This window comes from Capsicum annuum, chromosome 3 (assembly GCF_002878395.1).
Source record: "Capsicum annuum cultivar UCD-10X-F1 chromosome 3, UCD10Xv1.1, whole genome shotgun sequence".
NCBI classification, from domain to species: Eukaryota; Viridiplantae; Streptophyta; class Magnoliopsida; order Solanales; family Solanaceae; genus Capsicum; species Capsicum annuum.
Window position 1 is genome coordinate 5258690 of NC_061113.1, and position 62272 is coordinate 5320961.

At 35.6% G+C, this 62272-nt stretch overlaps 2 protein-coding genes and 1 long non-coding RNA gene across 5 annotated transcripts; 2 read left to right on the forward strand and 1 right to left on the reverse strand.

Annotated features, from left to right (window-relative positions):
* Positions 1-1491: 1491 nt before the first annotated feature.
* LOC107864302 (non-lysosomal glucosylceramidase) lies at positions 1492-14397 on the reverse strand. Its single transcript, XM_016710629.2, has 18 exons — positions 13112-14397; positions 12104-12214; positions 11939-11995; positions 11746-11822; positions 11550-11649; positions 9788-9861; positions 9019-9119; positions 8830-8933; positions 8111-8164; positions 7959-8014; positions 7828-7866; positions 6681-6819; positions 6303-6487; positions 5794-5861; positions 5634-5706; positions 4926-4987; positions 2913-4101; positions 1492-2008 (listed from the first exon to the last, which is right to left on the reverse strand). Exons 1-18 carry the CDS (start codon positions 13190-13192, stop codon positions 1759-1761), a joined length of 2820 nt encoding a protein of 939 aa, XP_016566115.1. The 5' UTR covers positions 13193-14397; the 3' UTR covers positions 1492-1758.
* Positions 14398-32322: 17925 nt separating this feature from the next.
* On the forward strand, positions 32323-41110 carry LOC107864301 (protein HESO1). 3 transcript variants are annotated; one of them, XM_016710627.2, is made up of 10 exons: positions 32323-32463; positions 32860-32942; positions 34145-34333; positions 34487-34663; positions 35419-35603; positions 36627-36722; positions 38241-38286; positions 39062-39168; positions 39253-39354; positions 39438-41110. In XM_016710627.2, exons 2-10 carry the CDS (start codon positions 32924-32926, stop codon positions 40791-40793), a joined length of 2277 nt encoding a protein of 758 aa, XP_016566113.2. In that variant the 5' UTR covers positions 32323-32463; positions 32860-32923; the 3' UTR covers positions 40794-41110. The 3 variants fall into 3 exon arrangements, with proteins under 3 accessions (XP_016566113.2, XP_016566112.2, XP_016566114.2); XM_016710626.2 differs by lacking the exon at positions 32323-32463 and adding an exon at positions 32583-32737; XM_016710628.2 differs by lacking the exon at positions 32323-32463 and adding an exon at positions 33478-33591.
* Positions 41111-48414: 7304 nt separating this feature from the next.
* Positions 48415-51993, forward strand: LOC124896961. The gene is made up of 2 exons (XR_007053339.1): positions 48415-49542; positions 50917-51993. It is a non-coding gene; the product is annotated as an uncharacterized LOC124896961 (long non-coding RNA).
* The last annotated feature ends 10279 nt before the right edge of the window (positions 51994-62272 follow it).

Consider the following 62272-nt stretch of genomic DNA (forward strand, 5'->3'; position numbering starts at 1 on the left):
TGATCCTTTTTTTTTATTCATTTAAGCTCAAATCATATATACTATCATTATAATAAATAAAATAAAATTGAAAAGTTATATTAAAAATATAATAATAATTATAAAAGTTCCATGAGAATCTAAAAACACAACCTTAACTAGATACATTTTATATACATTTTATACATATACATATTTGATAGAACTATACAATTTCTATACATATATCTTATATAGATACATACTCTATATAACAATTATATCATTTTGATATAATTATATTTAATTATTATATCTAAACAATAAAAAAAAATTCAGTTAAAAAAATTTATAGGAAAAAAAAACTGAAATATTTTTAAAAGGGCTGAACGACCCAAGTTGAAAACCGTATCAGTATTGTATATGGACTGTATCTGAACAACGTGGGGCAAAATGACCCAAAAAGGATATAAAGTGAAAATAGTATATCCGACTGACCACTTTTTAAACAGATATCAAACTTTAGCTATTTATTTTTGACTACCAAACTTTAGCTATTTATTTTTGACTACCAAAGGATTTGGTAGTCGTGCAGTAGATGAGGTTGTTTCTCTTGATCGAGCTTTGTTAGAGCGCTTTCCCCCGAATGAATCTTACGCGGCACAATCCAAATTAATCGAGCTTCAATGCGAGTATCAGATAGAATACTGAATGAAAAACCAAAACTAATCAAAGACTCATTGTTTACATTAGCCACTTTGAATTCAACTACCAAATCATGGGACCATGGGATTAGCCACTTTGAATTCAACTACCAAATCATGGGACCATGAATGAAAAACCAAAACTAATCAAAGACTCATTGTTTACATTAGCCACTTTGAATTCAACTACCAAATCATGGGACCATGGGATTAGCCACTTTGAATTCAACTACCAAATCATGGGACCATGGGAAAGATATTTGACCGAGAGCGCTTTTCCGAATAAGCCCTATACGTGAGAATCCATATTAATTCGCACATATTAATCAAACTTCAATGTATGTACCAGACTCCGAATGAGAAACCAAAAATAAAAATACCAATAGAAGACTCATTGTTTGAAAATATATAACCACTTTGAATTCAACTACCAAATCATGAAACTTGTGGGGTATTAATGGTGGTGAAGGGGACCATAACAACTTCTTTAAAGAAAAAGAAGTATTAATGTTTGAATTTGATTGCAACTCTACAAAATATATGGTCATTTTCCCTACACAATTAAATGGACATGGCTAATAATTAGCCATCCAAATGATTTGTACCTTCCTAAGTTAGTTTGGTCAATTTCTTCTAAGTTTCAATTTTATAATTGTAGTTCTCAGATGGAATGAATTCATGATACAAAGAAGTAAAAAGCTTAAAACGCGGCGACAACTACTGCGCCTCAGTCCTAAACAAGTCCACATCGGTCCACTTTGAACCCGTCTCTATCAACAACAACAACATACCCAATGGAGTCCCACAAAGTGGAGTCTGAGGAATCTGGTGAGGGTAATGTGTGTGCAATCCAATACCCAAAAACTCGGTTTCACCTATGAACCACTTCAACAAGAAATTACATATATCTTGCAATATACACGAAAGACGACGAGTGACAAAGTTAAAAACTCATCGATATGGAACCAAATTCCCATACTAACTTTCGTAATTATCTCTCTATCGAAGTCTAGACAGCCACTTTTCGCGGTCCCTCTAGACGCGGAAGAAAGGAATGAATTTCTACAGAAGGTTAAAAACTAAGAACTGAATGGACTCAGCAAGTACAGCTGAAGATTCTACTGTTACAGCATTTTGCTTTTTCGGCTATTTTCCGGACACAAGTCTCCTGAGGAGTGTAGGGGGTCACTTGAATTCTGTCCATTATATTGATCTTAGGAGCATCAAGGACTGTCTTAGGCATCGATAGCGCCCACTGCATGCCCCAAATTGAAAGGGGCCTCATATATATCAGAGATCGAAAATGTCCATCGATGGTCCAACCTTCGGGTGTTTGAAATGCGTATCTGCATGATAAGATGGAAAGATGAAAGACACAGAAGAAACCTAAAGCAAAGAGCAAAAACTAGGCAAATTCTATTGTTTCTATGTTGGCAAGTTAATCACAGACCAAAAATAGATATGCTTAACACGGTGAAAAGCGCTCGAAGTAAGGTAGACAATAATTTATCTCCAATACTACAATTCCACAGTTCATGGGATAAACACCTTTTAAGTGTATATGACTAAAGAGACGATGAAAACAATGCTTTTCAAAAGCTTCTGTTGTTCGTCATGCTCAGGCCGGACTATATATAAAGCATGGATACCAGGTATCTCAAAGATGAACGGGATGTAGGAATTATTTTGGTTGCTGGGATTCCAGTGCGACACCAGATGACGGTGTCCCTATTTGTTTTTGCACTTTTTAAGTTCTTTCATCAACGGACCAACTATTCATCGACAAAGAAATATAGGAGGCAAAACATTATTTTAAGTATTTAAAATTGGGGTATACTAATTGCAAGAAATAAATACGGAAACTTAAATTCTAAAACAAAAATAAACCATTTGATGGGAATATTGGTCTAGAAGATGGGCATATACAAGTCACATTTTCTGGCTAGCTCATTTTTTTATTCATGTATACTGTTCTATTAACGTTTCCGGGATTTGAACATCTTCCCATTTTATGGCTAGCGAATTATGTATAGTACTTAAAATCACTTCTTAAAGCAGTGTATCCTATGCTTCAAACATTTAGGCGTCCGAGTCCTGATGTCATTCGATAAACAGGAGCAGCAAAGTTATTTCAGCTAAAGGGGCGTGATTGTTTTCAGGGAGTTGCCTAATATTTACTTTATATCGTCCAGCTATTTATCAAGCAAAGTCACCAAACGATACAAGGGAAAATTGATAAGAGTGACGTACCCAAAGCCATCCTCTGACCAGCCTGCGGTGAATATGCCTTCAGCTGTAGTGAATGCCTGCTCCTCCATACCAGCATGAAGCATGGTAGCAGCCACGCCATATGTGACACCAGTCCATATCTCACGGGATTGCATGCAAGTCTCGTCTACCTTTCCATTTGGATGCATTCCATTTACTGCACCCATTCTGCCTCCACGAACTTTCATGACATTGAAGTCATAAATTTTTTGAAGAGTACTCTTGATCTTTACACCATCAAAGAGATCAGGCAAGCCAGACGATGCCATATACCACTGTCCAGCTAGCTGATCAGCCTGGATTGACTTACTGTTACTACTAGATCCACTGTCATAGTTAAAATATGAGCCGTTCCATAGTTTTTCCTCATATACTGTCTTGGCTTTTATCAATTTGCCTTTGCATTTTTCTGCGAAGGCATAGTCGCCCACATGCATGGCCATTGCAGCCGCAGCTTGAAGAGCAGCAAGCCATAAACCACCACAGTAAGCACTGATTCCATGAACCGTCCATGTATCATATGTTTGATCAGGGAAACCATCATTTTCAATTAGACAATCATTGTCACGATCAAATTGATCCATATACTCAATTGCAGCACATACAGAAGGCCAGACGTCTGTAGCAAAGGAAAAATCGCCAGTTGCTGCGAAGTCCCTATAGACCTGAAGCACAAATTTTGGATTGAGGTCCTTCCATCTACTAGTATCATGTATGTTATAGGCATTCATTTCATGCCAAGGATCATGCATTCCAAGATCATGAGGAATAGCCCCCCTGGCCTTCCGTATTCCCCAATTACCGTCTGCCAGAAATTTCACTTTTCTTCCATCTTCACATAAGACAGCTTTAGCAAATTCCCTTTGAATGCTGAGCTCAATTTTAGGAAATAAAGCAAGAAGTGCAAACGAGGCATAGAAGTGCACATCATATGTACACCACATAATATATTCTACGCCTTCCAAGTATAGAAACCTACCCACATCATCACTGTCACTAACTGACCCTGAAAACTTATCAGAACTTGAGAAATGATTGTCTTCCCCATAACCATTATATGCAGCCTTCTCCACTTGTACACCATTTTTATTCGATTTGACTTTAGTTACTTTGACTTCCTTACTCGGCCTCGTTCTCGTACTAACTGAATCTGAAGAAGGAATCCCAGAGTCTACAAAAGTGCGAGTAAAGAAAAGATAAACACAGAATGATTCAAAGGATTAATAGAATAAAGAGCAATATGTTGAATAGGTAGTATCAGGCAACAGATGAGTGATAAACCCAACTCTCTCACATGAAATTGTGTATTTGACGTATTTACTCAATACGAATCTGGCAGAGCTTTTATCGCGACATCTGGATTCAGCCAAGTACAATAACATTGTGACATTTTAAGGACAGCATATGCTAGACTAGAATTAAGAGATAGAGACTTGCTATGGGGACCTTCCACTCAAGGTAAACATGTAAACTTCAACTTACAAAGTATGTCGTTAGACTTTAGTAACTCCATTATGGAAAGGGATTGAAGTAATGGAGGAAAATACAGGAGACTAAGAAAATGTCACAAAATTCTGTCAACTGCTATGCTATAACTATCCGATTATCCATAAAAGAACAAAGATTTTTAAATCATTCTTCCTTATCCTCTCTGATGGAAAGACTTTGAGAGACTCGGAGTGCATTTGCCACTCAGCCTGGAGCCCCACAAACTACCTAGTAGGCTGGTGCAGACTTATAGAAGTATGGCATTCAGGGCTCAACAGAATAACAAAAGAGAGCAGCAAAAGCTATCATATAAATCCCTTCAACCCACAAAAACCTCTACTCAACTGTGCTGTCTAGGAATCACACTCAATATCCATTTAGATCCAATAGGTGTTTCAAGCGGCAATATGATAGATTCAATATAGCACTTATAACTCAAGATTCGTTCAAGAATTCAAGACAATAGTAAGTGTTGAATTGGAAAAAAAAAAAAGAGATGATGAATACCAATCCATACTGTTCCACCAGCCACCAGAAAATACAGCTCGTTAAATAGCGTAAACTTGTACCTGTAAAATTCAGTGTCGTAATATCAGCACTCACACCATACAAATTTCAACCGTCATGTGAACAGAGCGTATAAAGTAGTAATATTCAGATACAACTCTCAAAAACGTCCAAAGCAAAACAGTGAAACATGAACTATGTAAATAGCAGCAAAAATTACAGAAGCTGCCAATAGCTAGAGGAAAGAGAGAAAAGACTGGTATAAAAATAATAAAATTATAACTACGTCTCATTTCCAAACAAGTTGGTGTTGGCTATATGAATCCTCACTAATCATGTTACTCCATTTAAACTCACCTTGAATCAATATTACGCAAAATAAAAGTAGTATAAGTACTAGAAGAACCTATATATTTTGTAAAGGCTAAAGAAGTCCTAGCAAGCTTGGGATTTGAAGAAAATGTACTAACATGACTAAAACAAATTCCCAACTAATTGGTGTCACCTATTTTTTTCCTTCCACTGAGCCCTATTAAATTGGATGTATGCAGTGTTGGTAAGCTGTACAGCTTTTATTGCAAAGTTTTACGTGTTAATTTTATTCTAACCTTCCATTCTCAAAAATGCTTATGCTCGTAATGATAGCTAACACAAAACAAAAGTATAATGCTATTTCAAAACAATTGCAAAAACTCTATCAAAACTAACCATTCCGGTAGCTTATCATCATTAAGGATAGGATTTTGCCATTTCTCAATTTCTTCTTCCCATAGCTTATAATCTGACCAATGTAAAAGAATAGTGCAAACAATTAGTAAGCACAACTAAGAAATCAAAGATGAGCCTAAGCAGAACAGGAGAAGCTCACTTGTCAATGAATGATGAACCAAATCTACAGCAGCCCTTTCTGAGATACCATAAAACCTTGTGTACCGCCTGTGGCAAATCCCCACACCAGGAGAAGGAAAATAGAGAAAGAAAAAGAATAAGACAAGCATCTTCTAACAGATAGGACTTCGAGGAAAAAATAACCCCTTGACAAACTTGACTATAAAATATGATATCTTGACAAACTAGACTCTAAAATATGACAAACTCCTGATTTAACTTTTGAGAAGGAATAAACTCCTGATATAATGATGATGGAGATCCCTTTCTTGTTTCCTATTGACCTTCCCTTCTGTTTTTACATTTTTGAGGATAAGGTGACGGTTAAACATTATACTGAACACGTTCATAATAAAATAATTCTGTTCTTAGAAAAGGTAAAATTGCATTAGTCACAAAAAACCTAAATTTTAACATTATAGGACCACAATCAAGTATTCGAGTGTACGTCCAACATTCAAGAAGGGTAATCCATGCATGAAATATTACCGATAGTATGACATTCCTTTCATGAATCTAACTTGAGGAGATGACCACGAAACAGCAAATGCCACAGTACATTTTCCATGTGGCTCAACCCATGCAGATGCAGAAACAGCAGCACAATATGTCTCCCCAAGTGATGATGGCATGCTTGGTCCTTTGCTGAAGTTCTCTCGATCAAAGTGCCCATCCTTAAAAAAAGATAAGGCAGCAATGAGAAACATATCTAGTAATACCCAAATAGAACTCCTGCTGCAGAAATTTTATGGATTGATGCAGGACTTGTCTCCAGATCGGATAAAAAGAAAGGACAAAAATGGACCATCAATTCAAGGTAAAATCCCAGGAAAGTTTGAATTATCAGAACATAGTTTAAGCTATTACCTGCACCATTTTACCCCACATATCCTTTGCTGTTACACAGCTTCCCTCTGTCAGACCGAAACATGGTAAAACAGTAATGCTAACATTCTGAGTTTCACATGCAGCTACAGCAAAAGTAACAGGAGGGTTTTCTTTTGTCCTGCAATCCAGACAACAATAGGTCTGTCAGCATGACGCTCAAAATTTCAAATCATAGATCTGGGTCCACAAAAGAGAATAAAACCTCAACCATGATGCATAGAACAAAAGCCACTTATAGTTTTTCAATGACCAAGGATGTCATTAGCCCAAGAGGGACACACCAGAAAAGGTCAATAACTGCAAGTAGCAGTTAATACCATGTTAGAAGTTTAAATCTTGTCTTCTCCCCATCTAAGTGCAACTCCCGAACATCAAAGGCAGAAAGCCAGCAAATCACAATAGTACAATAATATGCAATATCAAAAACAGTAGCTTGCCAAAACCAGAAACAAAATATAAGCTTATTCTTTTAACCTTTGCTCTACCCAAAGTTCAGTCTGGCACATGGATTAGTTGAATAAAACTGTACAGACATCCACTTGCCGCTTTGAGCTCAAGTAATGCGCTTCAAGCCTCACAGTGGATGACTGGCTCATTAAAGTAAGTGTTCCAATGAGAGTTTTTGACGTCCCTCATATCTCATATGGTTAAAACAGAGGAAAATTGTCTAATCCAAAGCCAATAAGCATTCTCTAATCGTCAAAAGTTAATACATAAAAGAGAATAATGGATGATTATTATATAATGACTGGAAGATTTAGGCCAATTCATTACTGTTTCAACAGCAGCTCTGTAGTTCTAGAGAAGGGAGCAGTAAAGACTAAAGACTTGAGATCCCAGGTTTAGAAAGATACTTTGATTGTGCTATGAAACATTACTCTCCAACGTAATCCTAGATATTTTGTTTGCTTGACTACTCTAATCATAAGTATTCAAGAGGAAAGACATATGTAGTGTCTCTCTAGAAGTTGTTTTTATAACTGTTGACCTCTAGAGAAGAACAATTTTCTTTTTCAGTTCTTCAGTCACAGCCTTTCCTCGACTTTCACCAACTACAAAACTGAAAATACCAAGGAACATCTGCAAACCAACCGTCATATCTAGCTAATAAGGTTTGATGACTTGCTTGTGATGTAGGAGTACGCCAGAGACTCCATCTTCACCTCTGTCAAAAGGAAGAAAAAGAAGAGAAGAGTTGGAAATCAATTGCCAAACCACAAGTAGATGGAAGATAATTGAGATTGATGAAATACTCACATAAATGGTTCGTTCACATGATCTCCTGATAGATGCGAGACACCTCCAATTGAATTCTGTACAAAACAAATAATTGTGACTGAATATTGAATAATCCCATAGTCTTTTACTGAAGACACAATAGAAACAACCAGACCAGTGGAGCCACTTACCGCCCATGTAAAAAGAAGGCTGACTTGTGCCCTTTCCTTCCCAGTGTTCACCAACTACAAAAGAGAAAAGATAAACGCTTAAAAGCACACAAGAGGAGCAGTCAACCAAGTACCTCGGATCAAACTTAATGCTGATATTAGGTATTATCACTTTATTAATTTCCAATTAACTTCCGACGTTTTGAATTGGAGTTGAGCATGTCTGCATGTTAAATTTAATGGATCTAAGAATGTCCTGAAACAAGAGACAAATTTGCTACTTTCCTTAAATAACACAATTGACTTCCTTGCAAAGAGAAACAGTTAATGATATAGAACACAAAAATAATCATTATGGTTTTTTTATGTATCTGAGCATTGAAAATAGCACTTATGAAAATATTGATCCATATGAACTATTTTTTTTTGGATGAAAATCTGTTTGAACCATTCACATGACTTCTTGTTCTACCAAAATACAAGATCTTCATACATGATAATTCATGCTGCAAAGGTGCATTTAGCATCCACTACGATTGTGTTACATATGAGATCATGCAACAGATGTATGAATTATATTACAGGGGAAAAGGGAATTCATGCATCATGACATTTTTTTTCTTTCTTAAGAAAAGAGGTTTCTTTGGTAAGTCATTAAATGACAGTTACTTCATTATATCAAAGTATCAGCCCGTTCGAGAGAACGAAAAGCAGCATTTTAGCAGAACAAGTACACATACAGTGTAAACAAAAACTGATGTAGGAAGACTGCTCTCGCTGTAGTCATTTGGGATGAACGGTGATATTTGCCGACAAGAAATTTTCAGTTCTGGATCTGGTTCACCTGAATATGAAAGAAAAATCTAAATGACATCTCTAGAAACTGAAGTCAAATCAGATAAATTAATACTCGTCTATAAGTACGGTACCATCATATATTGTCCAAGCCCGAGGAAAGAGTGCATGATATGTAGAATGCTGTCCACTCAGATTCCAGCCCCATGATGATATACCATGATCACTAGCCTTCCTGTAAGATGGACACCACATAGCCATGAAAATTTTCGCATTTTACCTTTTCCTTTTTCTCTATTCTCTCTTAAAATGTAAATGGAATTCAGGTATCAAGGCAGTGTGTGTCGGAACGAATTTAACAAGTGGAAGCACATTCACTTCATCATAAACAAATCAATTCACACTTCATTTAAACACAGTAGACCTCCTGTATGCATTAGCACAAAAGCTACTAGAACCTAACATAAGTGTAGCCCCGGTTATATTTGAATAAGTTGTGTATGAAGAGTAGCAACAGTATTTCTACGAAGGGAATTTTTTCTTTTCCCATCTTTGAGACAAATTTCAGCAAGTTGGTCATCCATCAGCTGTTAAACTTTCTCTATATCACGACAGAAGACTCCAGATTTTTCGCTGCGTGATCGAACTAGAAATTTTTTTTTACTTAATTTGAAGGTTCTACTGATGTGGCTACTGAATGCACGAAATGGAACAATTATATCAGAAATAGAAGGAAGATGAATGCTAAGGTAAAAACATAACACCCACCCCCACAAACCACTCACCGGAAAAAAAACTATAATTTATAATAATAATAATAATAATAATAATAAAAGAAGAAGAAGAAATCTGCAAGCAGTTGGCATGAAGTTGAAATTAGTCCTAAGAAACTTAGTTCCTTACCCTAGCCCTTCATGTTCTCCTGGAGACAAAACGGAAGCATACTTTTTCTTTCCTCCATCCCGGGATATGAAAATCTGCATTATTAAAGAAGAATCATGATAAAACTAAGCATTCCCGTCATATTCCAACACAAGGAATCATGAAAACTTAATTGCTTTAATCACACATCCAAGACCAAAAATAGTCTTCCCAAGCAACAAATCACAAGCCTTGTTATAACTTCTTTTTTATCAGGAAAAATGTTTCAATGATAATGACAAGGTCATCTTGGCTATATACCAGAGGTATAAGCAAAACGAGAAACTTACAAAATATGGTTCTCTCCAAAAGAAACTCAATCCCCTATACAAACAGGAAACTACATGGGTGCACCAAAAATCTACAAGGGATCGGAGACTACTACTGAATTCAGCGAAGCTCATCTCCACGCCTTCAAAAGCTCTCCTATTTCTCTATTTCCAAATGACCCACATTAAAGCAAGAGTAACAGTCCAAGCTTTGTGTCTTCTTCACAGCTCCGCTATTCCAGCTGAACATCAACTCCTCTAAGGATCTCGGCATTGCCCAAGAACGCCGAACCATTTAAAGAGGTCCCCCATAACCTCATGACTAACTTGCAATGAAGCAAAATATGGTCCACGTCCTCAAAGGATGCACCAACTTAAGCAAACCATCTTTAGTTCCCTAAGTTCCCTGCCGTCAAAATCACCCCTATACTCCAAAAGTACCGACACTCAATCGAAATAAAGAGCAATCAACATATGCTTAACTCACACCCCAAGCATCCCTAGACACAGAAAGAGGATAAGAGCTAATCTTTTACTAGAGGGAAAGCTGGCAGTAACTTAAGCATATCATGATACAGAGAAATGTTAACTCTCTCAAATGCATATATCCGCTCTAGAAAACCTACTGAATTGGCTCACCCCAACTTGTAAATCTGCAACGGAATCTTGAATTAACACCAGTTGTTTAATTAAAAGACCCACCAATGACATGTCCTAATTTCATTAAAGGATAGAACAGTTTTAATCCTAAAACTAAATGACTATTGGAAAGTGGGATACAAAAGGTGGAAGGAGGACGTTTTAAAGTCTACGGGCATTTCTGACTCTTTTCCGTTTAATTATCATCAGATAACCCATTTATTCTCTTCTCTTGGCTGATTTTTCTAATAAAGTTTGTTATTTTACTGACGGAAAGTATTTAACACTAAATTTCAAGTCTATCCATGAAAAGAGTTAACAATTCCTTTCAAAAGAATGATCATAAAACATTCCTTCTCAAAAAAAGAATGATCATAAAACATTATATACATTTTTCCTGTAACAGAGAAATCTGTTGCTTTAAACACCGAGACATGGTGTATGATGGCTCCATTCCTCTACTCTTCTCCACTTCAATAACAGATTTGGTTCTATCAGCGTCGAACTCGTGAAGTATGCCTACCATACATCCCATGTTTATAACTTTGCTATTGAACAAATGCCCTAGGCTAAAACATGATATAAATATGCTTACAAATACGTATAGAACCTATGAAGAAATGACATTTAATGTAGCATGATCAGTATGCTTCATTTTTGATCCAGAGTTTTTGATTGTTTACTATGAAAAGAAAAGGTAAAAGTGGCATGGCTCTAGCTCATATATCTTGAGAGCTTATGCCGAGTGCTCCTCAACCGTAAAAGCACAAAACAGCATCAAAATATCCAAATAAAGAATTTACTGAAAGAAATAGAGTTGAAGGAAAGAGCATTACTGAGAACTGATTGGCCATGATTGGAGAAGTCTCACATGTTCCAGGAAGAATTTGGAAGTGCTTGAACTCGCCTCTAAAGCCTCTGGATATGCTGCCACTCCTGTGATGTAACAAGTTTGATATCTCATCGGATCAATAAAAGAATTCCAATATGGCAGAACAGCATCTGTTCAGTGTCTACACTCTATACACTTACCCCATCCCTCCAAGTGGAACACCTTGAGAAGCTGATGGTTTGCAGCGTTCTCGTGTAAAGGGATCAATTGGAGCTCTCTGCACAAGTAAGAGAATGGTAAGACCTTGTTGAAAGCCCTTGACTTTACAAGACTCATTCTAAGGATGAAATTATCTTGTGATCACCATAAAACAGATGAGATTGAGAAAGTTACCCTTCCATAGGATGCTTCTTCCCTTACATATGAATATAGACGTATACCAAGCCGAACCTAAAAATGAAAAAACAAACAAAGATCACATGACAAAGCTACAGGTCCGATTCCAGGAGAATTTCCTATCTGCCAACGGTGCTAAAAGCCTAAAATAAACTTGCATACCATTTTTATTGCCTCTCTGAATGTGACACTAAATTCTTTTAACTTGCTAGCATGGCTGTTTAGTTTCCTTCTCCAAGCTTGAGATGGTGGAGCAGCACTATCAAAATCGAACTGCAGCAAGAAAAACAAAAGAGAGATCACTAAAACTATAAAAGAATTGAACATCACAAAAGGAAAAACACCAGCACAGCCGAGCCGAGACAAAAGCACTAAGGTGATTTCTTCCCATCTTTTGGAATTCTTTGTGGACAAAGTTAAGGTCCCTGTGCTGGAAGCTTCCACCAGCTTATAAAAAGGAATACCAACGCCCTCTACCCCTACCCCCTCAAAGAAAAGTTGAAAACAACAGAAACTAACACTCCGTTTGGATGGTTGCTGCATATAGTTTCATAATTATCGTATTGTGTTCTATTGTATCATACTATATTGTTCTATGTCACAAATTGTATCATTTCCCATCGTTTCATTATGTCACATATAAGCAATTTGAAGGATAAACCTACAAGTAAAGTAGGGTTCGGAGTAGAGCTACTATATCAAGGTCGTAAATGATGAAATAGAATTACTAAGTAATAAGTAAAGACAAAATCGGACTTTAGTCATTACCTAGCTATGAATTTAACGATACAATGCCATAAAATTTAAGTAACAATCAAAACAAATACTGTATTTAAACTACCAACATTACAATACAATACAATATGTAACAACCATAACAAGCAGTTAAGGAGAGACAATTAGACAAATGGAGCTATGTTGCAGGAACAATATAACGACATTCGAAAGAAAAATGAATCACTTCATTTCAACTTCAAACACTTATCAACATTTTCAATGACATGGTGAAGTATAGTTTTTGTCTTTTAAGTTCAGCATATATATCCACAAATTATATTCAACTGGCCCCATAAACTTTCCATGGCATAAAACAACAAAACTTTATTCATTACAAACAAAGTTACAACACTCAAAGTAGTTACATAACAAGAATCAGGATAACAAACTTACCAATTGCAAAGTTGCTTTAGTGATATACTCCTCAGGTGGCCATGAGTTCTTTCTATAATGAAACAAAGTACCACTCACCATTTTTATACTAACAACTCTATATAAACCTTTCAAAATCCAATCTTTCTCCAATCAAAAGACCCTCAAAACACCAAAATTTTTCTATTGTCTCTTCAGCACAACACCAAACAGACCCTTAAGCACTCAAAATCCAATCTTACTCTAATCAAAAGACCCTCAAAACCATTCACCAAACTCCCATATACACAAAACGCCAAAATTTCTCTCTTCTGTCTCTTCAGCACAACACCAAACAGACCCTTAAGCACTCAAAATCCAATCTTTCTCTAATCAAAAGACCCTCAAAACCATTCACCAAACTCCCATATACACAAAACGCCAAAATTTCTCTCTTCTGTCTCTTCAGCACAACACCAAACAGACCCTTAAGCACTCAAAATCCAATCTTTCTCTAATCAAAAGACCCTCAAAACCATTCATCAAACTCTCAAATACACAAAACACCAAAAATTTCTCTCTTACTCTTCAGCTCAAAACCAAACAGTCCCTTGAGCCAGAACAAACAAAACTCAATCTTTAATCACCTACCAAATTCCCATACACACAAAACACCAAACTCTCTTGCCCTTTCAGCACAACAACCAAACAGCCCCCTGAGCCAACACAAACAAAATTCAATCTTTCACCAATCAAAAGTCCCTCAAAATCCAAAACACCAAAATCTCTTGTTTTTTCAGCACAACAACCAAACACCACCTTAAGCTAAAACAAAACAAGAGGCAAAAAAATACAAACTTGGGTTCAATTCTTCTAGCAAAATCCCCAACAAGTAACCAATCCACTAATCTCCTCTTCAACTACACTACAAAATTCATAAAGATTGGATCTTTTTACCTTTTTGGGATACCCCAAAATCCAAATTTGACAAAATGTAAAATGAAATAATCCAAGATTATTATTTGGGGTTTTTCCTTCTTGGGTTTTATTGCTATTTTTTCTTCTTCTTTTTTGTATACCCACTTTTTTTTGTGTGTGTGGGGGAAAGGTGTTGAGTATGGAGAGGATCCAACACACCTGTAAACCAGGAGTTGCTGCAGTTGCCAAGTGTATTTTTATGAAAGAAATTATATACTACTCACTTTCTTGTTATGTGTAAAATGGGTTCTCTGCTATATTAAATTACACTTTCTTGATGTGTAGAGAGAGAAAAGATGATTGCAGAAACAAAAAGGGAAGATGGATTTAGAATTTTTAATTGGATAGGATAGTGATGTTTTGTTTTTGGGGGTTTTTTTCTTTTGCTTTCAAATTAGTATGTGATATTATATTAGAATTTGGCTAATTTAAATTCATGCCAAAAAAAATTATTAAGAAGGGTAAAATATTTTGCATCAAAAGTGATTATATATTCAGTTCAAATTCGAAATTTTTTATTTAGATTGCAGTTTTTTTTGTTTCTTATCCGGTGTTCGATGTCCGTATTGGAGTCCGACTAATCCGAATCGCGCGTTGCAGGACCATTAAAGTGGCCCAACAGAGTTTTCTCTATACCCTGACCTCTGATTAAGGATGCAGTAGCCTCATTCACTGCACCACAACTCATTGCAGTTTTATTATACGAAGGGTAAAGCATTTTATATCAAAGTAATTTTATTTTCAGTTTAAATTTGAAACTTTTGATTAAGAATTTAGTTCTACTATGAAGGGTATGGTAAAGCATTTCGTATCAAAAAGAAATTATATCAAATTCAAAACTTTTTATTAAGGATGTAAGATTATTTTTACTAAATTATTTTTTGGTGATATAAGGTTAGTTATATGAGAAGCTATCTCAGTCTTAACTATTTTTTATTTATGTTGAAAAGTTCATTATAAGATATAAACCGTTTTTTTTTTAAATTAAAAGTGACTCTATATCTAACTCAAATATGAGACTTTCGATTAAGTATGAAGAATTATTGACAATCCACCGCAATCGTTATAAGTTATTGATATGAGAAGCTAGCTCTTTTTATTTTTGCAACGGATGTAAAATCATATAAATTAATGATGCGAGGAGCTATCTCTTTTGATTTTGCGACGAATTTAAAATCATATAAATTAGTGATACTAGGAGCTATCTCTTTTGATTTTACGATAAATGGAAAATCACTTTTATCCTCTTTTCACACAAAAATAATTAAGGAGAGGATTTTTTTTTTCCTTTTTGAAGAATATAATAATTAAAATTGACTGAGCAAAGGTGAAATCAACTTATTTTTAAAAAACATATCCCATTAAAACTATTTGAAGAGTGATAATTTATGTGAGGAATTTAACTGTTACTAATTTCATCTAGATGAATATTTAACTGCTAAGAAAATTAACCAATTGACCATATGAAATTAGCATAAATAATTAAACTAAGATTAACAAATATCTCTTACGCATGCTACTCATTGTTAAAAAATTGTGATTAATTTAAAGTGACATCAAGCTACAACTTAATTTATTCACATAAAGAAATAATAACTATTTTATAAGTAGACATAACGAATAATTAAGTCACCTAAAAGATTCTAAAATTAAAATTGATATCTTCATAAACTACTTTTTTTTTGGAAGTCCATATGTTTTTTTAATTTTCCCCTCCCATCTATAAATCACTATCTCTACATAATTATTTTTAATGATTGAGAACAAGAAAAAGACAATTAATTAAAAAACTAAACCTTTCAACTTGAAAATACTTCTTTTTTGTAAATTTTAAATTGCTTCCTTGATTTTGATGAATTTTTTGAGAAAAATCTTTTCTTATTTGTATATTTCAATAATTACTATAATCAATTTAATTTTTTTGATTAATGTTATTACCGCTTACGCCTTCTTTTTTTTTTTTTTAATAATACCGCTTACGTCAAACTATAATATGTGGTCATTTTTCGAATATTATGAATGCAAAATATTTTTTTTTTTGGTAAACACAATGTATATTATCCTTTATTAATATCCATACCAAATTGTAATCCATATTTTTTTGTGTGGTGAGCATTTGGGGCCATCAAAATTGAATTAATTAAAAAAAGAAAAGAAAATGTTAGGCCAAAAGGACTTTGACGGTACACACTACCCAGCCATCCATATTAGACACATATTTTAAATTTCGAACCATCCACATTGGGTAGAAAATAATTTAAATATAAAATTTGGTATTATTTATTTTGCATTTGATGTTACTTTATACCAATTTTTCACCATGAATAATTTATACGTATGTTAGTTTTATAGTGACAAAACACCTAAAAGAACAAGATATTATATTATTAATTTCTATCTTTTTGACTTCTTGTGTTTTCCTTGAAATTAATTTCTATCTTTTTGACTTTTTGTGCTTTTTCTTTAAGATCAATCTAAAATTGAAGTATATATAATATTTGTATTATATCAAATATTTATTATTAATAAAATATATAACTTGCTAAGTAAGTCAATAATTTTTTATATCTCAATCCTTATATGTCGTAGTAATTAGTAACTTTGTTCACAAATCAAACGACTATAAATCATTTATATATACATTGTACAACATTTATGACTCTGAATAGTTGATTACGTTGATATAAGAATTATATCATATTAATTAATTAAATAGGAACTAAAAATGATAAATCAAACATATAATATATAAATAATGTAAAAATTTATTCAGACTCTTAATTCATCCAAACAAATGACCTCTAAATATATTACATGTGTCTTCCAGTATACTTCTATTTATGTAGCTATAGTTAATTGTTTTCATTTTAGTTTAGATTAGTGTATTAACATAAAAGAAAAAAATAAAAGGAAATGAGGTACAGCTATATCAATTTCTAAGTTGGCTGTTGGCCACAGCATGTGAAAGAAGAAATTATACAATTTAGTATTATTTAACAACCATTTGATATAAATAATTATTCAACATTTTTGAAGAAAAAAAACCAGTGGTATTTTGATTAACAACTACATTTTTAATTTGTCTCGGTGACTCGAACTCACAATCTCAAAATTAAAAGTGAAAGATGCTTACCATTCGAGCAACTTCCTCTTGTTATTTAATTGAATTCACAAACTAGTGATATAGATCTAACAATCCCTCTTCGAATTATAGAGACTGCTTTTCGAAAAATCCTAATAAGCTCAAGTAAAAATATAATGAATACATAATAAATACTAAAAAAAAAAACATTACATAGCATTCATACAAAAATGTGATAACTAAAACACAAAAAATAATCAGTAGCAAAAAAAAATAAAAAATTATAGGATCAATACTATTAATATTAAAGGAAAAGTCCTTCGGAATAACTCAATTGGTTTGGAGGGTGGTTATCCACACAAATAACTCGAGTTCGATCCCCCTTTAATGCCTTCTTAGTCAAGTCTATCGCACAGGGCTTACCTAGTGCAGTTTACATCCCCTGTGTGGTTTGCAGGCTATTACACAGTTGAGGGTTTATTGGTGCGCACAAAATGCTCACCCAAAGGACAGAGGCTGTGACAGAGATTGTAGAGGCTGCGGGTTATCGTGAGGTTTTCAGGCTATTACACAGTGAAGGGTTTACCCAGTGCGCACAAAGTGCTCACCACAGAGTGCTCATCCGAAGGACAGAGGCTGTGACAGTGGTTGTAGAGGCTGCGGATTATCCTGAGATTAAAAAATATATAAATTAAAGGAAAGAAAAATACAAAACATTAAACTAATATCACCATGCATCTAGATGACTTACTTCTTTTTTTTTTTTCTTTTCATATGATAGTCTTGCTCTTCTAGATTAAAAATAAAAAAATAAGTAAATCAGCCTTGACTGGCCCTTATTTTTCCTAGTCAAATTTCTGAATAATTCATGATTAGAAGTTGATAAATGACTTATGTTTGTTATTTGCAAATCGTAGTAGCCTAATTTGATTAATCTATGACTTGATTTAGTAATTAATGGGAGGACCAACTAGCTTAGTGTTTGAATGTCCAAAATCTTGTCAAATAAATTGAAATTTACATGCTTACGTGAAAATTGTCTTACAACATATGATTATCTCTGTTATATATATATTAAAAAAAAAAGGGTTGTTATAAAGCAAGAAAGAATAAAGAACAAGAGTAGAGAAAGAAGAGAGGGTGATTCTTATTTCTTCTCTTGAGGGATGAGAGATCATAAGATTGTAAATACAATGAACAAAACCCCTCTATTTATAAGGAAAATTTACTCCTAGTCTGAGTGAAAGACGGATGCTTCAAATCCTAATAGATATCAAAGTAGATCTTGATAGACATTCACTATAATGTAAATACATTTATAACACTCCCCCTTGAATGTCTAATTGGTAGATAATGTGCCTCGTTAAAACCTTACTAGAAAAAACCCAGTAAGAAAAAAATCTAGTGAAGGAAAAAGAATACACGTCTCTAATAATATGCATTTCGGCTGCCTCATTAAAAACTTTACAAGGAAAACCCAGTGGGACAAAACCTCATAAGAGAAAAAGAGTACAGAGCGTATTAACTCCCCCTAATGAGAACATCCTTGAACTTTTGTATCCCGATCTTGTGCACCATTTTTTTAAAAGTTGTAATTAGAGAAGAATCGGTGAATAAATCAGTCACATTGTCAATTGAACGAATCTGTTGCACGTTAATATCATCATTCTTTTGTAGCTCATGTATGTAGAAAAGCTTAGGCAAAACGTGCTTCGTTCTATCTCCATTTATGAATCCTCCCTTAAGATGTGTTATGTATGCTGAATTATTTCTATATAAAATTGTGGGTAGATTGTCATATTTCACACCATATTTTTCTCGAATAAGATGTATCATGGACCTCAACCATACATATTCTCAACTTGCTTCATGAATAGATATTATCTCAGCATGATTCGATGAAGTGGCTACGATAGATTGCTTTGTATATCTCCAAGATATGGCAGTATTCCACATGTGAACATATTTTATGTTTGAGACTGAGATTTATGCGGGTTAGATGAGTACCCAACATCAGCATGACCAGTAAGTTCGGCACTGCAATCTTTAAAATAAAATAAACTCATGTATCTTATCTCATGTCGATGTCTCCTAGTAGGCGTAGAAATATACCTTTCTAACTAATTGAGTGAAAGACTATATTGAGTCTTGTAGTTTTTGCAAGGTACACGAGTGTATCAATTGCACTAAGATATGGTACTTCATAACCAATCCAATTCGATATATTTCGAATTTCAGCAAATAATATATTGCTTTGAAAACTCTCCAAGAGTTCCAATGATGTTCAAGCAATAAGCTTATACAATATAAGGATTATAAATAAGTTTCCCAGAAACTTTAATATGCTTCAAGCAGTTTGAATCCTTAAAAGTTTTCACATAAGTTTTGTCAAGTGACAATATTCAACATTTCATGAGTGACATCTTCAAGTGTCTGGACTGCAAATCAAATAAGTTTTACGCTTACCAAAATGCATCATTTCATGTCACTTGATAAATGTTTCTACGTCAGCATGCTTAAATAAACGTAGAATTCAGATCCTCGTAATCTTTCAGAATATTGTGTCAAAGATATTGATGATATATCTTTTGTATCAGTTCACAATGCGACATAACATTTTGAGATCTCATCACTTCATTTTTTTCAGGCACATGAACCTTAGATAAGGTTTCATGAAGTGTTATGTCGTAGGCTCTTCAAGAGTTCATTGCCTTCTTATGATGATTATTTGCTCATTATTTTTCAAGGACTATTTCATTTGGAACCGATCAGTCTAACACGCTTCACGCATGCATAGACTTTGTCCTTGGGAACACAAAATAAGAGCACTTGCGCTTAATATGAGATGCTTTCAACATTTGACTTGAATTATCTTTTGGATGATGATATGGTGATAATTCCTAACATATTTCATAACGCTTATAATCTACCTCTTATGTTAGGAAAACTAACATACATCCTTTATCTTCTTTGAGGAATCCATCTTTGTACATCATGGTATATTCATTAATCGTATACCGCACATCAAAACTATTAGATGGAATAGTTGGTTCATGACGTTGAACCAATTGAGGGGGAGGGGGAATAATCATAATTTATTGGTCTAATGCATATAAGTGTTATTGTATGCAACATATCATATTTCAGATTAACACATGAAGTTTTTATTCTCATTAGCGATGGTTTAGCTATTTATCGAAGACATTCAATGTCAAACCATCATCATCAAGATAACTTTCTTGATTGAACAATCTGAAAATTATGTTCTTAACTCAATTTTATTAAGCAAGCAACTTTATGAATGTCAAATTGCAGGTTGACAATGAATATACATGTGATCATCTTATTGATGCATCTTTTCAACATATCACATAATAGGTAAACGGACCCTTATTCACCTTTTATAATTTTCAGATTTGAAGGGATCAAATCCCAATATTAGTTGGTCCAACCAACTTATCATGAGAACAAACGACATAAACAATTCTTGAAGAATTTTCTAGTTCTTCAATACATGCACATCTTCGAGATGTCACAATCGTTCATTCAATTTATGAACTTTTATTCTAGTAAACTCCAAGTTTACCATGACATGTACTTTTTCTTTAGTAAATTTCAGATTTACTATTACATGAATAAATTTCAGATTTACTACTTCAGAATTAGATTTCAAAATTATTCAACCTCTTTTGGAGGTGAGTTGTGATACAATCACAATCAAGTGCACGTTTGCATTAATAAGTTTCTCATTTTCCAGGAATGGAATGGAATCGTATATTAAGTCTATCAAATTATGATAGCTTATAACCTATTTCAAGATTTCGCTACTTCAGAAGCAAATCGAGGCATACATATGATGTAGAGAATTTTTCTCTAGTATATTTTATAATCATATAAGCGTGTGAAAATATCGTCATTTTTTATGATCATTGTCATATTGTCCCTCCACGCATATATTCGTGCATTTAATCACTTGTATTCTTTCAGACATATTATGCACTGCTACCAATACACCTTAAGAATGAAGTAAGTTGTCGTATTTCAGACTTATCACATATTGCTACCACATTCACTTTATGGAATTGAACATATTCAATGGGTCGAATTTCATGACTTTTCATTAAACACCCATTATTTTGCCTTAGCCATCATAATATCATCAATATGATGTATTGAGATTCAAACTCAACATCTTATCCATATAAAAACGTCTTAGGCATGAATCGATGGGACTTGAACCCAACATATTATCATCCTTTTTGATAATATTATTTTTGAGGAATAAATTTAAAATATAAATTGTCACGCCCCAAAATCCCATCGGGCTGGACTGGCACCCGAAGCCGAGAAGGCCCGGGAGAACCCGTTCAAATACCTGTACTTTCACTTATATGTCACCAAAAATTTGGACAGCACTTCGTTGCATATAGAAGGGTCTAATTACCTGTATCAGCACAACACGCACAAATATAAATATATATATATTACGTAGCCGTCGGGGCCACCACATATACAAATATAACATCACTATTTAAACTTCCATGACTTTACCATTCCTTATGTCTACAAAGCCTCTAGGATATACATGACATAACTAGGGTCGGGAGAAACCCCCCGCCCACACATGACTCCTGTACAATAACAAAACATAAGGAACTGACTCGAAAAGCTCCGAAGCAAACTGGAGCTCACCAACAATAGTTGTATGACCTGGCTCCTATATATGCTGTGAATGAGCTGAGGTACCTGTGCGTGCAGCATGAAATGCAGGTCCCCGTGGGGGACGTCAGTACGAAATATGTACTGAGTATGTAAAGCTGTAGATAATCACATATGATATAGGAGCTCAATAGAAATCAGAAACAAGTGAATAAGTCGTAATAGGAGTGGACCACACTTACTAGAACTTGTGACAACCTGTACATTGTATTTATTCAATCACTTTACCTTCATTCTTATCGTCTTTGTAATCATTACTGTACTGTACTGTGATCATTAGGCTGCCTCCAGTACATATCAACTGGGATCGACCCATGCTAGGCTTATGCCCCTGGGATACCACCCATAAACACATAAATAGGGATCGATCCATGCTAGGTTTATGCCCCTGGGATACCACCCGATAAGAGAGAACTCCCATCACTTAGTTCAATTAATCTTTGAGATTGTTATTTCGGTCGCCACCACATTTTTTATACTTTGAAACAATGATACATCAATAGGAACCAAGTAATACACCTTCTATACAATAACGATGTAATAAAGACTCATTGGTACATCAACAATGTGTTTCAGAATCATCAATATCACAACAATAAAATAAGAGCCTTTTGGTATATCAATGAAACATTTTGACACTTTATAGGATGGAAACAACTTCGTTGGTAACGTAGAACTATACATGTTTTTGGACAACCTTGGAATCTTACTTGATGGAACATTGGTGTTTTCATGCCAAAGAACATTGTTAGAGTATGCTTTACATACCTCGTTGTAGATTCGGATACCAATTCAACACAACTTCCCGCCTTTACAAATCACTTATCTACAATGAAATGTTTGGCATCTAGTATTAGCAACCCAACACCACAATTCTCTTCCATAATTCCATACTACCAATATTTGCAAAATATTCCAAAAACCAACTTGAACAATAGGTTTATGTGTATATATATATATATAATCATCATTTCAATACCACATCATCAATACCACATCATCACACCAAATTCCTTCACAATTCAACATAATCCAACATCATTTCCCAATCATCTTTCAACAACAATCAAATAACATACTTCTTATACTCACATGCATATATATATATATACATATCCATATAAATAACACCAACATAATTTACATCCTTACCATAAAATGACCCTTTTGATTTCGAAGTCCTGTTGGCACAAATAAGGGGTGCTTCTCGAAGCCCTCGAGACGGTGAACACAACTACCGAATCAATTTGGATTTTCTACGGTTGAATCACAAGATAATTGGAGTTAAAATTAGGCTAGAGTTTCTTATTTTCAATAATTTGATGATAATTGATGGATATGAGACTAATTATATGTATATAATGACCAATTTTCGTCCATGAGGTGATGAAAAATGACCATATTGCCCTTAAAATTTTAAGTAAATCCGAATCTGTCCATGGTGGACTATTTTGATAGGCTAAAGTAAATCAGCCATAACTCTTTGCTCCGATATCGGATTTGGGTGAAATTGGTATCGTTAGAAAGATAATTCAAAGGTGTTTCATTTCATATAAAGTAGACCACCCAGTTCGTCCTGTACAAGGAGTTATGATCGTTTGAAGTTGACCCTAAAAATCTGTTTTGAGAGGCTGAAGTAAAACGAGTATAACTCCTTACTCAGATGTTGGATTTGGATGAAACCAATTGCATTGGAAAGAAGACTCAAAGATCTTTATTTTGATATGTGGTATCTCTCTCAGTTCATTATATTGAGGGAGTTATGATCGTTCAAAGTTGACCCAAAAAACTGGCAGGCCTCAGTAGTTTGTGTGCAGGAAACTGTTCACACATCCCGGCCACCGTTTTATAGTTTCGAACGTGCTCGATTATATCCGAAACTTATCCGTTTTTGGAAATCTTTATATCGTTGGAAATCTTATTCAATAACCTTCGTATGGAACCATCGACGGAAAAATTCCGGTATAAATAAAGTCGATTCCTATACACATATAATCAAACTATACACTTGAAACCATCTCAAAATAATCAATACTCATACTTAAACTCATATATACCTAACTTAGGATCAATACATATACTCCAACACATATAACAATGGCTAAACACATAGGATCAATTTTCTTGTACGAATTTACGATGACTAAACTAAAAACTACAGTATCAATACCACTAACATTGGTTGTTTGGTAGAGTGTATAAAAATAATGCAAAATATAGTGTATTAATAATGTCTGCATTAGTAATGCTTGTATTAGCTATGTTTATATTAGTTATGCATGTATTATTTCTTATACATTGTTTGGTTTGATGTATAAAAAATAATACATCTTGCATAATTTCTATAAAAGAAATATTTTTTTACAAAAATACCCTTCTTTGATTTTGTATATTTTTTTGCAACAAAATTCTTTTGTCATCTCAAACATATCTAGTATTATCGAACTAGTATATAGAGATTTAAGATTAATGGCAAGATCTTCATCTTTGCACATGAAATATTACGCCAATGGATTAACATAGTCGAAACAAAAATAAACTATAAGACGCAAAATTAAGAAATAGTCTCAATTTTTTTAATCTTTTTAAAGACCCTCGAAACAAAGCAATTTTTTTTACAATTATTTAATCAATTATTCATTGTTGTAGATTAAAATGATGGAAAAAGAAATTGTGAAATGTTTTGAAAAGATTCATTATTGCAAATTTAAATGGCGGAAAAAGGAATAGTGAAATATTTTGAGAGGAAAATTGAGGGGTATTAAGGTCATTTAGTAAGTTAATACATGTGATAAAAGTCTTTATATTACTAATACATAGGAAATGGAGTGTATTACTAATACACACTTCAATACACAATATAGTGTATAACGAATACTTACATTAGTTATATATAGACAAAAAAATATACCAAATAAGATACTAATAGTACATATTAACTAATGCACGTATTATATTTTTTAATATACTCTACCAAACCACCCTGAAAAAACAAACACAAGATATTAAACTACTAGTCTACTACTACTATGCCTATCTTATAGTCCATTGAAAATTTGAAATGTTGCATTGTGGAAATATCACCATGCATCTATATGATTTTTTCTTTTCTTTTCATATGATAGTCTTGGTCTTCTGGATTAAAAAAATAAATAAATCAGCCTTGTCTGGCCCTTATTTTTCATACTAGTCAAATTTCTGAATAATTATTACACGCGTTATGATCCTTTTTTCTGAACATTTTAAAAATGTTATAGACCGTGATGTAGTGTAATGCACGCGCTGAATTACATTTTAAATTAATTATTTTTTTTTATATAGTTTTCTCCTCTTTTATTCATTCTTTTTTCTGATTTTGTTTTCCTTTTCTCTTCTCTTCCAATTACAAATCACCAATGATTTCCTGTTTTTTCAGCTGTTAATCTCGGCCATGGCTGTCGTCGCCGTCGATGGTGTCCACCAGAACCCGGAACCACCGATGACAACAACTCCATAGAATGGAAGATGACCTATTTTGTGTTTGTGTTGAAGTAATTGTTAATTGAGTTGTTTTTTATGGAATTGGAGTTTACCCATTTTGTGATTTTAGTTTTTTTTTTTTTTTTTTTTGTAGAAGTAATTGTTCATTTTGCTATTTTAATGGAATTGAAGATGACCCATTTGAGGTATGTGTGGAGATGACCCAATTCAACATTCAACACAATGAATGAATTTGTTACCCGAAATCAATTTTGTGTTTTTTTTTTTTTTTAAGTTGATTTTTGAGTAAAGATTTTTTGTTGATGGTGGAGCAGTCATGGTGCTTGCTCCGATGAAGAGAAGAAAGAAAGAAGAGAGAAGAGAAAGAAGACAAAAATTAAAACCTAGAGTTCTATTTTGAAGTTAAACTTAGTTCTGGTGATGGAGAGGAAATAGATGGCTGATGATGAAGTTAAACTTAATTCTGATGATGAAGAGGAAATATATGACTGATGATGAAGTTAAACTTAATTCTGATGATGGAGAGGAAATAGACGGTTGATGATGAAGTTAAACTTGGTTTGGTCTCTTCAAATTATTTGATTTTCTTCAAAATTCTCGAGCAAAATAGATGGCTGCTATATTTCTTGGTTTTGAAGTCATTTGTTTTTTCTCTAGAATGCCAAAAATGTATATATTTTTTGGTTGTAAAGAGCTTGTTTGACTTGGTATAATGGAGTTGTCAAGTGTGAATTCTTGTGAAATTATATTTCTGTATTTCCTCAAGGATGTGATTTAAGAAAGAAGTGTGTTGGTGATCATTTGCAACAATTCTCTCTTGTGGAAAATGAAATAAGTGTCCACTAAATTATGTGTGAATGGCCAGGATATTTGACTCAGGCAAAACAGTTTTAAAAAAAAAGTTAAAATGTCTTCACTCTCTTCACCTTCCGTGCCACCTTAGCATTTAGGGAGGAAATAAATCCATTTTAAAATAGTTCAGGAGGTAATAGAACCCTCGCAAAGTATAGGTGTGCAGTTGGGATTTGGGGTAAAGGTTAGAGGGCATTTGACCATTTACTTATGTTTGTTATTTGCAATTTTTTTTTTCTTGGAATCCCAAGATATCAATCTTTATATTCTGTTACAGCCTTTGCTCTTCGGATGAGCATTTTGTGCGCATTGAATAAACCCCTCAATATGTAATAATCTGTAAATCACACGGTGAATATAAATCGCACTGGGCAAACTTTGTGCGACAGATTCGACTCAAAAGACATTAAGAAAGATCGGGTTATTTTCAAATCTAAGTAGTTTAATTTTACCAATCTATGACTTGATTTAGTAATTAATGGAAGGACCAACTAGCTTAGTGTTTGAATAATGACAATTGACATCTACATGCTTATATTCAAAAAAATTGTCTTACGAAGTCCAATTATCTTCATTGTAAAAAGAAAATTTCTTTTCAGTAAAATAACTATATATTAGAATCAAATAATTTTTTAAAATTTTTTTTATAAAGGGCTAGGGAACTTCTTTAATTCAATAAAAATTATAAAATCGACTGGAAGAGGTCTTACCTCTTAAATGAATCCTCCAAATCGTGATCATTTAAAATTGATTAAAAAAAATAGTAAAAAGTAAATTTTTTCTTCTTATTATTATGCACCATCCTCCAGTTTTGGGTTGAGCGTTTGATATTTGGTTTGGTATTTTCAAAATTCGGATTCAGTAGTTCGATAATCGGTCCACATATCATATTTATAAACATCGGTTCGATAATTGGTGAATTAAACTTCAATTTGATACGGTATTTGATAATACCATGTTAAAGTTGGAGATGAACAAATATACATTTACACTTCAAAGAATATATTTAATAGAAACCTATTTAGTATTTTTTTTTTATTGCTTTTTACGAATATATTACCAAGGTCCAAGAGATTCTTAGAGATGACTAATACTATTGTCTATTAGGTTGGTTAGACATATACATACATATATATACATACATACATACATACATATATATACATACATACATACATACATACATACATATATATATATATATATATATATATATATATATATATATATATATATATATATATTCGATAAATATCGAATACCAAATGACATTAATATCTTGTACCAAATCCAATCCTAAATACCAAAATATTGAAATTTTACTCTCAAATATCATATCAAATACCGAATTATAAAATACCAATTACCAAATTTTTTTATTCGATTTTCTATATTTTATGTTCAACCTTACTCCTGATATTCCAAAAATAGCAAGTTATGTCAATTTTTTGACAAAAATAAAGTAGGTAATTTTCCTAAAGCAAAAGAGAAGTTATTGGTCAATTTACATTATCATTAAAATGCATAGTATTGCTCTCTCTTACTTTTTTCTTTCTTTAAACCACTTTTTAGTGACAGAGATATCATTACTCTTAATAAATTTGTGATTTTGAATTATATTTCTCACTAATTTGTTGTTAGAGAATAATAAAATTCTCAGCTTTGTTATATTGATGAAAATTTCATATATAATAAGTGCAAAATTATTTTTCACTTTTTTGTTTTTTCTACCAGTCAATATCAAGAGAATGATATATACAACAATAATAGACTCAGTGTATTCCCACAAGGTGGAATCTGGAGGTATTCCCACAAAGTGGAATCTGGAGGTAAGATGAAGAGAATGATATATATTATAGCTTATATAATTTATATGTGCTAGGCAACCAAAATATATTTGGTTATTGTCTTATATGTTATTGAACAATTCTCACATTAGTTATGAGCTAAATTTATAATAAATTTTTAACATCTAAAATTTATTTTCTTAACATGATAGTAGAGTCAAACTTACTACTCATATTATTATCTTATTGCAAAAATTGCAACATTTATGACATGTAAAAAAGATAACCAACATTATTGAAGCAAACACAAACTTTTTTTTTCCACCAAATTTGCAAAATTTTGGCATTGTTGTCATATTGCTTCTGCTTTTTTCCTTTTCTTTTTCTAGAATTATTTTTTATTTTCTTTTTCTATTGTGGTAGGGCAATTAGTTTGGTTTTGAACTATTGATAGTAGTTTCTTAATGTATAAGATCCTTAAGACCAACGTAACCTATTTATGAAAAATATTTTACAATATTTGAACCGTCGTCTTTTATTTTTCTCTGATTTTAAAGGTTGAAAAAAATAAAAAAATTTATACATATTTTATTAATTTGATATAAATACTAAGTGCAGATTCACCAAATAAAAAGACCACTCTTCGTATCCGTGAATTAAATCTCCTCTCTCTCATATGTATATTTTTTTATTATTTTCTAATCTAATTTTTGTTTGCTTAAGAAAATTTATAATATTAAAAACAATCAAAAATAAGATTAAAGAACAATCCAGGGGAATTTTTAGAATTTATTCCAGACACAAGTCTAGAATATTGATTATCAACCCTTTAATTAAACATTAAACTCGATTGCGTAGAATTTTAAAAATATTTTCAAAGTAGTAAAGTTAAAATGAAAAGAAAAGGAGGGGAAAAATTAAGTAATAGAATTATGGCCCAACAGAGAAAAAGAAATATTTTTTGTTCTATTTTTGATGAAAAAAGTGATATCTATATTGGTGAAAGATAGCATATATTTGATGAATTTAATTGAAGTGTGCGAAAGATGATCCGAATTATGATAAAAATAATAATAAAAAAAAAAACATGAAAAAGTTGAAACACCTTTCCTTGTTTTTGGCAAGGAACGTAGGGAAAATTGGTTAAAATTTAAGCGTATTTGATGTATACATCAAATCAATATATGTATAATACGTGATTAATTTAGAGTTCATGTTATATATTTTACTTAATTAATTGTTTAACCATGACAAAGAATATTGATTTGATGCATGCACTACCGGAAAAATTCATGGAAAGAAAAGAAAATCTGCCTTAATTGTTCTACATTTTCTTAAATTTGTTTTATTGTATAATTATTTGATATCGAATATTTTGATTCGATTAATTTAAGTATATATAAGTTTCGTATAAAAATATTTAAAAAGATATTCTTTATAAAAGATTTTGTCGTGCTTATTTTTCGGATAATAATCATTATTTCATTTCGAAAAAGAATATTATGACTTATGTGTTCACAGATATGACTTTTACAACTTTTAGTATATTCATGGGTTGGTCGTTTTTTATATTAGAAGGTTGTAATTTTTTAGCTGTCATAATTTCTATTCCTACTGATAGTTTAACACATTCGTTATTGTTATTAAAGAATTCTGAAATTGAAACACTAGGAGGTTTTGTGCGTTGATATTAGTTGGGAAGTTTATCAACGTTTGTTGCTCTCAAGTCTTTTATTTTTAGGTGACATTGCTCCATCAAACTTAGTGATCTTATGCCTATTTCAGTAATGCATATGAAGAATCAGAGGCGAAGTCAGGATTTAAAATCTGTGGGTTCTGAGTTTCAAATCCAACGAGCCAACAATAGTGACGACGAGTGTAAGTCGTTGTTTGAAGAAACCCAAAGTTTTTTTTAGATAAATACGTTTTTTTTTCCTTTCTTTAATTATTAATTTATGTTTTTTTTAAAAAATGTACAAAATTTGGAAAAATAAATAAAAATAATTAGAAAAACGTGCAGTTGGTGACATGGTGTTTAAACACTAAGTAGCAAAAAGGCAAAAATGCTTGTTGTCTAGTAGGATTTGAACTCCCATCCTAGGGACAAAACGCTATCAGATATGACACACCTACCACTTGCATTTGTATGTGGATTTGGACATATATAATTATATAATTTTTCCAGATATTTTAGTTACAAGTATAGAGCCTACGTAAAATCTAGTGGGTTCGGCCGAACCCTCATAAAGCATTGTAGCTCCGCTCCTGTGAAGAACTTGGGTCATTCTATTAATTAACTATTGACATCGCAAAATTTAATTTCACTGTGTGTCTTGTTCATGCTCTATAAAGTAACTTTTTAAAAAGGTCTTTAAATAATTTTCGTCTCTAATTATAAGAATGATATCCTTCTTAAACTTGTAATTATAAAGATCTTTCCAAATTTAGTTTCGACATAGAAAGAGGAAATTTATTGAAAAATTGCAATTCTTATTTTTTTCAATTCGAAAAATTTTCAAGATCTTCGGGTCTAAAGAAACAATCATAAAAATATTTGAAATGTTGTATTCTTTTCATTTCAGCTACAGATTAGCATTTGAGTAGAAACATAGGCGGCCTTGTCATGTAGGAAGTTTTTGTTAAACTTTATGATAGTTTACGCGCCTATATATGGACGCACCAAATTAGAGGACATATGTGTCAGTTTAAACTAAAGTAAAAGACATGTCTATATATTATGTCTTTGATATATTATTCACTCGAAATGACTCACGTTTGCGACAGATTACATTATAAAATTTGAGTTTCGAAACTTTGCAACTAGATATTTCAATGGATATTAGGCTCAAATTACTCTAAACAGCTCAAAATTTTAGATATGAGTTTCTCTTGATGCTTCAATTTTTCTATACATTAATTATTCTTTTGTTACATTATACTACCAAGATGAAATTGGGATTAGGGCAACTTCACAATTCCATTTCTGACCCGTATCTAAGTTGGACTTGGCCCATAAATAGTACCTCTATTGGGTTGGGCCTTATCCCAATTCACAGCCCAAATCCGAATCAATATAATACCACTCTACCCCCCTCCCCCACTTCCCCCCTTTTTCTTTTGGATTTTTCACTCAGTGTCCGGTACCTGCAGTGGAGTCCGACTAATTCAGATTTGCACCCCATAGGGCCCCATTTTGAAGGGAAGCGCTCCCTACCAAAGATTTTTTCATAACCAAGGCTCGAACCCGAGAGCTCTGATTAATGGAGGAGCAGCCTCATCCGCTACCCCACATCCTTTGGTGGTAATACCAATCTATCCTACCATATCACACTAAAATGAAATGCACCTATAAACTCATAATATTAATTACAAAAATGTAAATAACCCATTAATTGTAATAAAATTATTATATTCTATTAAACACTATTTTCTCTATCTCAATTTATACGACTCACTTTTCTTTTTAGTTAGTCCCCAAAAAATAATATATTTATACATTTAGTAACAAATTAACTTTAAAATATTCATTTTATTCTTAATGAAATGATTTATAGCCACACAAATATCTATCACTTATTTTACATCACAAATTGCAAAAGTCTTTTTTTTTTCTCTTAAACTTCATATCGAGTCAAACTAACTCACATAAATTAGGACAAAAGAAATATTACATTGTTGTGTTCCAATATTACGTCAAAAAGCCTAGTTTCTCCCATTTTACAAAATCAACCAAGCACACATCAATTTTATTACTCCCTCCATCTCATTTTATATGTCGCCATTTGATCAGACACGAAATTTAAAAAATAAATTATGACTTTATAAAGTTTATAAAATTGTCCTTCTTAAAGTTTACTTTTTAATTGTCTTTTTTTATAATGTGTCTCACTAAGGATAAAATGAAAATGATGCTATTAAATAACTATCAAATAAAATGACATTCTTTTTTGAACGAATAAAAAAGGAAATGATGACAGATAAAATGGAACGGAACGAAGGAAGTAACTGTTATGGTCTTTGCAATTTCAAAAAGTTTATGTTAAGGTTTACAATAAATATCAATGTTCAATCATATTACTAATGACAAAGATTCGTTTCCCCTTTTTCATCTCTTTATTTACTTATATTTACATGAAGCTGTTTAGGTATAATTTAGTTATTTTCACCATTTAATTAAGTATTTTAAATTCTCAATTACTTATTAGATATACTTATAAATAATGCACAATAAATCACTAGCTAATGAGACCACACAAGTTATTGGCTTGATTTGGTTTATTGATTAAACCGATAATAGAATGAGACTATACTAAATTAGTATTTTATCCTTAAATATATATTACCGCCTTCACATTTTATAAAATCCTATTCAATTTACTTTACTCTTTCATTTATTTTGGCTCCGCCTCTTTGCCTCTCCACGTCTAAGAATTGAGATTGCAATGCCGAGGCTCAAGTGACGGTAAGGGTCGGCCGTCGACGAGGGTTTACAAATTGTGAGTATGCTTGCTAGTTATAGACTTACAGTTGCTGGGTTTGCTAGTGACAGACTTATGATTAAACTGAAAATCAATAATATATAAAATTAAATTAAATTAATTAATTTAACGTATTTATAAATTAAAAATTGAATTAAGAATAAATATATAAAATCGAATCAAATCGACCAATGTGTCGCGGCATTACCCGAAAGTTAAATAAAAAGAGCACACGTGCGGAGCCTTGTTCTTCTCTCCTGTTCTAACTGGTCTGCTCCACCATGAGTACAAGGTCACTATGCTTCAATAGCTTGTACCTTATGCTTCTTGTCTAGTACATTTCTGCTGTATTCTTCTCTTTTTATAATGAATTCTCATTTTCACCCAAATTTGTTTATGGGTTTTCCTTTTCAGGTATAAATAAGCAATTTTAAGCAGAAAAATCATCATCATCAAGATTCATATTTCTCACAAAACCATGGTGTATCATGTTAAAGGTTAGTACTTTCTTGATGTTGAACTAAAATTTCTAATCTTTTTTTCTACTTTCTGTAATGTAAATTTGAAGACCCATATTTGTGATATTTATTTTTTTTAATACAAACTAGTGAAACTGTGATTAATTTGGAATGGGGGGAGTAATTGTGATTAATGGGAGTTTGAACTAATTACTTTATGTTGTTGAACTAAAAGGTCTAATCTTTTTGTAGCTTTTTGTAGTATAAATTTGAAGACTCATATTTATGATATTTATCCTAGGTTATTTGATTGAATTATAGAGTTATTTTGTTTATTTCTTTTGACCCTAATAAGAAAGTGCTCTTTTTTATATTTTGGATAATTGTGTACTAGGGTACCTGATAAAGGATTAAGAATTTTTGCCAAGGGGATTCAAAAAGAATTTAAAGAATGCCTTAAGCTAAAAGGATCAGTAATTGTGGTTAGCGGGAGTTGAACTTGTGAGTATTAAGAATAAGACAAATAGTCACGAGAATATAGTCATGTTACGCTAATGTTGAGTGTATTTGGTAGTATATATACGTTAAGGATTGGAGAGAGGTGATTGGACAGGACATGACGTACTTTCAGCTTATTGAGGACATGATCTTATGCAGGGAGTTTTGAAGGATACAAATTAGGCAGAAGGTTAGTAGGTAGCAGTGCATTGTCTTGTTATCCGTTCAATACTAGTAGTTGTAGTGTTGCTCTTTTAGTTTCTTGTCCTTTATTTGATTTCTATTATTATTTGTTGTTTCTTGTACTTCGTCTATCATATTATTTTGTTGTATTTACTATCATGTTACTAGCTGTTTTTATTACTATGTACTATTTCTTGTACTTGTTTGGACTATTTTTCCCTTGAGCCGAAAGTTCACTGAAACAGTCTCTCCACCTCTGAGGTTAGGGGTAATGTATACGTACACTCTACTCTCCCCGAATTTCACTTTGCTGGATTATACTGTGTATGTTTTCCTCTAGTAGAAAATGCTTAAATGAAGGAAACTGTTACTTTGTAACTTTATATTTTCTGGGATGGCTGTACCTTTGCCTTTTAGAGACATACTTTTTGAGTGTTAGTTGTATATGTACCTCAACTGTGATATGCAATGGTTCTTGCAGTAGCAACTAAGCACCGTCGTTGAATTATCATATGCTTTACTATTGGCTGAATCATCAATTGATTAAATTGCGATGACAGTTATTCGTAAGAGAGCAGAGAGGCATGAACGGAAGCGAATGCAAAGCCATAAGGTGCATGCGGAGCGATTATCTGTGTTTGAAGAATTACTTAATGAGATTTATACAGTTCGTCGCCCTAAACCAAGTGATTATGAAGTTAGGAGAGATTTGGTTTCTGCTTTTAATGAGATAGCAAAGGATATCTACGGTAATCTATGCACTGAAACTTTTTATAACACGATTCAGCAAATGGATCCTCTCATCTGGCTTGTAGTAGCTTTGTTAACCGAGGCTATTTGTTGGATTGTATTTTCAATTATTACAGCATGATGTGACAGCTTCTCCTTTTCTTCTTTTTCAGGACCCTCTGGTAATGTTCCTGTAGTGGAGGAGTTTGGATCTTTCGTAATGGATCTATTCCATTCAAAGAGTGACCTAGATCTATCGGTTAATTTTGACAACCGTTTAGTTGAATTTTCGCATGAGAAGAAGATTCAAACTCTTAGGAAATTTGCAAGGAAGTTATATGCACTTCAAAGTAAATCTGAGTTTATTCCTTTTTTCCTTGAATACTCTCTGTAGTTCATGGATTACCGCCTCTGTATCCTAACCAAAATTTTAAGTACATTTTACTTCGAAGAGTAGATTACATTTTAGACGAAGTAGATTTTCATTTACTGTTCTGAATGTTCTCTAGCATCCCGTACTAGTTTATTATGCACTTATCTTTTGTGTTTGTTATACTGTTAGTTTGTTTTGTGTACCATACTAGTTTATGTGCGCTTACTTTTTGTATTGGTTATACTGTTATTGGTCCTAAGCCGGGGGTCTATCGGAAACAACCTCTCTACTTCTCTTGAGGTAGTGGTATGGTCTGCGTACACTCTACCCTCCCCAGACCCCACTAGGTGGGAATACACTGGGTATGCTGTTGTTGTTGTTGTTGTTCTGAATGTTCTCTAGGTAAACCACTTCAAAGAAATGACTATTTCCATTAGATGAACCAGCTAAATAAACATTTTAAGGAAAATCTCAGGTGCCATTTGATTTGGAAGGAGACCTGGTTTCTTAGTTTTTACAATGGAATACCATCCAGCATTCTGTCTGCAATGTGAGAGATGAATCAACCGTCCTTCTATCTCAAACTAGTTTGGGGCTATATGATTCCTCTGTGTGTATTCGCCATATTTAGTATTTTGTTTTATCACTATTAGGGTTTAGTATGTTTGGTTTATTTCATCTGTCTTTTTCGTGCTTTAGGGTATGGTTCACCTGTGGTTTTTCGTGCTTCAGGGTATGGGCATGTTTCTGGTGTTCATCCAGTAATAGCTGCCAAGGTGCCCGTTCTGAAAGTTGTTGATTGTGGAACGAAAATTGAGTGCGATATATCAGTTGAAAACAGGGATGGAGTTTCAAAGTCTAAGATAATCCACATGATTTGTTCACTCGATGAAAGGTTTCAGAAGCTGAGCTTTTTGGTAAAATTCTTCATTCTCTTATATGTTTGCAATATGCACAGTAGTTCCTGAAATGAAGTACAAGTTTAATTCTGCCTGATCAATTGTTTGGCACCTCTTATTTGATTCCTCGATGCACCATAGCAGTACCAGGACTTACATGCACCATAGGCTATATCACTAGCCTATACATGATAGGATAGTCATTATATCACTAGCCTTAACTTCACTTGGAATACATGCAGAAATGAAAATTCCCATCACATGGCCTATGAGATATACAATATAAAGCAAGTAATAGAAGGAAGTTCACAATTTAGGACTATGCATTATATTTGCAGCCACGGAGACAGAGTGTGTTATCACACGGGACAATGGGAGTGAAAGATTAAAAAGAAGGAAAAGTAAAGCAACAAAAGGAGCCAATAGCATCTGTTGGTAGCATAAATAAAATTTTAGTGTTCCGAAAGCGAACTTCAAATTGAAAGGAAGCAAATTCGCAAGATGTATCAATTAGTTATGCCACAAAGACATGCATCTTTTTTTAAATGTATATAATTTTATGTAACTAGATGGATAAGCTTATCAGAAATGTATTGCTTATGCTATGTTCATAAGCCCGTCATCTACTTATATTATTTGCTGATTAGATTGTTACTTGGAAGAAACCGACAACAATTTCAGTGAAAAAATAGTTTTCTGAATATTTATGGATAGGAGGCATTGATTTTAAAGTTTAGAAAGATCATGTGATTTCTATCATACATTGAATGAATGTTACTTCCAAATAACACAAAAGTTAGAAAAAGAAGAAAGAAGACATCACAGTTGTGGCATAGATAGGGATTACTAAATACATTTTGAGTTTACATTCTTATAACATATCCTCCCCTCTGCGTCTGGAAAGGTTTGAGTGGTTTAATTTTCATCAGTTCTTGTTCATAGAAGAAGATACAGGGGTTATTTGTGTATGTGCTGATAGATATTAGTACTTCACATCATTCTATTCACACACTCAGAAGATATGATCTCTTGTTTTTGCAGATGAAAGCTTGGGCAAAAGCGCAGAATATTAATAGCTCAAAAGACAAAACTTTGAACTCATTATCCGTAATACTTCTGGTTGCTTTTCATTTGCAGGTATGAGCCAAGTACAAGTTATTTCTCTGTTGCCATCTTTGTTTCTTTGTTACATATTATGGATTGCATGCTGAACACTTTGAGTCAGTAGAAATTGTGCCTTCAGCTGGATGTTTTGTTATCATGCTTGATTAGACTGTCAACGTAGGAGCTACTGGTGGATTTATACTTTACATAACCTTACACAACGTACTCTTTGGTAAATTTGTACTGATCATAGTTATGAGTAAAATCTGCTGTGGTTATTCAACTTTTTTTTTTTTTCATGATTTTGTTGCCTTCCTTTATTCTAACGGGGACTTTCATTCTAGAAATTCAATGCTATGGGCTACAATATCTTCTATGAAAGCTACTCTAAGCAGAAAGAATTCCTGAAATTTACAAAATGTGGTTACAAGACCAAATTTAAATGGTTTCAACTTATAAAAGAACAAAAAGAAAAAAGGAAAAAAATATTCTCTGTTTGAACATTAATGTTGTTACTTGAATCCTAGCTGGTCATCCAAGTTTGGTATCTAAGTGGAAAAGGGTAGAGGAGCAGGAACCATTATCCACCACGTTTTGAGCTGGAAAACAACGTATTTCTAGGTTATATTAAAAAAGAAAAGAAACAACAACGCTCTTTTTTTGGATATGCATGCACAATGAATAATCATTCAATAAGTTAGCATAATACTCACCACGAAGCATAAGTAATGGTGGATACTTTTTGGTTAGTAATCCTGAAGGTCCTCTTATGGGTCTCGATAGCAGTTTTGAGTTGGATGTTTCTTCTCCTTTTGCCTTGCAGAAAGTATTTCTTTTGGAGGGTCAAGGATGAAAATGTGCATAATATGCTAACGGCAGTATCCCCTAATGAAGCTATTCTACGCACAATGGAATGCCCAGTTTGTTAGTGTGTTCTTACAACACTAAGTTTGTATGTTTCAACTTATAAACCACAAAAAATAAGAAGAAATTCAATTTTTTTACTCTTGCAAACCTTCTTAGTTCTTGGTATTATTTCATGAAATTTACTTTGCCTTGTACCAAAAGAAAAGGAGAAAGAAAAAGACGGTTTGGTGCACCTTTTGTAAAGCACCCTCTTGTACTAGAGGTGTTGCTCCTGTAAACTTTTTGTTGCTGGATTTAGCCTTTTTTGTCAATATAAGCATCATTGATCGTTGAAAATAAAAATAGAAAATCTATACTTTCTGGGAAGGCCATAGGTTATTTAACTTCATCTCGATTTCCCCACCTCATAGCCTTAGCTTATTCAGAATAACTTTAATGTTTCTGAATGCCTAGTATTTATATTTTACTGATTTAAATTCGGGGGAAATTGGAAAACATAAAATTTGAAAGTAAGCCTTTTTGCTTATTTTGTTTTTTGTTTTTATCTGAGAGGAACTTGATGTGTGCTGAAAAGTATGTGTATATTTCCTTTCTGGAGTGCTATTGATGTCGTCGTTTAGTTATAAATTTTTCTTCTTTTCATTTGGGGTGATGTGAACTCCCTCTAATGGATTAACTTTGCAGACACGAAATCCGCCAATACTACCACCATTTTCTGCCATATTAGAAGGTAACTATGAATCTTTACTTAGTTTCGAACGCCTTTTGTGGGGATGTACTGATTTCAGTATCAGTACACGCTGCAGTGAAGTACTTTATATGTTTTTTCTGAAGGAAATATATGGGACCCTAAGCATCAAACTGGACATGTATGACAAATCTACCATTTGTTAGGCTGTCAGTGCTGTGATACACACTCATAATTCTCTTCTTTTATACATGACTTGGCAGTTTTGGTTTTAGAACTTTTGTTGTTTGACTTTTGATTTGTAATCAGACTTGACCCACTGTGATTTGTAATAGCCGTGGCAGTCATAAGTGAGTAAGCTGATTATCTAGATTATTGCTAGTTACATATTATGCTATCACATGTGATTCTGTTAACAACCATCCGACACACCAAGCAAGTAGACCATAAGAACTGAAATGTAGGTCCCCATGTAAAAGAAAGAAAAGCTTGCAGAGATCATTTTTTGTTTTTGGCAATGGTTAATTGCTTGAATGGGTATAGAATGACCAAGTTTAAGTGGTCTTGTTTGGCAAGTCTGTGAATGGTGTTAAAAACTACATACAGTCAAATAGGGAATCCTTATAGGCTTTCAGTCTGTTGATTAGAAAGTGAGGAATTTAACTATCGCTATAGACTAGATTCTAAATTTCAACCAGAAATTGTTGAGATGTTTTATTCTTGTAAATTCAAAGTGATTCTTTCTTCACCTAGTTTTTTCATGAGATTTTTTGTTTTGAGTAGCTCGGTAATATTCCTTGGCTTGGAAATGTTCTAGATGGCTCTGATCCGGATGCAGTGGCAAGGTCGTTGAAGAAGTTTGTGAATTATGGGAAGCAGAACAAAGAGTCAGTAGCTGAGCTGCTAGTTACTCTATTAATCAAGGTATTGTGAATTCAGTGAATCTGGCCTTATCTTAAAGCGGGGCTGCACATGAGACTCCCAGTTTATGGCCTCATTTCGTTGCAGTTATTGTCGATTGAGAAGCTATGGGCCAAAGGACTATGTGCAAGCACCTACGAAGCATCTTGGCTATCTAGAACATGGGACTCCAAAGTTTGCTGCATGAGCGTAGTTATCTTTCACTTACTGATGTCTTTTGTGCTTAGCAATCTTTGAAGTGCTGAATTCATGCCTTATTGCGATCTTCACAGGTTGAGGATTTCACTGATCGGTCTCAAAATGTTGCAAGGGCTGTTGGGAAAGGAGAAGTAAAACGCATATACAAGTGTATCCAGCGTAGTAGCGAATACATTTCTGCTTTTATGGATGGCATTGTTGAAGTACCCATGTTGAAACATCATTTGTTTGGCCATGCTGCTCCCTTTCAAGAAGATTCTCAGACAAAGAACATTAAAGAAAATGGAAATATAGTCGCTCTTCCTTGTAGTGATATCAAGAATAAGGAGGATCAAAGTAAAGAAGGCCAGAAAGGAAGTCAGTCAGCTGTACCTTCTGAACCTATCGCGACAAAAAGAAAATGTTCTACCGATGGTTGGGAAGGATCAACTTCAGCGAGTTCGGGACAGTCGAAGGAGAATGGTGTACTGCCTGAGTCTCCCTGGAAAAAAGGAAAATGGTCTACTGAAGGTTGGGAAGGAGTACGTTCAACAAGTTGGGGACAGCTCAAGGAGGACGGTGGGCCACCCGACTCTCCCTGGTCAAAAGGAAAATGGTCTACAAAAGGTTGGGGAAAAGAATCTTCAGTGAATAGGGGACAGTCAAAGGGGGACGGTGTACCCCCCGACTCGTGTAGGGGAAAAGCATCTTCAGCGAATTGGGGGCAGTCAAAGGGCGACGGTGTACCCCCAGATTCATGTACCAAAGGTTGGGGAAAAGCATCTTCATCGAACTGGGGACAGTCAAAGGGGGACGGTGTACCACCAGACTCGTGTACCAAAGGTTGGGGAAAAGCATCTTCATCGAAGTGGGGACAGTCAAAGGGGGACAGTGTACCCCCAGACCTGTGTACCAAAGGTTGGGGAAAAGCATCTTCATTGAATTGGGGGCAGTCAAAGGGGGACGGTGCACCCCCAGACTCGTGTACCAAAGGTTGGGGAAAAGCATCTTCATCGAATTGGGGACAGTCAAAGGGGGACGGTGTACCACCAGATTCGTGTACCAAAGGTTGGGGAAAGGCATCTTCTTCATCGAATTGGGGACAGTCAAAGGGGGACGGTGTACCCCCAGACTCATTTACCAAAGGTTGGGGAAACGCATCTTCATCGAATTGGGGACAGTTAAAGCGGAATGGTGTACCCCCAGACTCGTGTACCAAAGGCTGGGGAAAAGCATCTTCATCGAGTTGGGGACAGTCAAAGGGGCACGGTTTACCACCGGACTCTTTCTGGACAAACAGAAAAAGATCAGAACAAACCCCGGGAGGAACTTCTGCTCAATGGTTGAAAAAACCAGACACAAGAAGTTGGCCCCAAAGGAAGCATAACAATAACTATGCACCTAAGGCTAAGTGGTCAAAAATGCAGACAGGAGGTTGGGGAGGAAGATAAATGGAACCATCTCTTTTGTTATCAATCATCTTTTTTGATCTTTCTCATGGATATGCCTGAACAAGTACGCTGCGATATCAAGTTGAATCATCTGCAACAACTTTTGCATTCTTGTTATGACTCGGGGAGTATTTCGCATGAGCTAACGTACCCCTAGCCCCTCGTTAATCTCTTGTTTTTGTTCTGGTTTGTCAGGATATTTTGTACAGTTTTGTTGACTTAGCAGTTAACAATGACCTAACAAGATGGAGTGTTAACTTGCTCAATGTACATTAATTCTATTTATCTTTTGAACATCAAGGAATTTTCAAGGACAATGCATTTCTGGGCAATGTGGAGAAAATATGGTCTGCTGACCAAATTATCAACTATCAACATTCATAATGCAAGTATAACATAATCATCTGGTAGAGTGTAACACCCCGTACTTTCGGACTAGAATTTAAACCATCGTTCCTACGTGTATTGACCCGAACAAAATTATTCCTTGTTAATGTATGTGTGGTGATCACTCCTATAGTATGGGAAAACCTTTGAATATGAAGTGAGGTCACAAGAATCCCCTAACTCTAAGACGAGTTGAAAACAATTCTATCAATTAAGTTTTAGTGGACACTTCAACTTGGGTCAACTTTCATCGACCAAAACTCCTGCTATACAGCGAATTGGGTGGCCTTCTATATATCAAATGAAAGGTCTTTGAGTCTTCTTTCTAACGCAACTGATTTCGTCCAAATTCAGTATCGGAGTAAAAAGTTATGCCCAATTTACTTCAGTATGTCAGTCTATCAAACTGAGGGACTGCTGCGACTTTTTTTGTCTCCTTAGGGGTATTTTAGTCTTTTTTCCTAGACCCCAATCGTCCAAACACAGAATTTAAGACCTAAAATAGCCTATTTAGCCCCAAATTCACATTTCTCTCAATTGAAATCATCCTCTCTTTCCCAAGAACAAGAAAAAAATCCCTAACTCTTAAGCCAAGATTTCAAGGAAATAGATCAATTCTCGGGTTCCATCTTTCTAATATGATAATTTAAGGTACGTTGGGTTTTCCTAAACTACATGGACTGGTTGAAAATACTTTGAATATGGTTTAAAGTGTAGAAATCATGAATTTACAAAGGGGTTTTAGAATTTACATTATCATTTTGCATTATGAATGTTTAAGGATATTATTGTTTTGGTCTTGAGGCTTTTCCCCCAAATTGATTTGTAGTCTTATATATGTATGTGTGAAATTGAGTTTGGATGTTGAATTGAGAGCATCAATTATGAAAAATCCCTCTCTTGTTTAAAGATTTCTTGTTTCCGTAAGACATAATTTATTTGAATGTATTTTTGTGAAATATGTTACAAATGCCTCTATGGTTGTTAAGATTTTATTATGGTTTATAGTGAAGAGGGGAAATTATATATGAATCTTCTTGAATTGTTTGAAGTATGGTGGTCCAAACTTTGTGTTTTGAAAGATAAAGCTATAAAGGATATTTTATGGCTCAGAATCATGACTTGCAAGTCTTGGTATGACGATACCAAATCAGATAAAGCCATGATAAAATTCATAACAGAATACAGATTTCATTTTAGATTTCAGATTTTGAATTCAGAAAAATGTATGTTTAGAATGGGTTAAAACTGGGCACTAAGAGAGTTAGGTACCACCCGAAGAAGGCACGAGTCATATGATTCATTGCCTGAAACCGTGTTTTGCCGATATGGGTATATTATTATATGCTGACCTAGTACCCTGTGGCGTATCAGATTCAGATACTTCAACCCTTGCGGCAAACTTGGGTTGGGGGTTTGGCCGTCGAGTTAATGACGAATCCCATATTGCTCGTGGGAAACTTTCAGATATGTAAGGTGTACCACTTACCTCAGAAGTAAAATAAAGAATGGTTTTACATCCACAAATTTGCTTGAATGATCAACTTAAGTTGCCCATGTGTTTTAAATTATTTCATGTATGATATTTTATGAAATGTTCTCACCTATGTTTTGCATAAAAGTACATTATTTTGGATTGCTCTGCATACCAGTACAATTGTATTGACCCCCTCCCCCTATATTTTAGGATCTGAGACACAGTCCCGGGGTCCCGTTTAGAAATTGATTCGAGTGTGTCAGAAGTTGTAGTTAGTGAGCCTTCTTTATTTCGGAAGGCCTAATTTCCAGATTTGGTTGTTTTCTTTGATTATGGTCTACTTGGGGTCTTGTCCCAGTTCTAGACAAGATATTGGCTCTTATATATTAGAAGTTTCACAGACTTTTGTTAGATATTAGAAGTTATGGAAACTTCATTTTGAATTATATTCCTTGACTATGACTCCGTGAAGATTTATAGTTCCGCATCTCTTATTTACTAAATGAATATTGTGCATGATTACCAGATATAGAGGGGCGTCCGGGCCTCCATGGTAGCCTCAGTTCGGGTCGTGAAAAACTTGATATCAGAGCACGGTTTATGGTCCCAGGGTGTCTGCGAAAGTGCGTTGAGTAGAGTCTTGTTTATGTGTGTGTAGCGCACCACACTTATAAGCACGAGCCTACGAGGTGTTTAGGAATATCTCCCTTATTTCATGATTTAGTTTGTGTTGTAAAGTCTGAATGTTCTCTAATTAATGATTTCTTGTGTTTCAGAAAGTCATCATGCCTCCCCGACACTCCAATGAACAGAATGCCCAAGCTGAAGCTATCCGTCCTACTCATGGTATGAGGACCCATTATAGGGCTCACACTCCTGAGTTTATTGCCACTCTGGGAGTCCCTCCTGTTCAGACTAGCCCACCCAGGGCACCTAGGGGTCCTCGATATGGGACCATCGCACTCAATCTGCCCATAGAGAAGTGTCAAATGCTGAGTTCAAAAAATTGATACATATGATAGCACAATTGGTGGCTTCCCAGTCCCGACGGTCTGAAGATATTGGGTTTGCATCTGGTGTATCTGAGACTACACGGGTTGGTCAGTTTATGAGATTGAACCCACCTAAGTTTATAGGTACAACAGTTGAGGAGGACCCACAAGGGTTCGTGGATGAATTGGAGAAGATTTTTCGGGTGATGCAAGTGAATAAAGTGGAAGAAGTTGAATTGGCGGCCTATCAGTTGAAGGATGTGGCCAATCAATGGTACAACGAATGGGAAGATTCGAGGGGAAACAATATTGAGCCTCCTGTGTGGAGCAAATTTGTGGAAACTTTCCTAGACAGATTCTTTCCCCTAGAGTTGAGGGAGTCCAAGACTGAAGAGTTCATGAATTTGAAATAGGGGAACATGAGCGTCACGGAGTATACTCTAAAGTTCAACCAGTTATCTCGCTATGCACCGAAATTGACCGGTAACATGAAGGCTCGTATGAGAAAGTTTGCATCCGGTCTCTCAGATGACTTGGTGTTAGAGTGTAAAGGGGCAATACTGAACAGAGATATAGATTTCTCCAGATTTTCTGTTCACATGCAATAGGTTGAGGAGCAGAAGAAGAGGGTTGCTGAAGCAAGAGAGAAAGACAGACTGTCTAAGAGAGCCAGACTGGTAGATCAGAACTATAGTCAGCACGAAGCTGGTAATTGGGGTAACAGGTGGCCAAAGAAAAAGTTTTGGAGTCGTGCCCAGTCATCAGCCAGTGCCCCAGCGCCCAGACCTCCAGTTGATCGGCGGTTTTAGAATTTCCAGCCTAGCCATGGGCCAAAATTACAGGGCACACAGTCGCGAGGGAGTGTGGCGCAACCTGTTAGGTCATACCGTCAATGTGATACATGTGGTAAGTACCATCCAGGAAAGTGCCAGTTTGACAGGTTAGTGTCTTATTCTTACGGCCGGCCAGGTCACATTCAAAGGGACTGTCCATCTGCTAGAGGAAGTATTGGAGGTACTAAGTCTCAAGAAAATTCCTCCGTGCCACCACCACCTCCTAAAGGCTCTACTTTAGCTACTGGAAGTGGTCAAAATCAGTTGTATGCCTTGTCCAATCGTTAGGATGCAGAGGCATCACCAAATGTGGTCACGGATACGTTACGGATTTTCTCCGGTGATGTGTATGTGTTGCTTGATCCTGCGTCTACTTTGTCTTATGTGACGCCATATGTGGCAGTCAGTTTTGGCATTGAGCCCAAAAATATTCTGGAACCTTTCTTTGTTTCTACTCCTGTTGGTGACTCTGTTGTAGCTAGGAGAGTATACAAAAATTGTATTATATTTGTCTGTAATCGTGTTACTGTGGCAGACCTTATAGAGCTTGATATGGTTGATTTTGATGATATTTTAGGAATGGATTGGCTTCATTCGTGCTATGCCATACTAGATTGTAGAACTCAAAAAGCCACTTTCTCCTTCCCGAATGAACCAATGATAGAGTGGGAGGGGTATTCTTTAGAACCTAAAGGGAAATTTATCTCTTATCTCAGAGCCCGTAAGCTTATATCTAACGGTTGTTTATATTATCTCATTTGGGTAAAAGATTCTAATGCTGAAAGTCCTTCTCTCCAATCTGTCCCTGTAGTTAATGAATTTCTAGAAGTTTTTCCTGATGATCTTTCGGGCATACCACCTGATAGGGCGATAGATTTCGGGATTGACTTACTGCCAGACACTCATCCTATTTCTATCCCGCCATGCAGAATGGCTCCTGCAGAATTGAAAGAGTTGAAAGAACAGTTAAAAGATCTTCTTGACAAGGGCTTTATCCGCCCTAGTGTTTCTCCCCGGGGTGCACCCGTACTTTTCGTGCGTAAGAAATATGGTTCCCTCCATATGTGTATAGACTGTCGTCAGTTAAATAAGGTCACTGTGAAAAATAAATATCCTCTTCCTATAATTGATAATCTCTTTGACCAGCTTCAGGGTGCTAAGTGTTTTTTAAAGATAGACCTTCGTTCGGGGTACTATCAGTTGAAGGTTAGAGAGGCTGATATTCCCAAAATAGCTTTCCGAACCCGGTATGGCCATTAGGAATTCTTAGTCATGTCCTTCGGATTGACTAACGCCCCTGCAGCTTTCATGGACCTAACGAATAGGGTGTTTCGTCAGTTTCTAGATCTGTTTGTCATAGTTTTCATTGATGACATTTTGATTTATTCCAAAAGTGAGGAGGATCATGCCAATCACCTCCGAATCATTCTTCAGACCCTCAAAGATCATAGGTTGTGTGCAAAATTTTCCAAGTGTGAATTCTGGCTTAGTACTATCGCTTTCTTAGGGCATATCGTGTCTAGCGAGGGAATTAAGGTTGATTCCCAAAAGATTGAGGTAGTGAGAAAATGGCCCAGGCCTACGACTTTAACTGATATTCGGAGCTTCTTGGGTTTGGCAGGGTATTACAGAAAGTTTGTAGAAAATTTTTCTTCCATAACTGCTCCACTTATTAGATTGACATAAAAAAGGTGAAGTTTGTATGGTCTGACTCCTGTGAGAATAGTTTTGAGAATTTGAAAGACAAGTTGACTACTGCACCTATTTTGACTTTTTCCAAAGGTACCAAAGGTTTCGTTGTGTACTGTGATGCATCCCGGGTGGGACTTGGGGGTGTACTTATGCAGCATGGCAAGGTGGTAGATTATGCATCTAGGCAGCTGAAGGTGCACGAGCAAAATTACCCCACCCATGGCTTGGAGTTAGCGGCTATGGTATTTGCACTTAAAATCTGGAGGCATTATCTTTATGGGGTACATATTGATATATTTACTGGCCACAAAAGTTTGCAGTATGTTTTCTCGCAGAAAAAACTTAATCTCAGGCAAAGACGGTGGTTAAAATTGTTGAAGAATTATGACATGAGCCTGCACTATCATCCGGGCAAGAAGAAAGTGGTGGCTGACGCCCTCAGCAGATTATTTATGAGTAGTCTTTCTCAAATTGAAGAAGGAAAGAGGGAGATGGTGAAAGATATTCACCGGCTTGCAAATCTAGGGGTTTGACTCCTGGATTCTGAAGATAGAGGAGTAATTGTTCGTGAGACAGCTAAATCTTTCCCATGTGCTGAAGTTAAGGAAAAACAGGTTGAAGACCCCATTTCGATGCAGATTAAGAAGGATGTTGGTCAACAAAAGGTAATGGCATTTGAAATTGGTAGTGATGGAATTTTGAGGTATCAAGGTAGGCTATGTGTGCCAAATGTGGATAGATTGCGGGAATGAATTCTTGACGAAGCTCATACTTTGAGGTATGTTGTTCACCCAGGCTCTACTAAAATGTATCATGACCTTAAGACATTATATTGGTGGAATAATATGAAACATGATGTTGCTGATTTTGTTTCTAAGTGTTTGAATTTTCAATAAGTCAAAGTGGAACATTTGAGACCAGGTGGCATTTCTCAGGAGATCGCCTCGCCTATGTGGAAATGGGAGATGATTAATATGGATTTCATCACAGGGCTTCCGAGGTCCCGAAACCAATATGATTCCATTTGGGTGATTATAGACCGGATAACCAAGTCAGCTCACTTTCTACCTGTGAGGACTAACTATTTGGGAGATAATTATGCCAAGCTATACATTGAGGAAATAGTTCTCTTGCATGGGGCACCTGTATCTATTATATCCAATCGAGGTACGCAATTCTCTTCGCAATTTTGGCGATCTTTTCAGAGGGGTTTAGGTACCCAAGTAAATCTGAGTACTGCATTCCACCCCCAGACGGATGGGCAAGCTGAACGCACTATTCAAACCCTTGAGGACATGTTGAGAGCTTGTGTAATTGACTTCAAAGGTAGTTGGGTCGATCATTTTCCATTGATAGAGTTTTCCTATAATAATAGTTATCATGCCAGTATTCAGATGGCTCCTTTTGAAGCACTGTATGGGAGGAGATGTAGATCACTAATTGGGTGGTATGAAGTGGTGAAATCCGGTTATTTAGGCCTGACCTTGTTCATCAGGCAATGGAGAAGGGGAAGATCATTAGAGAACGATTTAAGACAGCTCAGAGTCGTCAGAAATCCTAAGCCAATGTTAGGAGGAGGGAGTTAGAATTTGTGGTTGGTGATTGGGTGTTTCTTAAAGTCTCCCCTATGAGTCATGCATTTCGGAAATAAAGGAAAGCTTAGTCCTCAATACACAGGATCGTACCAGGTTGTGAAGAAGATCGGTGGTGTTGCCGGTTGACACCTAATTTTTGCCCTCCACAACTACGTTTAATCTCGAGTTTCTTCAATTTTCAAATAAAATCACAACAATTAGTTTTTCCAAATATATGCATTTTAAAATTGGTATTTGGGCTAAAGTTGTCATTTAAGTGATAATTGTATATTTCGTATTTACATATATGAGATTGTATAAATGATGTCATTTAAATGAACATTTTCATCAAAATTAGACTTTAATGTAAGGATTATTTGGAAAGTAATTTTAAATAATCAAATCTTGATTTAAATATAATTTATTCTCAAAAAAAATCTATTTAGAGAAATACTTGTCTAGTTTTATTAAACCAAGAAGCCTGTGATCGAACAAGGGATTAATTCGTATCTAATTTCAATCGAATTTAGCCAATCTATTTAAATTTGGACCTTAATTGAAACTGATTCGGCCATAATTTCAATATAATTGGTCGATTGAGTTCAATTAGGCTAATTTTTAAATGAAATGCCTAAAGCCTCTTTCTTTTGGCTATTTAAAAAATAGCCAAAATAACCCAACCTAACAATTTAATCCAACCGGCCCATTTATCCTTTAAGATTTGGATAGCCCAACAACAATTTCAGCCCAACACCCCTAAAACCTACCCGGCCCATATGCTTCTCCTCCTTAACTTCCAGAAGCAGCTTCTTCAAATCACCACCAACCAAAATCTAAACTTATCCGTACAATCAAACAACAACATTGACCAACTGATCGAACCCCATCGACGCCGACCCAAAATTCGGTTCGAACCAACCCGTCACTCGACCCAATATCGGAAAATCTCCAAATCTATCAACCCGCATCAACCCGACTTTCTCCCTCTTCATCGCGTGGCAATCACGTGGTAAAAAAATTTCTCGAATCTTCTAGAATATGGTGAGTTGGCCCCTTCCAAACGTCCCACTCCACAAATTTTGGGATAAGGGTACAAATTCGAGAGTTATTTGGAGGTTTTTGATTGGTTTGGGGGAGATTATTCCATCTCCCCATTTTCTATTTGTGTTCTTCAAAAATCCGTTGAGGATAATCCAAAATAGAGTACGAATTGAGGGCGAAATGGAGTTGGAGGGAGGATTTCGAATTTTGAAATGGGTTATTTTCTAAAATCCCAAAGATGGCTCTCTATAAAGCGCTCACTGATGAGCTGGGAAAGGAGGGACGGTTGGAGAAAAATTGGGGGATTTTTTTTAGGCTTTTTTTGAAGAAGGGGGCTAGGTTTTGCTTTTTTTTTTTCTTTGAAGGTTAAAATTTCTGGTTTTCTTTTGGAATTTTTCAGGGGCAAATTTTTTTTTTTTTCTCTCTGGTCGTTATTCTTAGGGTCTTAGTTTGAAAGCTAGCATCGACTCTTTTGCTTGAAGATTGGGGTTCGAAATTTTGTTGGGAGTTTTGAAAACAAAACTTATTTTGTGAAAATCTCCTCGTTCACTCCTTCTTCTTGAGGCTGGTTGATTAACTAGAGGTTCCCGAGTCGATAACTTCAACCCCGGAGGTAACGGTTCTTGCTGATGGCTCGGGTCCCCATTTGCTGCCATGAAGGAGCTGTCGATTGGATCAGAGTTCTCGAATGACTGGTTTCAGTGGTGACGACTCCAACAAAAGCCCGACGTCCCAATTTGCTGCACCTAAAAGGTTAGCGTCTTTCTTTTTGTTGCTTCTTCTTCATGGTGTATTTTCCTTCTTTTGTTACTATTTTTGAGGATTTAGGACAGTAGTCGAATCCTGCATTCGATTGTGATGCCAGTTTTGCTGTTATAACATTTAGGTATAGTTGTAGCATTACGATTACTGCTTTGATAGCAGAACTTCACAGTTGAATGAGAATGAATGTGGTCTTGTTTGATATCTTCAATACCAAAAATCCATATAGTTTGTAAGTTCTTTCTGGAGTTTGATTTTGTATTCAAGCACTGACTTCGTGGTCTAAAACTCTTAAAAGTTTGCGAAAATCATTTTTTGAGAATTACTGCATTCGCCTTCATTCTAAAAAATTGTTATAGATTGAGTAGCCAAGTTTTGTGTGTCATGATGTTTCATGTTCGGTTTTAAAAATGGGACCTTTAGTAGCTTGTATTTCTTTGGATAAAAATGGGAACCTTGAGGGCTTGTCCTGATTTTTTTTTTTTTTTATTAGCATTTGATTGTAGTGATTTAAGCGCAACTTGCGTGGTCTCTTTGATTCATGGTATCGAAAGGGGCTAAGAATTTGTGTAATACCAATCCTAAGGATCTCCAGTATCTTATATTCTGGGTCTCTTGCATATTTTGACAAAAAGGAGGGAAGGATTTGTTCAAAATTGTGAAGATCGATTAGTTTTGAATTAGTTTAGGTACAACTCCTCATCCCAAAAGAGATTGCCTGAAACTGCTTTTTCCAATTCCATTTAATTCAAATATATTTTTCCTTTGCGATGCTTTGGTCGAATATGTTTCTTTTTTCTCAATTTTTGTTTACAAGTTTGTGTTTCTCTTATCATTTTTATCCATGCTCACTGGAACCTGCCAAAATTAGTCTCAAATATCCTTCTGTCTGCTTTCCTTGGCATTTTTGTATCGCAACTTACTACCTTTATCTTATTTTGGATCATCACGAATTCCTTTCCATCTATTGATCTACTGTACTATTTATTTATATAGTAGTCGATATTCCGGATGCGTATTGATCTTCTTTTTCTCTTTCCTTGCATGTGAACCCATTTTCGAGTCCTGGTTGAACTTATCCCCTTAGCATTTCTTAATGGACTCACATAGACCACTTTCTCGAGTCATACTCGAAGGTTTAAGTCCAAAAGATCGTATCATGGCATACGGATGCGATGCAAGAAGATAAAAGAAGAAAAAATGGGTTAAACCCCATTAATTGAAGCGGCAAAGAGATTAAAATCTCTTTTATCCATTTATTCATTCATTCTCATTGTTGTCTTTATCTATTTTATTTGTTTTATTTATTTTCGATCATTTATTTATTCATTCAGGCCTCTAAGCCAAAGTTGTAAAATAATACAGGTGGATCGAGACTCGAGCTAAAAGCTCGAAAACATAGAAATAGAAAGGTGAAAGGAGAAATGGGTTGAAAACCCAACTAGATTAGGACAGGGTTAATGGTTTGGGCTTCAAAGCCTAAAACACTACTTCTCCCCTCTCCCTTTTTCCTACTTGCTTACTTGTTTCACGTGTTTTGCGAACCTAGTTAAAATCCTTAGCTAAGTCGCTAAAAAACTAAGTTTTGCAAAAACACCAAAATATTTTCAAAATTGCCTTTCTTTCCAAAAATCAATCACTTTTCAACAAAAATTAATCTTTTCTTAGAAGTTAATCAAAAGATGTTTTCAAACAGTCCGGATAACTGCAAATTAGTGGACGTTTTAGGTGCCTAATACCTTCTTAAAATGTTAATAGGAACTGCTTACTCAGAATCTTTAACTTAAACGATTTTTCTGTTTTTTTGAATCGTTTAAAATATAAAAAGGTTTCTTAATTTTTTTTCAAAATTAAGTGGCGACTTTCTTTCAAAAGTCAAAATTTCTCTGCAAAAACATTGCCTATGAGTTAAATTTGCCCTCAAGCCTAGTTTCTGTTCATCTCGTATTTTATGTGTCCATGTTGAAGAAGTGCATTGGAGATCATTCCCTAGTATTGCCCCTAGAGGAGGTAAGTGTGGAAGACTCTTTGACGTATGAAAAACCCATTGTCATTTTGGATCGCCAAGTTTGAAAGTTGAGTAGCAAGGAAATAGCTTCAGTTAAGGTGTTGTGGAGGAATCAAAAAGCATCGGAAGCTACTTAAGAGTCGAAAGATGATATGCGTGAGAGGTACCCGACTCTTTTCGAAGCCATAGATGATGATTTAGAAGGTACAAAACCTATATCACTCTTTTTTTCCCATCCATTTAGGTCTTGAAATTGTGCTTGTTGTATCCCGAATCATCATTCAGGGATGAATGATCCCAATGGGATAATGTAACACCTCGCACTTTCGGACTAGAATTTAGACCATCGTTCCTACGTGTATTAATTCGAACAAAATTATTCCTTGTTAATGTATGTGTGGTGATCACTCCTATAGTATTGAAAAACCTTTGAATATGAAGTGAGGTCATAAGAATCCCCCCACTCTAAAACGAGTTGAAAACAATTCTATCGATTAAGTTTTAGTGGATACTTCAACTTGGGTCAACTTTCATCGACCAAAACTCCTGCTATACAGTGAAATGGGTGGCCTTCTATATATCAAATGAAAGGTCTTTGAGTCTTTTTTCCAACGCAACTGATTTCGTCCAAATCCAACATCGGAGTAAAAAGTTATGCCCAATTTACTTCAGTATGTCAGTCTGTCAAACTGAGAGACTGCTGCGACTTTTTTTGTCTCTTTAGGGGTATTTTAGTCTTTTTTTCCTAGACCCCAATTGTCCAAACACAGAATTTAAGACCTAAAATAGCCTATTAGCCCCAAATTCACATTTCTCTCAATTGAAATCATCCTCTCTTTCCCAAGAACAAGAAAAAAATTCCTAACTCTTAAGCCAAGATTTCAAGGAAATAGATCAATACTCGGGTTCCATCTTTCTAATCTGATAATCTAAGGTACGTGGGGTTTTCCTAAACTACATGGACTGGTTGAAAATACTTTGAATATGGTTTGAAGTGTAGAAATCATGAATTTACAAAGGGGTTTTGGAATTTACATTATAATTTTGCACTATGAATTGTTTAAGGATATTATTGCTTTGGTCTTGAGGCTTTTCCCCCAAATTGATTTGTAGTTTTATATATGTATGTATGAAATTGAGTTTGGATGTTGAATTGAGAGCATCAATTATTGAAAATCCCTCTCTTGTTTAAAGATTTCTTGTTTCTATAAGACATGATTTATTTGAATGTATTTTTGTGAAATATGTTACAAATGCCTCTATGGTTGTTAAGCCTTGATTATGGTTTATAGTGAAGAGGGGGAATTATATTTGGTGTTAACGGTTAACGATGGTTATTAAGAAACTTGCATGTTTGTCATAGATTTTAAGTCCACCACTTGTTTGTTGAAAAGCTGAAAATAGTGACTTTTACATAATTTGACAAATGCTTTGAAGTATGAATCTTCTTGAATTGTTTGAAGTATGGTGGTCCAAACTTTGTGTTTTGAAAGATAAAGCTATAAAGGATATTTTATGGCTCAGAATCATGACTTGCAAGTCTTGGTATGACGATACCAAATCAGATAAGGCCATGATAAAATTCATAACAGAATACAGATTTCATTTTAGATTTCAGATTTTGAATTCAGAAAGATGCATGTTTAGAATGGGTTAAAATTGGGCACTAAGAGAGTTAGGTACCACCTGAAGAAGGCACGAGTCATATGATTCATTGCCCGAAATCGTGTTTTACCAATATGGGTATATTATTATACGCTGACCTAGTGCCCTGTGGCGTATCAGATTCAGATACTTCAACCCTTGCGGCAAACTTGGATTGGGGGTTTGGCCGTCGAGTTAATGACGAATCCCATATTGCCCGTGGGAAACTTTCAGATATGTAGGGCGTACCACTTACCTCAGAAGTAAAATAAAGAATGGTTTTACATCTACAGATTTGCTTGAATGATCAACTTAAGTTGCCCATGTGTTTTAAATTATTTCATGTATGATATTTTATGAAATGTTCTCACCTATGTTTTGTATAAAAGTACATTATTTTGAGTTGCTCTGCGTATCAGTATAATTGTATTGACCCCCCTCTTCCCCATATTTCGGGATCTGAGGCACAGTCTCGGGGTCCCGTTTAGAAATTGATTCGAGTGTGTCAGAAGTTGTAGTTGGTGAGCCTTCTTTATTCCGGAAGGCCTAATTTCCAGATTTGGTTGTTTTCTTTAATTATGGTCTACTGGGGGTCTTGTCCCAGTTCTAGACAAGATATTGACTCTTATGTATTAGAGGTTTCGCAGACTTTTGTTAGATGTTAGAAGTTATGGAAACTTCATTTTGAATTATATTCCTTGACTATGACTCCGTGAAGATTTATAGTTCCGCATCTCTTATTTATTAAATGAATATTGTGCATGATTACCAGATATAGAGGGGCACCTGGGCTTCCATGGTACGGGTTGTCCATCACGGCTAGGGCCTCGATTTAGGTCGTGACATAAAGCTAGGACAGTTCTTGTATGAGGTCTACCCAATGCTAGGTGTAGAGGCGACAGACGCATAATAGATCGATATGAACATCATAAGCTGTCCCGTAATAAAATCAGTTGTTGCTGATACCTTCTTCTCGGTTTCTTTTTCCATAACCAGAGCTCGGAGAAGGAAGAGATAAGAAGGCCCCATGGAGAATGTGGTCAGAAATTCAAAATAGAGTCCGACTAAAACTACCAAATTGATTATCTTCATGCATAAGGATACTGGATTACCCAGTGGAAAAGATTGAAAAATCATCACAAACCTCCCTTATTTCTTTTCTATTGCAATTTCTGAATTATTATATGATGATTTTTTCACTTTCCATATATTAGGCCAGCATACCATAAAGTTTTACCCGATCCCTATGCTGGCAAGAGGTAACAAGTGCTTTATGTAATAGTCGAGGTGTGTGCAAGTTGGTTCTCACACCTTTATATCAAAAAAGAAAAAGAAATCAACATCTTGTATTCACGCAGAGTACGGCAAATTTATTTTACAACAGTTTGATATAATAATAAATAAATAAAATAAAGATGAAGAATTTTTAGATTTTGTTTCCTCTAAATAATCTAATATCATCACCAATATATATAGCATTCATTGATACACCAACAAACCCTCTTTTTGAAAATCCAGCACAGTGGAGTCCATTCTCTTCTTTCCAATGATTTGGAAATTCATTTATCAATGTTCCCTCATGAAATATAGAGATACAATCCTGCATACAAAAAAAATAAATAAATTATACAAATTTGAGATAATAATGGTTAAATTAAAGTAATTGCTTTTAGCAAGTGAATTAGTAACCATGAGGCAAATAACTTTCTAAAACAAGGTTAAATTGACAAAATTGCATTGATTGTTTCATGTCCCATTTACGCTGTCAACATATATAAGTTAAATTCACATACACACTTTACGAACGTTGAAAAATCCAATGTTAAAAACCCCAACTTTTGTTGTTTTAGTTTGGATTATAAATTTAAAAATCCAACACAATTGGTTTGATTTGATATTTGAAAAATCTGAAGCAAACGAACTCTATAAACCTCTAGCTATAAGCATTTCCAGTCAGTAAATACCTTTCATCGAAAACCTTTGTTGTGTCATAAATCAAATAATTTGTCATTTTTAAGTAAGGGTTGTTACAAATAAATGCATATTGGATTGAAATTAAGACTGTGTGTTATAAAAACTCTGCATAGTGTCTTCACATAATGTTATACTAGTATTTGTTGAAGAGTCTCAAATAAATAAAAAAAAAAATGGGTGGTCTCTTCATATGAATTTGAAAACCCTCCCGTATGAGTTAGATTTTGGGATAGAGTTAGACATAAATTCCGTTTGATTGGTATCAGAGCATGATAATCCCAAATTATTGTGTACCTCTGGACTCACATATTAAACTGCTTATGCTTTAGAGATGTCCAACCCCGACCATGAAGTGCGGTATTGAAGAATCCCACATTGAATGAAAAAGGAAAGGGTGATCTCTTTAATATGGACTTGGATAATTCTCACCGATCATGAACTAGCTTTTGAGGATGAATTAGCTTAAGGTCCATTTCTTTATCGACATTTGATACAGCTACTCCTGGTGTTTCATTTTATATGACGACAATTGGATACACAGTTTTTAGAACTTGTGTTCTTCGTAAATTTCCATAAGCACCACTGGTGCAGCCATATCAATAGGCTCAAGGATGATCAGTCGAACATCTTTCATAAAATTTTTTTTGTTGTGTCATAAGTTAATTTAATAATAGGGAAAAGACATCATTTTCACCCCATACTATACAAGAAAAGTCGAAGCCAGACCTAAACTATATAAGTGACCTATTACATACCTTAACTATATAAAAGTGATATTATTACCTCCCCGTGACCCCCATTTTAAGGCTCGTATGTTACACTTATTTTAGGTGCGTCCAGCCTATTAAATAACAAAAGTAAACGGCTAAAAATATTAAGGGAAAAAGCATCGTTTTCACTCCAAACTATAGTCGAAAAGTCGAATCCACACCTAAACTATATAAGTGACCTATTACACACCTTAACTATAAAAAAGTGATACTTTTTACTCCCTAGATCTGACGTGAAAAATACATAATAATTTAAATAAAAATTGGCACGTTTAAATTAAAAATTAATGCAAAAAAAATTAAAAAAATTTAAATACTCCTCCCCCAACCCCTAGCATCCATCTCCCCACCCCCATCCCCCAAACAACCGTCTTCTTCATCACCCCACCCCCAAACCATCATCTTCTTCATCACTCCCGCCCCGAAACTCCAACCCCAAACCATCTTCTTCTTCATCACCCCCAGCCCAACCAACAGAGTTTCTTCATCATCCCATCTCCAAATTCCAACCCCATCCCCAAATAACACAATTCATCCTCCACCTTCATCGAATCAATGTCAATTTCACAATGAACAAAATCAATTTGTATTTGATGTTTAAACGGGCAAAATTAAATTTTATTAAAAAAAATAATAAAATTTTGTAGCAAGGATGTGTATTCGAATAATTAAGGTGTGTAATAGGTCACTTATATAGTTTAGGTGTGTATTCGACTTTTTGACTATAGTTTGGGGTGGAAACGATGCCTTTTTCCTTATTTTTTTGGATTATACTGACATGGTGCTGACGTGGCAGCGCGTATAAAATACCACACCGCATGCAAGTGGTGTAATGTCTGACAGGGTGTAAAAAGTATCACTTTTTTTATAGTTAAGGTGTGTAATAGGTCATTTATATAGTTTAGGAGTGAATTCGACTTTTCGACTATAATTTAGGGTGAAAACGATGCCTTTTCCCTTTAATAATATTAGTATTTTTATATACATGCATACACATATATATTAAATCTTGAATTTCCTTAACAGAACCATTAACTTTGTCACTAACTATAAGATCCGTCAAAATTAAAGGTTAAATAAAAAGTTTTAAGTAGTATAATTCAATTACATTTGATTAAAGTTTATTGACTACATAAACCCAAAGTATAAGGTTTAGACTACCGATAATATTTATTTGTTGATTTTTCAGATGATCACCTAACTAATAATTATTTTAATCATTTCAAAGAATCATTTTCATTGTTGAAGAACATTTGAATCAAGAAGACCTAACTAATAATTATTTTAATCATCTCAAAGAATCATTTTCATTGTTGAAGAACATTTGAATCAAGAAGAACGATGGCTTAAAGAAAGAATAATTATTAGCTGAGTGATCATCTAAGGAATCAATAAAAAAAGTATAAGTACAATAAAAAAAGTATAATGAAAAAAGACATACTACATAAATATGACCCTTAACTTGACATAAAATTATAATTTTTACCTTAAACTTTAATAGTGCTCAAATAGGACCTTTAACTATTCAAAACCTGAAAAAATATGACCTCCAATTTTGCAACCTCCATACGTGGGGTTCACTTGTGCCTACGTGGATATGTAATCCAATTATATGGTGCCACATCATTAAAATGGCTGACTGGGAGGACTTTTGATCTGGAACTTAAAACGACGTCGTTTTGCTTATTATTATTATTATTATTATTATTATTATTATTATTATTATTATTATTCTACTACTACTACTATTTTTACATATTACGTACTACTATTGCTTCTATCAATATGCCACTACTATTACTATGACTAATTATTATTATTATTATTAATAATAATAACAATATTTTTAATAAAATTTTCATCTTAATAACGTTTTATTAATAACGTTAATTTATTAGTATAGTTTCATCTTTGAGCTGAAAATAATGAAAAATAATAGTGAAAAGTCATTTAAATACATAAAAAGGAATTGATAAGGGTATAATAGTCATTTTATCCCTTTTTACTGTTGAAATGATCAAATTTTTAGCCCGACGCGCCCAGATTTACGTGTACAACACGTGTTTTGCCACATAGGATCGGATGTCATATTTGTGCAGTTTTGAATAGTTAAAGGTTCTATTTGTGCACTGTCATAGTTTAAGGTCAAAGTTATAATTTAGTGTCAAATTTAGGATCATATTTATGTATTATGCCATAAAAAAATAATAAGAACGAATTTTTTGGTTGAGGCGCGAGTATATATTAATTTTTGTAAAGGAGATTCAAGTCGCATGATTACTCTAGTAACTTTAATGTAACACTTAAAAAGTTGGGTTAGGTTTGGACTTGTATATTTCGTGAGATTCGAACTAGGATAAATCTGCGAATATATGTTAAGCATAGGGTGTGCATCGGTCGGTTCGATTTGGTTTTGTGTTATTGGTTCTGTTTATTGATTTTTGATAAATATGTAAAACTAATAACCAACTACAACAACAACAACAACAACAACAAACCCAGTGTATTCCCACCTAGTGGGGTCTGGGGGGGTAAGATGTACGCAGTCCATACCTCTACCTCTGATGAAGTAGAAATGCTATTTCCGATAGACCCCCGGCTCAAGGTACGAGATACCACACAATCACATAGTAAAGCACGGAAGCAGATTACATAACATCAATACGGCACCCATAAGTAATATAAAACAGAGGAAAGCAGAGGAAAGCACACAGATTCGTAATAAAACATGAAACACGGAACACGGAATCATAACAGGAATAAAACCCCCACCAAGTAATTCCCTACACTAGCGACCCAAACTGGCCCTAATCCTCTGCAGAAATTCGCGCCCTCTAGACCTTCCTATCTAGGGTCATGTCCTCGGTGAGCTGTAACTGTTCCATGTCCCACCCAATCACCTCACCCCAGTACTTCTTCGGCCTACCCCTACCCCGCCTAAAACCATCCAACGCTAGCCTCTCACACCTACGGACCGGGGCATCCATGCCCCTCCTCTTCACGTGTCCGAACCATCTCAATCGTACTTCCCGCATCTTGCACTCCACTGAAGTCACACCAACCTTCTCCCGGATAGTCTCATTCCGAACTCTATCCCCTCTAGTCAGTCCACACATCCAGCGCAACATCCGCATTTCTGCCACCTTCATTTTTTGGATGTGGGAGTTCTTAACTAGCCAACACTCCGCTCCATACAACAAGGCCGGACGGACTACCACCCTGTAGAATTTGCCTTTAAGCTTGGGCGACACCTTCTTATCACACAGCACCCCCGACGCGAGTTTCCACTTCATCCATCCCGCCCCAATACGGTGCGAGACATCCTCGTCAATATCACCATTACTCTGGATCACGGACCCAAGATACTTGAACTTATCCCTCTTACATACCTCCTGTGCTTCCAGCTTCACTACTACCTCATTCTCCCGCCTCATGTCATTAAACTTGCATTCCACATACTCTGTCTTGCTTCTGCTCACCCTGAACCCTTTAGACTCAAGAGTTTGCCTCCACACCTCTAATTTGTCATTCACACACCCTCGAGTCTCATCTATCAGAACTACATCGTTTGCAAAAAGCATACACCACGGCACCTCCCCTTGAATGCGCCGCGTCAACACATCCATCACCAACGCAAACAAAAAGGGACTAAGAGTAGATCCCTGATGCAATCCTATCAGGACAGTGAAATGCTCTGAGTCCCCTCCCGCCGTCCTCACCTGGGTTTTCGCTCCATCATACATATCCTTAATTACTCTGGTATATGCCAGCGGTACTCCACTCACCTCCAAGCATCTCCAAAGCACCTCCTTGGGGACTTTGTCGTATGCCTTCTCCAGGTCGATAAACACCATGTGTAGATCCTTTTTCCTCTCCCTATACTGCTCCACCAACCTCCGCACCAGGTGGATTGCCTCCGTCGTCGAGCGGCCGGGCATAAATCCCAACTGGTTTTCCGAAATAGATACTATCCGTCTCAGCCTCACCTCGACTACTCTCTCCCAGATCTTCATAGAGTGACTCAATAACTTAATTCCCCTATAGTTATTGCAACTCTGAATGTCCCCTTATTCTTATAGAGAGGGACCATGGTACTCCACCTCCACGCCTCGGGCATCTTTGCCGTCCTGAAGATTTCATTAAACAATCCAGTCAACCACCTTACACCAGCCTCTCCAACGAACTTCCAAAACTCCACCGGTATCTCATCCGGCCCCGTCGCCCTACCCCTTCGCATCCTGCGGACAGCCTGTCTAACCTCTTCTACCTTAAAACGTCTGCAATAGCTAAAATCCGACACTCCTCTGAGTGCTCCAGTTCCCCTAACACAATAGCTCTATCCCCTTCGTCATTCAAGAGCCTATGAAAATACGACTGCCATCTCTTCTTAATGTGGCCGTCCTACACCAACACTCTACCGTCCTCCCCCTTAATGCACCTCACCTGATCGAGGTCACGACCCTTCCTCTCCCTAGCCTTAGCGAGTCTAAACAACTTTTTCTCCCCTCCTTTCTCCTGTAACCCTGCATACAAGCTCTCAAAAGCGGCCGTCTTAGCTGCCGTGACTGCTGACTTCGCCTCCTTCCTCGCTAGCTTGTACTCTTTCCTATTTACCCGCTTCTCCTCTTCGTCTTTACTTTCCACCAACTTAGCATACGCCCCTTTCTTGGTCCCCACTTTCTTCTCCACCTCTTCATTCCACCACCAATCCCCCTGATGGTGCCCGGCCCGGCCCCTAGAAACACCCAACACCTCACTTGTATTCTCCCTGATGCACCTTGCCGCCCTGTCCCACATACTATCCACGTCCCCCCTACACTCCCACACCCCCATTCCCGCCAACCTCTCCCCCATCTCCCACGCATTCACTGGCGTCAGGCCGCCCCACTTAATTCTCGGTCTACACTCCTTAGTCCTCCTCTTTCTATTCTTCTTTATACCCAAATTCATAATCAAGAGCCTATGCTGGGTCGAAAGATTCTCACTTGGGATGACTTTACAGTCCTTACACAACGCCCTATCCCCTTTCCTAAGCAACAAAAAGTCGATCTGAGTCCTGGCTACCGCGCTTCGAAAGGTGATCAGGTGCTCGTCCTTCTTCGGGAAGCCCGAGTTCACCACCACCAGCCCAAAGGCCCTCGCAAACTCCAGTAGGGTCGCCCCCTCTTCATTTCTCTCCCCAAAACCAAAACCACCATGCACGTCACCAAAGCCTCCCGGTAGTGCCCCGATGTGCCTGTTGAAATCCCCTGCTACAACAATCTTCTCCGAACTAGGCACGCCTCTCACCACCTCCTCCAAAGCCTCCCAAAACCGCATCTTCTCCTCCCCCTCCGATCCCACTTGCGGCGCATAAGCACTACACACGTTCAGGGTAAACCCCCGAACGACCAACTTAATAGTCATCAACCTATCGTTGATCTTCTTCACCTCCACTACCTGACCTCTAAGCTCTTCATCTACTAAGATGCCAACTCCATTCCTACGCCTGTCGCTCCCAGAGTACCACAGCTTGTAACCATCCACATCCCTAGCCTTGGACCCTACCCACTTGGTCTCTTGGACACACGCAATGTTGGTCCTCCTCTTCCTAAGAATCTTCACAAGCTCTATGGACTTACCCTGAAGGGTCCCTATATTCCAAGACCCAACCCTCAGCCTACTGTCACGCCCTCCACTACCCCCCCCGCGGCCAAACCTTAGCCCCCCTCCTACTCCCGCCCTCTCCTCATCCCCCGCCCCCACCACGGCCCCACTCCCCACCCCCCTCGGACATGACCCTATCCACCCATTACCGCCCACAGCCACAACTACACGAAAGTATAGGAAAATATACAGATATACACGGTGGTAGTATCAAAGCAGCAGCAAGGAAATACAAGGCTCACACAAATTCAAAGGAATACTCCCAAAACAAAACTAAACTCAATTAGGGGGCAAACACTACCGGACTCAACACCCACCGCCCCAAATACAGGTTCCCAGCCAATACCCAATTCCAATCAGTGGAAGAAACGACCACAGCAACAGCAACAACAGACAACAGACAATGTCCACAAATTCCATGCAAGTCAAGGCACAGGGGCTACTACTAGTATAATACTAAATAAAATGGAATATGAAATAATGAAATAATGAAATAAAATGGAATATGAAATAACGAAAATAATAAAGGTTAGAAGTCACCGGATTACGCTTGGAGCTGCGGCTGCTGGAGACGGAGCGGCGGGTGGCGGCTGGAGACCGGACGGCGGCTGGCTGGCTGAAGGCCGAGGTGGGGGGAGGGCTGGTGTGCCCCGCTGGGGGGGGGGGGGGGGGGGGGGGG

Coding starts and splice junctions, on each gene's coding strand:
- LOC107864302 (XM_016710629.2), bottom strand. CDS start 13,192: ATGGTGAGTGGTACTTTGTTTCATTATAGAAAGAACTCATGGCCACCT. Junction 12,215..13,111: donor CTAAAGCAACTTTGCAATTG/GTAAGTTTGTTA, acceptor TTCTTGCTGCAG/TTCGATTTTGATAGTGCTGC. Junction 6,820..7,827: donor GGCGTACTCCTACATCACAA/GCAAGTCATCAA, acceptor TCTGGATTGCAG/GACAAAAGAAAACCCTCCTG.
- LOC107864301 (XM_016710627.2), top strand. Junction 34,334..34,486: donor GATAGCAAAGGATATCTACG/GTAATCTATGCA, acceptor CTTCTTTTTCAG/GACCCTCTGGTAATGTTCCT. Junction 38,287..39,061: donor ATTTTCTGCCATATTAGAAG/GTAACTATGAAT, acceptor GAAATGTTCTAG/ATGGCTCTGATCCGGATGCA.